This window comes from Erpetoichthys calabaricus, chromosome 6, assembly GCF_900747795.2.
Source record: "Erpetoichthys calabaricus chromosome 6, fErpCal1.3, whole genome shotgun sequence".
Classification (NCBI taxonomy): Eukaryota; Metazoa; Chordata; class Cladistia; order Polypteriformes; family Polypteridae; genus Erpetoichthys; species Erpetoichthys calabaricus.
Genome location: NC_041399.2, coordinates 130,713,149 through 130,785,237, shown reverse-complemented (window position 1 = coordinate 130,785,237; position 72,089 = coordinate 130,713,149).

Genomic DNA, 72,089 nt, shown 5'->3' with positions numbered 1-72,089 from the left:
GCCAGCCAACAAAGCAACTTTTTGAAGCAGCAAGGAAAGAAGAGTACCCTTTTCCCCAATGTAGAACCTTATTTCAAAAGTAGTAGTTAGGTAAAGGTTGTGACAATGCAAGTCAGCTTCACACTCCCACTCTTGTTTAGAAGCCTTTTGAACCTGACACCGTTGATGGACATGACCAGGAGAAGATAGCGAATGAGAACACTACACACATTGCAAGGAGGTGGTATATAAGTGAACAGGTGCTTTTATTAACAACCAAATCCAAAACAAACTGTTCAAAGTGCAGTGCTTAATCCATAATAAACCTTTTCTAAACAACTCAGTGCAGCACTTCCTTGCCAGTCAAGCCCCTTTTCTTCAGAAATTCTTTTACGTCATCCTTCTCCACCTCCGCTTTTACCTACCTCACTTTATCTTCCCCTGTACTTCCATTCCCATCACTGTTTTGCCCACATATTCATTGTCTCTCCTCATCACATATTCATTGCACTTCAACCTGCTTTCCTGTACTTTCATCAATATCTCTCCAACTTTTGCTATATCTCACATTGTCTCTGTCTCATTGTCTACATTTTCACTCTTCTATTGTTTTTAATAGTCTGCTATGTTCTTCACAGACTAAGGAGTAGTACACAGACCAAGCCTTCCATACGCCTTCTATTCCTGTTCAAGGCATTCTCACAACTCACAGAGATTTCTGTATTTTTAGCCTCTTTATTAAATATAAACCCTATTGTATCATGTGTTGAGATTAAATTACATTATACCCCAACAATACAAGTGTATTATATTTTGCAAAGTTCTTCAACTTATGACAATGCCTTAGCACAATTTAACCCCACTTAAAATGGGCATGTTGTACCACAAAAAGATAATATGGGTCTTGATCATGATGTACTTTTGTGTGATGTTTCTGCATCATTTGACATGTTTGACATTTATTTCTTTTTCTGTCTGTTACTTCTTCACTCTGCAAAATTTTAGAATGTATTTTCCACATATGCTTCTCCTAAATTATTGGACTATTTCCAAAAGCATTATTTTTCTGTCGGGATCCTTGATTGGCTAAATGATAACATTCTTCAGATAACACAATTGGAGCTAATTTAGTGTCATCTTGAGCACATTTACTCAACCCATGGCCTAAGGCAGCAAACACCTTTAAATCTTTAATATTTTTTTCTGTAATTTATCAAATGAATGTAGCTTTTAATTTATTTCAAGCACATGTAATAAAGTTAAAAAAACATCTTTCAGTGTGACCAGAAAAGAAGCAATCAACTGTTCAGACTAGATATGAGATACACATCCAGATTTTATTTAAATGTTTCCAAGGCTTCCAACACAACATATCCTTGAAGCAAATCCTAGACAGCATTTTCTGCATAAAGGAATTCAGGCTTTAATTGAATTGAATTTCACCTCTTCACTCCTTGCATTTTGACATTTAAACTTCTTAACAAAAAGTATTTGTATCTTACTGAAAATTAAAGATGAGCATTAGGTCTCCTGCTGTTTTCGCTACGCAGACTTGCTTTTTTGGCCTTTTTCTTTATAATGTAGCACATTTCAAATTGTGCTGTTTTTTAACCCTTTGAGAAATGTCTTAATGTTTGCTTTCTAATATGACAGACACAACTCTGTGAAGCACAGTTATAAGGCACCTTAACTTAAGATTCTTACCTTAACAGTCATCTATACTACGTTAATGAATACTGTGTGTTCAAGTATGTTTTTGTTAAATTGGTTGTTTTTAGGCTGTTGGGAAAATGCTTTTGTTGTATATTTACATAATTTTTTTTATTACTTATCATACAGTCTTACTGCTATATTCTGTTGTTTATTGATTTCTTTCAATTACATTTTTTTTGGGTATTAATGTTGTACAGGCACTATACAGAAACGTGTGTACTCTGATACATAAAGCATATTTCTTTTTTGAGCCCTAAGACGGTAGACTCTGTAAACATTTTTATTTTTCAATTTTTTTAATTTCTAAGTTTTAATCTAGTAATGAATAACTTGTTTTGATATATTTTTTCATTTTAATTATTGAAATCTGACTAATTTTTAATACAGTGTGAACACTAGTGGGCACTGCAGCTCCTCAAACCCAGAGCACAAGTGCAGTTCCACAGTCAAAGGATTCAATAAAAACGGTTTATTTAAATCCAGTATCTTATACAGATTTCAATTCCCTTCAACAGACTTTCGTTTACAATCTCTCCTCAAGGCAAGCTTTGTCTACCTTCCACCCGACTCTAGCTCACATGTATGAGGCCGGATGGCTCCTTTTATCTCAGGACCCAGGAGTGTAGTCATTTGACTACAGCCAGGCAACACTTCCATTTCAGGCGGAACCTCCTTTGAGGTGTGCAACTCTCTTATAACTCCCTCTTGTGGCACCCACACACCCCAACAGGGTTGTTCTTTGAGACAACATGTACCAAGATGACCTGCAAGTGTATGAATAGGAGCTCTGCCAGAGGGAGGCTGCCACCTAGCAAATTGAAGGAATAAACATCCTCCAGAGCCAGTCCTTCTCGGTCCTTCCATTTTATCCCATTCTGGGATGCCTGTACATTCACCTGGACCTTCCCGTCCAGGTAAGGAACCTTCCTTTTTCTTAGTTGTCATGGTCATTCATCCACCTGGGGCCTCCCGATTAAGTAAGGAACCTTCCCATCTCCTGTTCAGGATGCCTGTCCATCCCATATGGCACACAACAGAAGAGTACTAATATGTTTATTTTTGCATTGCATTTTCTTAATATGTTTAACCCAATTGTAGGAGGGTTGGGGGATCTAAGCCTGTCTGGCAGCTCTGAGCATTAGGCAGGAAGCAGTCCGTCACAGGGCACACACCTATGGCATAGCGATTCTGCGTCTCAAAAAGTGTGGCCGTTTTAACTAAATAAATAAAGAACATGCTCACGCTGGTGAGTGGGAGCAGGTGCGAGTGATCCACTGTGAAGATGCCCCGTCTCTGGGTTGGTGCGAGGTGGTAAGCCATCTGTGCGTTGCCTTGCTGGCATGTGCGGGCAGTCTGATTGCCTTGTCATCAGCCCTTGGTGGTAATCAGGCAATCGCACCTGTAACCACTCCCCCAGCCTATAAAGGGGAACGCAAAAGGAAACAAGAGGAAAAACGTAAAATAAAAAAAAAAAGGAGTGGAGGTTAAAGGACAGAGAGAGAAAGGCAGCAGCAGTGGTGGTAAGCCAGAGCTTAGGAGAGAAGGAGGCAGACGGGAATGGTGCCCCAGGACCATGGCCGGCACTCAGAAGGGAGAATGAGGATCACTCCTGCCTAACAGCCAGGAGCAGAAGTGACCGCTACTCTCAGGAGGATCCTCTCGCTGGGTGGAGCCTGTGACTGGCAACGGGGGGAGGATGGCGCGCTTTTGACAGATGGAGCCTGGCTTGTGTCTCCGAGAAAAGCACTTATCATCTCCTTCTAAGCCTTCCAAGATTTTTTTTTATAATAGAGAGATGTACAATCTGAAATGGAGAATAAAATAAAATAGAATATAACTTTACCCACTGCTCCTGTTGAAGTGAGCTCCCAGCAGCAAGAATCACAAAATGCTTATGACAAATTTGAAAAAAATAGATATTTGCACTGTATGAATTTTTGAGCACTGAGATTCTATTATATTTGAAGATATACATCATTACAAAAATGTGTGTTACAATACTTAATGTACTTAATGTAATGTCTTAGTATCTTCAATTATCTATACTAATTAATAAAAGACAAAGCCCTCACTGACTCACTGACTGACTGACTGACTCACTCATCACTAATTCTGCAACTTCCCGTGTAGGTGGAAGGCTGAAATTTGGCAGGCTGATTCCTTACAGCTTACTTACAAAAGTTAGGCAGGTTTCATTTCGAAATTCAACGCGTAATGGTCATAACTGGAACCTCTTTTTTCACAATATACTGTAATGGACGGCAGCTCGATGGCCGTGGGAGGAGGAGTTGAGTGTCACGTCATCACGCCTCCCACGTAATCACGTGCAAAGACTGCGAACGCAGTAGGGAGAAATGAAGGAGGAGCCGCAAACAGCGAAGAACAAAAAATTCATTAAACAATTGAGAAGGGAGCGAAACAATAAGAAGCAAGCGAGTGAAGCATACAAGCATCTTCATAAGGGAAACAAAGCACGGTGTAAAACGTAAGTTTAAATTAAGTTTATAGAAACGCTCCCACTGCGGATTGCAATAACATATTCGCGAGATAAAAGTTTAATGAGAAGACACGAGGTATAAACGAACCACACGCCGTAGCGCAACGTTAGGGGCTTCACCTCTGGCGCTGATGTTCGAGATTCGATTCCCGAGAGGGGATGCAATGAGTGTGTACGCATGAAGAGCACAGAATTAGGGCGAAGCACGTGACGCGTACTCTTTGCATAATTTGAAAGTAAACAATTTCAACCATTCTATGATCTGCTTCTCGCAACTGAAAGACGGCACATGGCGGATGTTAGCCGACTTGCTGACCGCAACGTTAGGGGCTCCAACTCTGGCGCTGACGATAGAGATTCGATTCCCGAGAGGGGATGCAGTGAGTGTGTACGCCTCATGAGCCCAGAATTAGGGAGAAACACGTGTCGCATACTCTTTGCATTATTTGAAAGTAAACTATTAAAACCATTCTATGATCTGCTTCTGGGAACAGAAAGAGGGCACGTGGCCGACGTAAGGCGACTTGCTGACAAACCACAAGCGTGACCTGGCAGGTAACCACCCATACAATCAGATTGTGATTCAGAAAACGAATGCCATGAATGTAATTACCACGATCTACATACTGTCAAATAAACGAAACACACGCCGTAGCGCGACAGCTGTGAAAAGGGAGGTTCACAAAAAAACAGATCCTTAACAAATTGTTATTGGTATATTTTCGATCCGTTTAAAAAGGTTTTCTTCTTAATAAAAAATTAAAAGCAGTACTTCGCCGCAACGAAGCGCGAGAATTTGGCTATATATATCTGCTTCTCGCAATTAAAAGAGGGCACGTAGCGGATGTTAGACAACTTGATGACCAAGCATAAGCGTTACCTGCCAGGTAACCACCCATACAATCAGATTGTTATTCAGACTAGGAATGCAATGAATGTAATTACCCCGATCTACATACAAGGCGAAAGTCTTGCAACATTCAAAGATGATGGTTTGGGATAAGTACACCATGGAACATAAAAGAGCTTATGAAGCCTTGAACCGAAAAAAGCAAGATCTCAGAGATCGTTAAAAAAAAAAAAAGTAGGTAATGTCGTTTTACTCGCTGTAGATTTTAGTCAAACATTACCAGTTATTCCACGAAGGAGACCAGCAAATGAACTCAACGCGTGTTTAAAATCCATGCTTCTCCCACGGTCGGTTATATGTCGCGTGTTCTCGGGTAGGTACACCAAAAAATGTATACATTTAAGCATGTAATGGGCAAACAAAAAATGAGGTATACCCGAAGGCACTGCAGTAGTACTCAATGTAACTTTACTTCTTAAATGTTAATGTTTTACTGTTTAATAATTTATACGCTTCTTATATGTTGTTCATATTCTTTTATCAAAATACCAGTGACAGCGCAATGCACGATAACATGGAGTGAATACACCATACGCATCCGCCCATGGCCGCCCTGGTGTGCGCAGATAGGAGTTGATTCTACAATAAAATAAAATAAAGATAAAAAGAGTAATACAATCATCACCCATAAAGCGGATAGCAGACGTGACGTACTATATGTGTACCAGACTTCAAGTCAATAGGTGAAACGGTTTGCGAGCTACAGGTGATTTAAAATCCTGGACAGACAAACGAATAGCCACGGTAGCAAATTATAGAAGAAGATTTTACTATTTAATAATTTATATTTATATGAAATGTGCTTCTTATATATTACTTCATATTCTCATATGATAATGATGTTAATGTTGTTTATATTGATTTCTATGTTATTGTAAGTGCATGTATGTGTGTATATGTATGTATGTATGTATATATATATATATATAGATATATATATAAAATATATGTGTATATGTATATATAATATATATATTATATATAAATATATATATACACACATATACAGATATATTATATATATTATATATATATATATATATACATATAATATATGTGTATATATATATATATATATATATATATATATATATATATATATAATATATGTGTATATGTGTATATATATATATATATATATACTAGCAAAATACCCGCGCTTCGCAGCGGAGAAGTAGTGTGTTAAAGAGGTTATGAAAAAGTAAAGGAAACATTTTAAAAATAACGTAACATGATTGTCAATGTAATTGTGTTGTCATTGTTATGAGTGTTACTGGCATATATATATACATATACACATATACACACACATATACACACATATACAGATATATTATATATACATATACACATATTTTTTATATATATATATATATATATATATATATATACATATATATATATATACACATACATACATACATATACACACATAGATGCACTTACAATAACATAGAAATCAATATAAACAACATGAACATCATTATCATATGAGAATATGAAGTAATATATAAGAAGCACATTTCATATAAATATAAATTATTAAACAGTAAAATCTTCTTCTATAATTTGCTACCGTGGCTTTTCGTTGGTCTGTCCAGGATTTTAAATCACCTGTAGCTTGCAAACCGTTTCACCTATTGACTTGAAATCTGGTACACATATAATACGTCACGTCTGCTATCCGCTTTATGGGTGATGATTGTATTACTGTTTTTATGTTTATTTTATTTTAGAATCAACTCCTCTATCTGCGCACACCAGGGCGGCCGTGGGCGGATGCGTATGGTGTATTCACTCCATGTTATCGTGCATTGCGCTGTCAGTGTTATTTTGATAAAAGAATTTGAACAATATATAAGAAGCGTATAAATTATTAAACAGTAAAACATTAACATTTAAGAAGTAAAGTTACATGAAGTACTACTGCAGTGCCTTCGGGTATACCTCATTTTTTGTTTGCCCATTACATGCTTAAATGTATAAATGTTTTGGTGCACCTACCCGAGAACACGCGACATATAACCGAGCGTGGGAGAAGCATGGATTTTAAACACGCGTTGAGTTCATCTGCTGGTCTCCCTCGTGGAATAACTGGTAATGTTTGACTAAAATCTACAGCGAGTAAAACGACATTACCTCCTATTTTTTTTTTTACGATCTCTGAGATCTTGCTTTTTTCGGTTCAAGGCTTCATAAGCTCTTTTATGTTGTATGGTGTACTTATCCCAAACCATCATCTTTGAATGTTGCAAGACTTTTGCCTTGTATGTAGATCGGGGTAATTACATTCATTGCATTCCTAGTCTGAATCACAATCTGATTGTATGGGTGGTTACCTGGCACTGTAGGGTTGCCACCCGTCCTTTAAAATACGGAATCGTGCCGGGTTTGAGAATGAAATTGCGCGTCCCGTTTTGAATCAATACTGGACGGGATTTATCCCGTATGTTTTGTATCATTTTTTTTTTAAAGCAGCGTCTCATGCAAATTATCCCACATGCATTTTATGAAGATGCCTCCTTTCCTACTTTGGATTGGGTAATACTTGATGTCATCGTTAGTTTGATTGGTGTTTTCAACTGTCCAGTGAGGAGGGCGTGTCTTTTAAGTACAGTCTGCAAAGTGTTGGCACTGAGATGTTGTGTCAGCGCCATAGTTGAAGCCCCTAACGTTGCAGTCAGCAAGTCGGCTAACATCCGCCATGTGCCGTCTTTCAGTTGCGAGAAGCAGATCATAGAATGGTTGAAACTGTTGCCCCTAACGTTGCGCCACGGCGTGTGGTTCGTTTATACCTCGTGTCTTGTCATTAAACTTTTATCTCGCGAATATGTTATTGCAATCCGCAGCGGGAGCGTTTCTATAAACTTAATTGAAAGTTACGTTTTACACCGTGCTTTGTTTCCCTTATGAACATGCTTGTATGCTTAACTCGCTCCGTTCTCAATTGTTTAATTAATTTTTTGCTCTTCGCTGTTTGCGGCTGTTCCTCCATTTCCCCCTACTTCGTTCTTTTATCTCGCGAATATGTTATTGCAATCTTTAACGGGAGCGTTTCAATAAACTGATTGAAAATAGTTTTGCATTTACCTTTTTAGTAAAAGGCGAGCTTTTAAGCCTGAGAAATCACCCCGTAAATGCACACGTTTAATTGGACATGTGTATGGTTACACAGTATTAAAAGACAGTGAACAACGTCAGTTACCTTTCTTCCCGCGTTTGATAAAAGGTGAGCTTTTAAGCCTGAGAAATCACCCCGTAAATGCACACGTTTAATTGCACATGTGTTAATATGTATGCTTACACAGTATTAAAAGACAGTCAAAAATTAACGTCATTTACCTTCGTTCCCGCGTGTGACTCGTGCTGTAAATGTCTTCCTTGTTTTTAGTTCACGTGATTACGTAGGAGGCGTGATGACGCGATACGTGACTCCGCCTCCTCCATTACAGTGTATGGACAAAAAATATGTTCCAGTTATGACCATTACGCTTTGAATTTCGAAATGAAACCTGCCTAACTTTTGTAAGTAAGCTGTAAGGAATGAGCCTGCCAAATTTCAGCCTTCCACCTACACGGGAAGTTGGAGAATTAGTGATGAGTCAGTCAGTCAGTCAGTGAGTGAGTCAGTCAGTGAGGGCTTTGCCTTTTATTATTATAGATATATATATAATATGTGTATATGTGTGTATATATATATATATATATATATATATATATATATATATATATATATATATATATATATATATATATATATATATATATATAATATATGTGTATATGTATATGTATTTATATATATGACAGCAACACTCATAACAATGACAACACAATTACATTGACAATCATGTTACGTTATTTTTAAAATGTTTCCTTTACTTTTTCATAACCTCTTTAACACACTACTTCTCCGCTGCGAAGCGCGGGTATTTTGCTATATAATATATGTGTATATGTATATATTATATATGTGTGTATGTATATATAATATATGTGTATATGTATATATAAATATAATATATGTGTATATGTATATATATATATATATATATATATATATAATATATATATAATATATCTGTATGTGTATATATATATATATATACACATATATTATATTATATATATATATATAATATATGTGTATATGTATGTATATATAATATATGTGTATATGTGTATATATATATATATATATATGACAGCAACACTCATAACAGTGACAACACAATTACATTGACAATCATGTTACGTTATTTTTAAAATGTTTCCTTTACTTTTTCATAACCTCTTTAACACACTACTTCTCCGCTGCGAAGCGCGGGTATTTTGCTAGTTAGTTATATATTTAAAATAATGATTTAATCATTCGGATAAATGTTCCAAAACAGATTTTATTTTAGCTAACAGAATGTTAAAATAAGTACTGTAGTTTAAAATGAGCAACTTTTTTTTTTAGCTAAATTGGGAAGCCATAAATTAGCTTATTATATTTTTAGCAAATTATAAACTTATGTGAGCACTTTAAGCTGCATTTTACAAATTTTGATAATATAAATGGAATAAAAAAACTAGAGATGGCAAACATGAGGACAGTTCTTAAATGAATATATGTCCATATTAAGATCTCTATGCACAAAAATGATAGTTTTTGAACATAAGAATTGCCATATCTGTAAGATTTTGAACAAGTGTTTCCTTGCCATCCAGCACTCTTTAGACAATCAATTCATCAGCCATGGCTTAGTCAGGCCATTGTGAAAACATCTGTGATCTTTGACAGAATGTTTTTGAAGTTGAGGTACATCTCAAGGGAAGATATGGTGTGAAAGATGTGAATCCACCACAATTAATCCTGCCACCTTACAAAGCTTTGCTGAATAGTGGGGAGATTGCTGCACCCAAAGGGCCGTTTATTCTCTTAAATAGGTTAGACAATTTGGACAGAGTTTCAAACAAACATGGCCTCCTGTAACTTTTCTGACTGTTAGCTCTTACAGACTGGATTTTTTGCTTGCATGTTCATAGTACAAAATTGATTCTTTATAAAGCTAGCAAGTATTGCCATCAGGGGAGCACTAAACTACTATTGCTTATACTGAGTTATACTAATATTTATTTGCTTGTGTTTTTATGTTGCTGTTATAGAAAAGGAAAATATATGCACTCTAGGTACTTCTTGGACATGATAGTAGACTAGACATTTTTCTTACTGAATAAATATTAGGTATGCAAAAACAAAAAATACACTAGTCATTATCACAAAATAATAGTAATTGTTATAGAATAATTAGGATATTATATTACCAGATAAACTATAACTTATAGTATATTAACATATCAATTGTGAGAATTTGGGTAAGATTACTGTTAGTGAAAGCATTCAAACAGTAGTTAACATATTCCATATAATTAAGTCAAAGTTAATAAAACTAAATTACCCATGAGAAGGAGAGAAAGGCTAACAGCCAGAGTAAAACTTTTGAGAATAGTATAGAGAGAAAGGACTCTTTCTCCCCAGTATAAGTGCTTATTCTAAAATATTATTGATAAGATCCTGCCAGGTTTTTAAAAAGTTTTGAACAGATCCTCTAATAGAGAATTTGATTTTTTCTCAATTCAAATAGTATATAACATCAGTTACCCACTAACTTAACAGAGGTGGGTTGGATTCTTCCAACTAAGCAAGATAAGTCTTTTTCAAGCCTTTACTCAACTATTTATGTTTTTTATATTTTAGCGTTTAATGTTCTTGACTTTTTGCCTGCCTTTTTGGATATTGCTTTTCTTTAATGTTTTGGAAATATTTGTCTGTGCTTTGCTTTACATTTTTTGGCTTTCATCTCTGTATGTTTTTTTGGTTAATCTTTGAATACTGATTGGGACAATAAAGTATAATATGTTTTACCTATTTATCATGGTAGCATTTCAATCCTGTGACTTGTGTTTTCATGCAGCAAGACAGGCTCTAAAGGGATGCATTGCATACACTTTCCGTTTTGCATACATGTCTGCCAGAGCTGTGCATTAGCCTTACAGGCTATAAATGTATACAGTGTTTTATTAATTGCACACATGGATACTTTTTTTGTAACTTTATAAAGCCATATCACTTGCAATTTAGAACAGGTAATCCACCTGAAACTAAACATGTTTGGATACAGTCAGTACTTGGGAGGCAATTTAGAAAGAGCTTGGTTTGCTGTTGGAAGAGGTGTTGTGAGGTCATCAGAGAGCACTTACCCTTGGTCTGTGTTTGGACACAAATGCCCCAGTGCAGTGATGGGGACACTGTGATGTCAAACCTGGCATTGTCCTTTGACTGAGATATAAAGCTGAGGTCCTGTGGTCATAAGAGATCCCTGGACATATTTTGAAAAGAGTAGGGTGTTTCCTGATATTCTGACTAATTGCACACCATGGCCTAGTGATGCTGGCCCCCTAAATTTCCCCTTTCCCTTATTGGCTTATTATCTCTCTCACCCCTTCACCACCTAGTTTCTAGTTTGTGGTGAGCATACTGGGACAAGAAAGTCTGCTATCACATCATAAAGGTGGATGCCACATGCTGGTGATGGTTGAAGAGGTTTCCCACTGTCTACATAAAGCACTTTGAGTAAGTTATAAAAACACCATATAAATGAAATTAAATAATTAATTTAAAAAATGAATACTCTGCATACATTATGTAAAAAGGAAGGTAATTAAAGAAGGATATTATACTTCACAAACTCCAAGGTCAACACAAGGGAGGAAAGCAATCAATGCAATGGATTTATACAATACGTGCAGCAGTAAAGACAAAAATAAAAATATTATATACCCACTTTGGACTTGCTAAATATGAGTAAATATGAAACTAACAGAGTACAATACATTGTACTCTTTTTACTTCACATGCATTTGCACCTTTTACTACTCCTTCCTCTAAGTCGCAGTTGGAAACATGTCAGTGACTCTAAGGATACAGAAATGCTAGACTAGGGCTTCCACTAATGGAACCCAATATTTTTCCACCTCTCAGCTATGAGCAAAGGACTGGCTCTCCAAACCAGCTTTGGAACATAATGACTATAATAATAATAATTAAAATACTGCCTCGTCCCCTACTGAGCTACAGTAATAGAATTATTTTCCTGCCAGGTTTCTCTGTCTTTTCTGTCTTGCTATTAACACCCATAGATATCCCTAAAATGTCAGTCAAGTAGTTATAACACATGCACTGTGTCTTATTATGTAAGCATGCAGTGACCCTACTAGAGAATAAGGAAGAGATAACGTACAAATTACAGAACATGTTAATTAGTCTTATTTATCAGCTTTTCTGCAATTAGCTGATGACAGGTAAGAGGTTTATCTTTCCCTTTAGATTTCAATTCAGCTAAATCATGAAAAAAGGTTTAAAACTATGTAACTGAAATCCATATCTCCTGGTAATTAATCAATTACTTATGGTGTCCTTTGAAAGTCAGTTAAGAACTCAATAAAGTTCATTTATAATTTTATTTAAGAATACTAGCCAATGTCATGATGAATGTACACATATTATGTTATGTTATGTTATGTTATGTTATGTTATGTTATGTTAGGTTATTACATCTTTAAAGAAGACTGGTGAATAATATTATGCACTATTAACAGAAAACTACTTACCAGTAATAATTAGATTCATTATAAAATAATTATAAGTGCATTTTGCTATATTTTTTCTAGTACAACTCACTTCTACTGGCCACTTGTAGAGAAAAAACACTGAAAGTAAGAGTATCTAAAATACGATTTCAGAGTAATAGTTGCAAAAAATGTTATCAAATACTGTATGCAGTGGCATTACCGTATGCTTAGCAGGTGCTAGAATGCTACAACACTATGGCAAACAGAAAAAAATATATAAGTCATTTAAAGAAAAATGATTTACTCAGTAAAATGTTGTTAAATGTCCTTTAAATCCTTTTTTCCATAATATGATACCGTAATAAATTTCATAATTTCCACAATGCCTAATACCAGTATTTATGTCAGACTTCTGATGACACATGTGTATTGTTAGATTACCATTGACTAAGGTTTCAATTCAATCTTCTACATTAAGAATTTTAGCTGGAAAATTACTGGGTTTTACTTTTTATTGGAAAGTGAAAGATATTATATTTTATGCACAGGACAAAGGTAATAGTAGCCAGTAAGACAGAGATCTTTCATTTTAGAGAAGAAAAAAGTATAAATATTAAATTTACATTTTTGCCAATTTTGGACATAAATGACATACAAAATCAGAACTTATATACCTTTCACACCATCCAGGTTCATATTCAGATTCAATGATATCTATGTTAAATATCCTCGGGCTTTGCTAAATTAATTCACTTAGTCATGCTGTACCATCCTTGATGCAGCTTTCTTTATACTATCCCCTCCCCAAAAAAGTTTACTGCTATATTCCAAGAATGTCTGTGTGTGTAAAAGAGATTTTATATTACAACTAAGTTGTACAACTTAGTTAAGACATTGTTGGCTTACCTGTATTATAGCCTAGTTAGTAAATGCTTTAAGTTTACACATTTTTGTCACATCTCTCGATAACACTAAGATAAAGGGCTGGGTCAAAAAAAGTGAATGACAGGAATGTTGATATATATAACATTCACTCACATTATAGTATTTTCATGTGCAGAAATAACCCTATGAAAACAACACATTTTTATGTAGTTGCTTGTAAATGCTACAATTTGTAGCAAGCCAAATGCAATAAGTAAATTCTTGTTTTTGGACATAGTAGGACATGCTGTATAATTATTCTTGAATGACTGTTTCTAATCAGTAGTACAATATTATTTTATAATAAAGCTCCACACACTTCATTTTGTAAAGTTTTGAAATCTTTCCAGACCTAAATAATAACACACAATCGTTTACCCTATAACAACACCCTTACAGGTGAATAGCAGCAATAGATACAACAATATGACCATAAAGTACAGTTCATCTGCTTTGTAGTAATTTTTAAAGTTTTGCCTTTTTCTGACAAATCAAAAATAACAAAAAAGAAAATCTCAGTCTAGTATGAAAATCAAAATTAGATTTATGTAAAGCACTATGTAACATTTGGAATAGCTACAGAAGAAGAAGAAGACTATCTAACTTTGTTATATTTTAAAATGTAAACAAAATCAATGTTGAACATTATATACAGTCATCAATTTGTACTCCATGTTTTCTATTACTAGTATTAAAGTAAATCTGAATTGATCCAAACAAATAACAGATGTACTGTATCTGCGTTAGTGATCATCTTGAATTATAAGGTACATGTAACAGAAATACTTTGTGTTAAAAAAAAATGTAGATAAGAAACATCACAATGTTAAGTTAATTTATACTGCTTATAAACATCAAAGGAAATCGGCAATAGAAACACCTTTCCCAAATCAACACATATCCTAGTTATAATAATTGCCATAAAATGTAAAAAGCAGATGATGTCATTTATGATAGATGTCAAAGTCTTTCAACATCCATCCATCCATTATCCAGCCTGCTATATCCTAACTACAGGGCCATGGGGGTCTACTGGTGCCAATCCCAGCCAACACAGGACACAAGGCAGGAAACAAACCCCGGCAGGGCGCCAGCCCACCACAGGACATACACACACACACACACACTAGGGACAATTTAGAATCACCAATACACCTAATCTGCATGTCTTTGGACTGGGGGAGGAAACCGGAGCACCTGGAGGAAACCCACGCAGATACGGGGAGAACATGCAAATTCCACGCAGGGAGGACCCAGGTCTCCTAACTGTGAGGCAGCAGCGCTACCCACTGCGCTACCGTGCCGCCCCTGTGTTTCAACATTTTTTTACAAATACATACACAAAAAGCACTACTTTTATCTTTAACATTCATACATCTTTATTATCAGAATAATTTATTTTCTGAGTAATTTGTTTTTAAGCTTTAACACAAAAAGTCAGGCAAGCAAAACTTCATTTAAACACCCGTCCCATGGTTAAATGGACTTCTTATTATGTTCTTTTAAGAATATACAGTATAAAGGTAAATTGTTAAAAAAACAAAGAACAAAAATATTTATAATAAATGAAATTTAAGAAATAACATCGAATGGAGGTTCAATGATTAGCTCTGCTGTCCTACAGCTGCAGGTACTTCTGCTACATTTACAGTCTGTGTAAAATTTTTGTTATTATTGCACAACTCATGAAAAAAATGTAAATAAATTAAATGTAGAAATATCGAGTGGTGCTAAAATTATTAGGCAAATACTTTTTAATTGAGCTCTAATAATTTTAAAATTTATTTTCAAATTGCTTTTTGAATTTATGATACAATGATGGACTATCTGCTGTATGCTTATACACAAATAATACCAAGTAATACCATGTCATTAATATGAGAAGCAGCACATGACCACCTGATGTGAAAATAAATCGACAACAGAGCAGCAATGAATCTAGTCTTAAGAAATGTATAAAAAATGATATCTTACTGTAGCTGAAAATGCAAAATCTTAAACAGGTAATAAAGAGTGGTAAAAATGAAATTGTGAAGTTGCTAGACAAGCACTTATGTCACTTACATAAATTAAGATTTTATCCTACACAGAATACACTTCTTTGGTTTTTATTTTTGTTTTTCTTTTATATCCATGGATATATCTAGTATGTCAGTGGGTACCATTCCTTGGTCAGCCTGTGCCAAAAATGCCTAGAAATTTAATCAAGAATTATATCCCACTGTAGCCTCCATGGTTGTGATAGATAGATAGATAGATAGATAGATAGATAGATAGATAGATAGATAGATAGATAGATAGATAGATAGATAGATAGATAGATAGATAGATAGATAGATAGATAGATAGATAGATAGATAGATAGATAGATAGATAGATAGATAGATTTTCTAACTCGCTTAGTGGACTGATCAGGGTCACAGGGGCTGGCTGGAGCCTATCCCAGCTAGCATAGGGCACAAGGCAGGAACAAACCCTGGACAGGGTGCCAGTCCATCACATGGCAGATGATAGATTAATAGATAGATCATTATTTGTCCCCAGGGGGAATTGAATATATGTGAAGATGGCAATTGGATGAAAAGACAGTCATAGGGACTAAGCAAGGTCTCCAGAATGGGCAGGAGCCTTATAAATTATTCCAGTGCTGAAAAAGAACATTGCTGGGCAAAGTGTATCCTGTTTGTGTGCGGAATGGCAGAGTTACCAGGAGGTTTTGCTCAAATTCTTTGTAATCAGAGAAGAACTTTATGGCAACCACCTGCACTCATTAATAATTCACTTTTTCCTTTAATTGTTACCTTTGACTTGAAACAGTTTTACTTTAATTACACCTCAACTCTGTGGTGAGGTAGGCCCTACTTTTGATAAAGGGGCACCAAGCTAGAATGCTGTATAACAGCCCCAAGTGTTCTTGCTTCCCTATGCCTTCATTTGCCCCTAAAGTCTTGCCGCTAGTTGCCGTGTTAATTCCCTTAAAGGTACCTTCTGGGACTCTTCCTAAACTTTAAACAGGCAACCTAGTAAACCACATCTAAAATGTTGTCCATGTGCTGTCCCTAAATTTTTAATTCCTTATATTTATTTATTGTGATTGATTTTTATGCATCTTCTTTGGAAACAGCAGTGCTGCTTTTTATAGCGTAATATAATAGAAAAGGGGACATTTATATTAACATAAATTTCACAGTGCATTATTTGTACTTCTTGTAAACTGCTTTCAGCAGCCTATATATACACATTAAAGTGCTTCCAGATGAGGATTATTATGAAAAGCACTTAAAATATTCTGCTACCTTATGACCATGTGAAGGATGAGTGAGTTCTGAAAATGGGTGGAAATTGGGAAGTGGAGTAAATCCTTTTAGGTTCTTGTGCTTTGGTCCCTTGGCACTCTAGTACTTTCTGTGCTCCTGGCAGATTTTGGCAGTGTGACTATTAAACATCATAATTAACTTCTTATTGAGAGTATAAGTGGCTTCCATAGTGATTAAATACTTTGGTCAAGCTATATTTCAATTTCGATTGGAGTTCTGAGAGATTTAAAATTAGTATTGAACAGGCCCTTTTATAAAAGCAACAACAACACAAAAGATTAAATAAAATATGATTGATTACAAAGGACAAAGTTAACCAACAATAGAACACATAACTCTAAGTACAGCATAATTAGTCCCAAAACTAAGTGCAACACTACAACTCAAATAACATCAGTGTTGACTAATAATTCATTGGGCCAAAACCACTAAAGATATCAGGGAGAGCAGAAAATTAGAAATTATGAGCAGTCCAAAGATAACTTGTAAAGACATGCGTCCTCAAGAGTCTGCTGAACATCAGTGGATTAGCAGCAGTTTGGATGGTCTTGGGAAATTCATTACACAGCTTGGAAATGGGGACGGAGAAGACAAAAGCAGCAACAAGTTACAAGAGTCTTGAAGGCACAGAAGAGATTGTTAAAGATTACTTTCTGAAGATTCAAAGTTGTTATGAAAAAAACAATTTCTTTACCTGTAAGAGAGATAAGAAGATGGGTGAAAGAAAGGAGCAGTACTTTTCATGAAGAGATGGCTATTTTTCTTTCACTAAACACTTTCAGTCTCACATTGTTCTCTGCAGGCTGAAAATAGAGTAGAGGTTAGCCACTGTTGGTTAGGAGAGGTACAAGCTGGGTGAGAAATATGTCTGTGAACATCTAATTATGAAGAAAGAGAAGAAAAGAAGAAATGCTCACTGCATAGCCAGAGAACTCAGCAAATAAATTTAATGAAAGAAGTGCAGAAAAGAGACACAAACAAGAACAGTAGGGCTAAAATAAAAAAAGACTGTGAAGAGGTACATCAATGGAAAGTGGGAAAGGATAAAAAGAAGAGTATAAAAGAAAATAAAACTGGTCTGAGATATGTAAAGGAAAGGTACTGTAGACCAATGTGAAAATGAGTGAGTAAATAGTAGAAGATAGACAGACAAAACGGGAGTAGAGAAGAGAAGGGGAACCAGGTAAACTAGGAGAGTCAATGTGGATACTTAAGTCCCATAGCAAGGTGACAGAATCAGAGAACTGAGGATAATGAGTGAAAGAAATATAGTTCTTGTAGGTTTCATGTAGGAGGTTGGCATGTGGCCTAAGAGGACAATAGGTCACAATGAGAAAAACGTTGTTAGTGTAGCTCTGGTAAAAATCAGGGCTATACTCACATCCAGCGGACTATGGAATGTGAGTGCACAACTGCAGTCAAATTAGATAAGGTAATTCAGGTTTCAGTTAGAGATAAAAAACATAGTCAATGGAAAGATGAGCCCTGTGATGAAAACCAATTTGTTAGAAGCAGAATGGCAGTTCCACAATGCACCAGAAATCAAATTCCTTGAAGGAAGTGGAAGAGAAATCAATAGCACTTTTCAATGGGGCTTTAAAGGCTTGTTGTAATGCATCTATTAGTCACTTAATAGTATAGAAGATCGAAAGCCTTTAGGTTTTTGTTACATTGCATTAAGCCAGTAATGAATGCATTATTATTGTCTCTTTTGTAAAGTGTTGTCATTAATGGTTTATAAGTTTTATTAAAATAAAACAAAGTGTTTATTAAGGTCTCCTACATAGCAGGAACTGAGTAACATATGCACCCAGATAACTACTACTCAAAAGTGTTACAGAGGAATTGAAAAGAAAAGCAGATATTGATGAATGAGAAGCAATGTCAGAAAAGGGGCTCATTTTGAGATACAAATGCCTGTGTTTTTTTTAATAAAGCCTAATAGAGAGTAGATGTCACAAACAAAATCAAAGAATTTTTGGCAAATACAATTTGTTTATAAAGTTTTTTTTTCTCATGCAAGACTGGAAAGATGAATAATGTGAAATGTGTGTTTCCTATGTGATATTGTTTATATATTGCAGAGTTTCAAACAACTGTCTCAATTAAAGATGATAGCTTCAAGGTTGTGTGTGTATCACCCAAACGTCCAGGACTGGCTAATATGTGTGTTTCACTGCTTAGGCATTCCAAACAAATGGGATAAGGGATCACTGTAATGCTTAGGTTACTGTTAAATTACAACACAGTTTGCATTTCCTATCCACTTAATTGTTCTAAAATAGCACCAAGTCTAGATTTGAAAGTCCCAAAAGTCCTACTCTACCACACTACTTGGTAGCTTATTCTATGTGGCTATAGTTCTCTATGTAAAAAAAAAAACTTTCTGATGTTTGTGTGAAATTTACCCTTAAAAAACTTCCAACTTTGTCACCATGTTCTTGATGAACTCATTTTAAAATAACAGTCTCAATCCACTGTACTTTTTCTCTTCCTAATTTTAAACATTTCAATCATGTCTCCTCTTAATCTTCTTTTGCTTAAACTGAAAGGTTTCATCTCTTTTAATCTTTCTTCATAATTCATCCCTTGGATCCCTGGAATCAGCCTATTCACTCTTCTCTGGACTTTTTCTAGCACTATTTCCTTTTTGTAACATGGAGATCAAACCTGCACACAATACTCCAGATGATCCCTCACCAGTGCGTTATAAAGCTTGAGCATAACCTGCTTGGATTTGTACTCTACACATCAAGCTAAATAACGTAACATTCTGTTAGTCTTCATAATGGCTTCTGAACACTGTCTGGCAGTAGTGTACTTTCGATTTTCAGACCTCCCATTGTGTATTCAAACATGTAATACTTTACATTCATTAAATATCATCTGCCACAAATCTGCCCAAGCCTGAATACTGTCCAAGTCCCTCTATAATGATTCAGCAGATTCCAGATTATCTGACACTCCACCTAACTTAGTATCATCTGAAAACTTAACCAGCTTGTTACTCATATTCCTATCTAAATCATTTATATATTTTAAAAATAGCAGTGGTGCTAGCACTGACCCCTGAGGGACATCACTCATAACATAAGCCAATTCTGATAGGGTTCCTCACACCATAACCCTCTGCCTCTTGTGTCTGAGTCAATTCTGTACCCATCAAACACCACACCCTGAACTCCCACTTTTTGATGCCCAACCTTTCATGTGGCACCTTATCAAATGCTTTCTAAATGACAAGATAAATAATATATGCTCAACTATGATCATAGCCTTTTGTTGCTCCCTCATAGAATTTCAGCACATTAGTAAAACAAGATCTCCTTCTTCTGAGCCCATGCTGACTGTTCAGTAAAACTCCTGTTATTGCCATGTGTTACTCAATCTTATCCTTAATAATTCTTTCCATTAATTTGTGATGTACATTAAGCTTACTGGCCTATAGTTGCTTGGAACTTCCTGGTCACCCTTCATTATAATGGGATAATATTTGCCATTTTCCAGTCCTTCGGAATCTCCCTAATACACAGTGACTTCGTAAAAATATGCTTCAAGGTTTTATATACAGTTAGGTCCATAAATATCTGGACAGAGACAACTTTTTTCTAATTTTGGTTCTGTACATTACCACAATGAATTTTAAATGAAACAACTCAGATGCAGTTGAAGTGCAGACTTTCAGCTTTAATTCAGTGGGGTGAACTAAAGCATTTTTTTAACACAATCCCTTCATTTCAGCTGCCCAAAAGTAATTGGACAATTGACTCAAAGGCTATTTCATGGGCAGGTGTGGGGAAGTCCGTCGTTATGTCATTATCAATTAAGCAGATAAAAGGCCTGGAGTTGATTTGAGGTGTGGTGCTTGCATGTGGAAGATTTTGCTCTGAACAGACAACATGCGGTCAAAGGAGTTCTCCATGCAGGTGAAAGAAGTCATCCTTAAGCTGCGAAAACAGAAAAAAACCCATCCGAGAAATTGCTACAATATTATGAGTGGCAAAATCTACAGTTTGGTACATCCTGAGAAAGAAAGCAAGCACTGGTGAACTCAGCAACGCAAAAAGACTTGGACATCCACGGAAGACAACAGTGGTGGATGATTGCAGAATCATTTCCATGGTGAAGAAGAGAAACCCCTTCACAACAGCCAACCAAGTGAACAACACTCTCCAGGGGGTAGGCGTATCGATATTCAAGTCTACCATAAAGAGAAGACTGCATGAAAGTAAATACAGAGGGTGCACTGCAAGGTGCAAGCCACTCATAAGCTTCAAGAATAGAAAGGTTAGATTGGACTTTGCTAAAGAACATCTAAAAAAGCCAGCACAGTTCTGGAAAAACATTCTTTGGACAGATGAAACCAAGATCAACCAGAATGATGGCAAGAAAAAAGTATGGAGAAGGCGTGGAACAGCTTATTATCCAAAGCATACCACATCATCTGTAAAACACGGTGGAAGCAGTGTGATGGCTTGGGCGTGCATGGCTGCCAGTGGCACTGGGACACTAGTGCTTATTGATGATGTGACACAGGACAGAAGCAGCCGAATGAATTCTGAGGTGTTCAGAGACATACTGTCTGCTCAAATCCAGCTAAATGCAGTCAAATTGATTGGGCGGCGTTTCATGATACAGATGGACAATGACCCAAAACATACAGCCAAAGCAACCCAGGAGTTTATTAGAGCAAAGAAGTGGAAAATTCTTGAATGGTCAAGTCAGTCACCTAATCTTAACCCAATTGAGCATGTATTTCATTTGTTGAAGACTAAACTTCGAACAGAAAGGCCCACAAACAAACAGCAACTGAAAGCCGCTGCAGTAAAGGCCTTGCAGAGCATTAAAAAGGAGGAAACCCAGCATCTGGTGATGTCCATGAGTTCAAGACTTCAGGTTGTCATTGCCAGCAAAGGGTTTTCAATCAAGTATTAGAAATGAACATTTTATTTCCAGTTATTTAATTTGTCCAATTACTTTTGAGCCCCTGAAAAGAAGGGATTGTGTTAAAAAAATGCTTTAGTTGCCTCCTATTTTTATGCAATCGTTTTGTTCACCCCACTGAATTAAAACTGAAAGTCTGCACTTCAACTGCATCTGAGTTGTTTAATTTATTCATTGTGGTAATGTACAGAACCAAAATTAGAAAAAAGTTGTCTCTGTCCAAATATTTATGGACCTAACTGTATGTATTCACTAACCTCCTTAAGATCCCGAAGGGTAAATATTATCTGGTCCTGGTGATTTGTTTGATTTCAACCTATTTAATCTACTGTAAGTAGTACTTTTCCCTCTACAATTTCCTAACCACTCTGTACCTCCTTAGTAGTTTCTTTTACCGCTGGGAGGTTATATCCACTTCCTCACATGTGAAAACCTGAGAAAAATGAAAGTGTAGAGCATCTGATTTAGATTTAGAAGATTTAGGAGCCATTTTTGTCATTACGCCATGTATAATGAAATTACAGAGCAGCTACTCCTTCAGATGCAAAAAAATTGTTAATACAGTAACTATAAAGTACTACTTATAAAACTGCTAAATGAAAAGAATATAAAAAATACTAATTAATATGTAATGATGTGGTATCACCAAACAACAAATACAGTATTACTGAACAAGTAGTATTGCACAATGAATTACCAATGATATGAATATTACACAAATAATACTAATAATATAACATATTACACATATAACAAACAGAGCAATATTGTACTAGACTATGATTATAAAGCAGGATTATTACATAATAAAGTAAAAGGGGAGCAGGGTAGGGGAGAGAGAGAAAAGATACCAACACAGAGACTGAGACACAGAAGAAATAAACTGTCCCTGAGTCTGTTCTTACTTGATTTGATTGACCTGTAGTGCCTACCAGAGGGAAACAGGTCAAACATATGAAAACAAGGATGTGAAGAGTCCTTCAAAATGTATTTTTCCCTGCCAAGGCAGCGAGAATTATGTAAGTCTTGTAGGGAGGGCAGAGAACAATCTTCTGAGCTGCATTGTTGACAGCTCCTTTCTGCTGCAGTGCAGCTTCTGTACCACGCTGCAATACATTATTTCAGCACACTGTCTTTGGAGGAGTGGTAAAAGTTCACCAGCAGCTTTTGATACAGATTATTCTTCCTAAGCAGTCTCAGGAAGTGAAGTCACTGCTTTGCCTTTTTAATGACCAATTTGGTATTTGCAATCCAAGACAGGTCAACAGAGATAAGAATTTGAAAGTTGGGACCCTCTCCACACAATTATTGTTAATGTAGAGGGGGGCAGGGTCTACGCTGTTTTTCCTGAAATCAAGGATGATTTCCTTTGTTTTCATGGTGTTCAGTGCCAGATTATCTGCTGAGCTCCAAGCTGACAATTTCAGGCTCTCCTTTCTGTAGGCAGACTCATTCCATTCTGAGAAGAGTTCAACCACTGTTGTGTCATCAGCAAATTTGATGATGATGTTATTAGGGTGGGCTGGACATGGGCATAGAGGGCAAACAGCCATGAACTTAGCATGCAGCTTGTGGAGAACCGGTGCTGATTGAGAGAAATGAGGAAAAGTGTCAGCCGAGTTTCACTGTCAGAGGGCAATTGATAAAAAAGCCCTTTAGCCAGGTGCAAAAACCTGGGGGCAAACCTAGGTTAGACAGTTTACTGACAAGGGTATCTAGAATAATAGTATTAAAAGCTGACCTATATTCAATAAAAAGCATCTTTACATAGCTTCCGTGGTGTTCCAAATGGCTCAGTGCAGTGTGGGGATCTATGACTATGGAATCTTCAGTAAACTGGTTTGCTATGCAAGTCAAAAGTGGGAGGGAGACAAGTTTTGATGTAGTGTGAAACCAACCTCTCAAAGCACTTCATGATGAGAGATGTAAGAGCTATTGGGTGATAGTCTTTGAAACTGTCAGTGGCTGATTTCTTGGGTACAGGAATGATGGTAGTTAGTCCTAGATAGAAGGATTTAGAAAGTGCTTCCTTCGGTAATATCACAAGACCAAACTGGCTTTATTAAAGGCAGACACTTAGCTTCCAATCTTCCACACCTGTTTAATGTGATATATTCACCCACATAGTCAAACACCGCGGAGATATTATTATCGTTGGATGCAGAAAAAGCATTTGATATGGTTGAATGGAATTACCTTTTCACCATATTGGAGAAATTTGAGTTTGGCCCGAACTTTTGTGCATGGATCAAACTGCTGTATACTAGTCCAGAAGCTTCAGTTTGTATTAACAACGTTAGTTTAGACTACTTTAAACTAGAATGTGGTACTAGACAAGGATATCCCTTGTCACCACTGCTGTTTGCAATTGCCATTGAGCCACTGGCAGCTCACTGTCGGAATGCATATGAGATAAGGGGATTATCAGAGAAGGACTTGAACAGATAATTTCTCTATGTGCAAATGATATGATACTGCATATATCTGATCCACAAAATACTGTGCCTGCAGTTCTAACAGCACTTACAGAATTTCAAAAGATTTCTGGTCTTAGAATTAATTTGAACAAAAGTGTGCTCTTTTCAGTGAATTCTCAAGCACACAATATTAAATTGGACACCTTCCCTTTTATCATCGCAGATGAGTTAAAATACCTAGGGGTAAACATCACAGATAAACATAAAGCTCTTTATCAACAAAATTTTGCTGTCTGCATGGAAAAAATTAAGCAAGACTTGCATAGATGGTCTCTCCTTCATCTCACTTTAGCTGGAAGAATTAACATTGTCAAGATTAATATCCTTCCTACACTTCTCTTTCTATTTTAAAACATTCCAATATACATCAATATATCATTTTTAAGAACTTAGATTTAACCATAATCTCATTTATTTGGAGTTCAAAACATCCACCTATCTAAAAGGCAACCCTACAAAGACCTAAAGAAGAAGGTGGCATGGCTTTACCTAACTTTCAATTTTATTACTGGGTGTCGAATTTACAAGCTGTAAAAACCTGGACATTGACACAAATAGATTAACATACACAGGCTTGTTCCACAATAGAAATAAAATCCTGCAGTACTTCTTTATATTCCTTGCTTTGTACCCCAATAAGAACAAGTCATTGCCAGTATACTAACAATCCAATTGTGCTTCACTCACTCAGAATCTGGAACCAATGTAGGAAGTATTTTAAGATAGAGAAGCTTTTATCTGTGGCACCTCTGCATGAGAACCACTTTTTTCCACCCTCTCAAACATACACAGTTTTTAATACCTGGAAAACATTCAGGATTAAATCACTTAGAGATCTGTACATAAACAAAGTCTTCGCATCCTACTAACAATTACACTCTAAATTTAACTTTCCAGCAACTCATTTCTTTCACTACCTTTAAATTAGAAACTTTGTTAAACAAAACCTACCCAATTCCCCTCACCTCCCACCTACCTCTGTTCCGGAAAAATATTGATCAGTCTTAAGGAATCAGACAGCTTTTCTGTAATATATAAAAAACATTTTAAAGTCCCTTCCTTTCAAAGATACCAGAGTACAGTGGGAAAAGAATCTCTTACTCAACATCTCGGAATAGGAGTTGAAGGTAGAAATGCACAGAATTCACTAAAGCTCTATATGCACAAAGCATACAATTCAACTTCTCATTTAAAATTGTTCAAAATGTTTCCAGGGCAAGATCCAACCTGCAAATGTTGCAATCAAGTTCCAGCCTCATTGGGCCATAACTTTTGGGTGTGCACCAAATTAACATCATTTTGAACAAAAATTTTTAAATGCCTTTCAGACAGCCTTGGAGCCACAATCCCTCCTAATCCTCTAACAGCTGTGTTTGGTGTACTTCCAGATGGGCTTAAAGTGGAGAAGGACAAGCAGACTGTAATTGCCTTTACTTCACTATTGGCACGTAGACTTATCTTGCTTAACTGGAAGAATGCTAACTCATCACTTTTAAGTCAGTGGATATTGATGTTATGTATTATCTAAAATTGGAAATAATCAAATTCTTACTTAGAGGATCTGTACAGAACCTTTTCAAAACTTGGCAGGATCTGATCAATAACATTTTAGAATAAGCATTTAAATTGAGGAAGTGGATAATCTCCCCTCTTTTTTATTCTATTTATTTTTACTCATTTATTTACTTACATATTTTTACTATTATTAAAGTTTTACTCTGCTGACCTAAATCTCTTTCTCATGGGTGGGGGGCGATTTGTTTCGAATTTAGTTTTGTTAAACTTGATTTGCATGTATGAAATTTTATCTGATTTTAATAAAATTAATAAAATATAAAAAAAGGAATGATGGTAGCTGACTTCAGCCATGGTGAAATGGAGGCTTGTCTCAGGTAAATGATTGAAGATGCTGGTTAAAACATTTCCTTGGGTTCACTGACTTGGTGCTTCTGTAAAGTAAGAGTCTGGGCGGTAGAGTCTACAGGGTGCTGAGAGAATGAAACTGGGTGGTGATGTACCGTCTCAAAATGTGCAAAGAAATTGTTAGCTCCGCCTGTAAATTACCCTTTTTAATATTACCAAAAAGATGTGCATTGAAATTATTGCCTACTTTGGGCAGTCTGTAACACATTCCTAAAATAAGACCTTTTCCCTAATGCTTTCCAAATGAAGCCACATGTCCTCACTAAGATGAGGCTCATCACCCAACTGAAAAAGACTTGTGTTTAAATTCTGTTTCCCATAAGCAACAACTTCACCTCCATTTCTGTTCTGTCTATCCTTCCTTAAAAATGTGTATCCCTTTATGTGATACTCATCCTCATCTTTGTTATTTAGCCAGATTCCCATTATTGCAATAATATCATAGTTATGCTCTGCTACATACAACTTCAACTCACTTGTTTTATTTTTGATACTTTTTGCATCAAGGCCAGCTATTTTTAATGTGTTACTCATTTTACTTTTGTATTTAAAGACTGGGTTAAAATTTCAATTGCTATTCATGTTTATTTTCACACTTTTGCTTGTTCCTTCACATACAATTTTAAATTTGGCCTGTCCTAAACTCCCTGTCCCTATACCCTAATTTAAACAATCCTCAAGTAACCTATTCATATGCCTCCCCAGCACATTGGTGCCCCTTCAGTTCAGATGTAACCTGTCTCAGCTGAACAGATCCAATCTGTTCCAAAATGAGTCCCAATGCTCCATATTCCTATACTCTTCTATCCTACACCAATATTTTAGCCCCCACGCAATAAGCCTTCTAATTTCTTTAGTCTTATCTGGACTGGCGCATGGCAGAATTCTGCAGAATTTCAGAGAAGACTACCTTGTCAGTCCTGCTCCTCAGCTTGACACTTAACTTAATTTGGATTGGAGAACTGACAGATTACCCTGATTTATGTCATTTGTTCCACCATGGACAATGACCACTGGGTCCACCCCCACTCTGGCTAAGAGCCTATCAACCATTCCAGGGGTCTCCCACCTTTGCACCCAGAATGCAATACACTGTGCAACACTCTCTGTCTCTGGAGCAAACCTGCGCTTCAATGCACATAATGATTAAGTACCCAACTATCACTACCTCACTTTTTCCTGGAAGTGGTTTTGAGAATGCTAGTTGGGGCTCCTTATGCCTGTCTACCACCTCATAATCTTCAGAGACACAGTCTAACTCTACAAGGACCTGAAAATGGTTTGACACTTCCAATTCAGGGTTGATGCCTCAAGAGAGTTTGCACCCTTCACCTTGTGCTTTGAGACTGTGACCCACCTATCTCTACCTTTTTTATTTGGAATCTCCTCCCACACCACTTTTTTGATCACACCACTATCTCTCTAAAGACTCCTGGGACAGGTCGGCCAATTCTTTACTACAACACAGGCCAGTCAACTCCCTCTCTAGTTCAGCTATCCTGAGTTCGAGGTGCTAGGTCTTACATTGCACTGGCCTCATTATTAAACTTTGAGTTAGGATAACTAAACCTGCCTTAACATTTTTATTATTTTATTAAAACTAAATGATTTATCTTAAGTGGTAAAACTTAAAAAAAAATTAAGCTAAATCAATTAAAGAACTTCTACAGTTATTTTACACATCTGGCTCTTAAAGCTAATATTTTCCTCCTTGACTGCCTGCTGTTTTTTTCTTACTATGAGGTTAGCTTTACTTTCCTCTGTCTTTTCTCATAACTTTATGCTCTTCATATTCCTTATGTAAAAGCTCTCCTCTCGCACTGTTTGTATAAAGCTAGTCACCTGCCTACGTACCTCTGAGCCCTTGTCTTTTCCACTTTGAAGTTATCCACTGCCCCATTTTTTCCACTAAGGAGTCATTGTTTCTGTTACTTACTATGACACTGGTTACTTACTTACAGAGATGTAGAGTGTCAGCTACTACTGCTTACTGCCCTACCTCACTGGTGCTAGTTTGAATACAAATGAAAAGTACAAGTAACAATTAACTTTTCAAACACTTCCCCCAAAACACTCACCTTCTTTTGCTTCTGTGCCAGTGAAAAAAAACCAAAAAACCCTCTAAAGAGAAAAAAAGATTTAAGAAGATTTTTGGGGCAAAATGTATTTTTAATTAACTCACACAACAGAATACAAAAACTCTCAGCTGCTTCTCCTTCATTTGGAAAGATGACGTCAGCATGCCAGTACGTCAATAGGAGCATGGAATCATCTTAGTGTCTTACCAAACCTGGATAAGTGTCAACACATAAATCTTTCAAAAAGTGGTTAATTTACATTCTTCAAACAAAAACATGTTTACTGGAAAGTAAAGTAAACAAAGTAAAATTATAAAAGAAACCTTCATTGTCCCTTTTTTCTTTGGGTTTGAGTATTATTTCTCAAGTATCACCACAGCATTTCTTTCCCCATTCCATCTTTTGTTTCTTCTTTCAGATAGCCTTTCACCCAGATCTCCTTCTGGCTCTAGATTTACTTTTAGATGGCATGAGGTGATTTTAAATTTCACCGAGTCATCACTTCAAGCACATTAATCATTGCTGGGATAAAGTACAACTACCTTTGACTACAGAGACACATGATGAAAGTTCCTTTTAGCTGTCTATGGTGACCATTTAGCCCAGAGCTTTTCATAGAGCTTAAAAAGACAGTACTTTGAGACAGTTCCCTGTCAAAGTGCTAGAAGGAAGTTAAAAGAGTCATACTCATCCTAGTCGTAGACTTGTATTACCTTTTATGCATGCACAGAAAAGTACCAGTGTCATACTTGTCCTGCTAAGTCTTGCCACCAAATGGACAATATTCTCCTAGCTTTCCTGTTCCTGACTATCAGACTGTAAGTTTCTTTCTTCTCAGGTAAAAGGTCAGGCACCAGAAATACCTGTCTTTTAGCATTCTGGAAGAAATTACCCATTTCCTCCCAGATGGCTGCTATTTCACTCTTACATTGGCAAAGGTAGGGTATATTCTTCTGGCACATACTAACAGCTGTATGGCACAGTTTTTCACACTGTCATGTAAATTACCTCTGTTTTTTGATGATGTGGCTTTTCTTGTCAGGGGTTAATTCCAGAAAACCGTTCACTGTCCTTTGCCACCTCTGTGAAGCTTTTCCCTAGCAAACCCGGCGAAGTACTGCTTTTAAATTTTTATTAAGAAGAAAACCTTTTTAAATTGAGTAAAAATCTACCAATAACAATTTGTTAAGGATCTGTTTTTTTGTGAAGCTGACTTCACACAGCCTCTCAGCTGTTTTATAAATGAACGTCATGGAAGGTCTTCCTTTTTCGTTGCTTTGCCAACGGAAGCAGCCTTTTTATTTAATCCTGTTTTTACGATTGTTCTGTTTGTATATCACGTTGTCAGTTCAGCACTCCGGTTGTAATATGACCAAGCTGTGCAAGCACACTCTTGAGAATGCAACGTATAGTTGTACAGGAGAAAAGCAATCTTGCCTCAAATCAATGGCAACCTTTTGTAGGTCTATGAACTTAATTTAAACTTTAGGTTTACACGGTGCTTTCTTTCCGAAGTACCTGCACTCATTAATATGTCTGTATGCGTCAGTCGATCAAATCCCCGCGGTTCACACCGGCGAAGTTCTGCTTTTAAATTTTTATTAAGAAGAAAAGAAAACCTTTTAAAATTGAGGGAAAATATACCAATAACAGTTTGTTAAGAATCTGTTTTTTTTGTGAAGCTGCCTTCACTCGAGTGATCACTTCGAGCTTTAAGCCTGAGAAATCACCCCGTAAATGCACACGTTTAATTGCACATCTGTTAATATGTATGCTTACAAAGTATTAAAAGACACTCAACAATTACACAGTATTAAAAGACACTCAACAATTAATGTCATTTACCTTCGTTCCCGCGTTTGACTCGTGCTGTAAATCTCTTCCTTGTTTTCACTTCACGTGATTACGTAGGAGGCGTAATACGTGATGACGCGATACGTGATTCCGCCTCCTCCATTAGAGTATATGGACAAAAAACTGGTTCCAGTTATGACCATTACGCGTAGAATTTCGAAATGAAACCTGCCTAACTTTTGTAAGTAAGCTGTAAGGAATGAGCCTGCCAAATTTCCGCCTTCTACCTACACGGGAAGTTGGAGAATTAGTGATGAGTGAGTCAGTCAGTCAGTCAGTCAGTGAGGGCTTTGCCTTTTATTAGTATAGATTAAAGTGATCTTTATAAAAAGTAAGAAAAAGTCACAGTATTTATTCTGCACTGTGCAGCTATCCTATGACTAAATATGAGATATGTGTGTGGAATGACTAACAGGAGCCCATAGCTGGTAATGTGGTCCAAGGTTCTTTTTTAATAAATTATGATGTGCTAGCTTTGTTCTGTGAGAGCTCACAAGCATTAATTAATTAGTAAAAAACATGCAACTTTATTTATGCTGTCAAATGTGTTTTTAAAACAGATGCAAGACTTGCATTAGGTTTGGGTTTTGCTTCTTCGTTTCAAATACTGACCATGTAGATTAAGAAATATGTAAATTAACATATTTCATATTTAAATTTTTATAAGTGCATCTGGTGTGCAGATTAAAATGTATAGATTTATTTCATTTCAACTGTGTAAATACAAGCAACACTGTGGGTGTTTGCCCTTAAGGAATGCATCATTCAATTGATTATACATTCAATATGAAGTGTAGTCTAAAAGCTGCTACAATGTATAAATTGAATATGCCGACAGCAAAACAAATGTAAATGGGAATGCTAATTATTTTCTGAACATAATGATCATCTTTGCTCACCACTATCATGCAATAAAAAATATTTTTCCATATATAATTTTGCATTATTACTTATCTTTTAAATAAAACCAGTCCCTATAGAAAATGTGCCAGATACAGAATGTTGTGGTATTAAAATCATTAAACTAAAATAAACACAAGAGTGGGGTAAATAAATGGAGTGAACACAATGTACCAAAACAACAAACAGAAAATAAACCCTGCTTCTTCGAGGGGGTTTGGTAAACAGACTTTGTCTAAGGAGTGGGGTAGCTTATCTACTTGCCCATTCATTAAGCCTGTGCCACAAGCTCTCTTCTTTCTTCAGTTTACTTTAAAATATGGCTTCTCTTTCTGTCTTTCACCAGCCATTTGAGCATTTGCCCTTAATCAAATCCTGATTTCTCTTTGCTATTTCTGTTCATGCCTGAGTCCCAATAGAAAAGGCCAAACATTCTTACTGCAACATATCTTCCATGTTTGTCATAATAGGGTATGTTGGTGCATATACTGCCAGTTGGGTGTTAGGAAATATTTTGCTGGTTTTTAATTTATCCCCTTCATTTATGTTATGTAAGCAATAAGGACAGATCTCCGGGATCATCTGAAAAGCAGGAAAGATGAGTTATGAGCTTTGTAAATTTGCTTTTCCAGTGTCCCTGTGAGCAGTCTACTAATTCTAGAAAATATTAGTACCTACAAAGCTATAACACACTGAAATCATGTATACATATATTTTATTAAAAACATACTGTACAGTAGACCAACTAGCAGATGCAGAGTAAATCTGTAGCCATTGTGCAGGCTTTGCATTGTTACTAGATTTTAATTTAGAAGATGACAATTTAGGACAGTACATAGCTGTAGAAAGAAGGACGTTCTGTCTGTATAAAATAGATGAGAGACCAAAATTATCCCTCATCCATTTTCCTCCTGTTTGATTCTTCAAATAAAGTATATCTGACAGACTACAAGTACAAAGAACATTTTTGACCTACAATAAAACATGAAGGCTGATGTTAATACCTGTCTGTGTGTACTGGGTTAAGATTTATTTAATTTAATTTACATGAACATAATACAAATTCAGCTAAATGAAAAGCTGCGGACTAAAAGTTAAAATATAATTTACTGCCTGGCAAATAAACTATAACAAAAGAATGAATACCAATTACTGCTTTTAAATATGAACAAGAAATCTTGTAGGTAGACTGACTAGATTCATTTCACAGATGATGGTTTTAAAAGCAAGAATTTAAAGAGTTAGAAATCAATTAACACCTATGTTATAATGTGGTGATGTAAGCTCAGTGACATGGTGATGTAGGATTAGCATTTGTTGTCTCACAGCTTCAAAGTTGTGTTTCATATCAGCCACTATAGGCATAAAGTTTGAACATGTTTGAATTGTGTCTGTGTACATTTTTTCGAAATACTTTGGATCTGTATTCAGTTCAAACCTGTATAATTTACACAAATAGGAATCTCTGAAACCAGCTCAGAGTGAGTGTGATCATCCCATATCCAGTGTTAGGTGTTGTGTCTGTGATACTGTCAGATGGGCTCCAATCCTATTACTTCAAAAATTAAATCAATCAGTCTCTGTAAATTCGTAACATAAAACATATTTCCCAGATATGAATATAACATGGTATTCATTTAACTGAATTTTAAACATTCATAATCATATTTATGTTGTGGTTGTAGGGTGTTTGTAGCAGAATAATGACAAGACAATACAAATTTCAAGATTTCAAGATTTTCATCTTACCAAATGTTGGTACAGTGGATTCGTAACGTATTCAGAGCCTTTCAGTTTCTTTGTCTGGGTTTCATGGTCATCCTTCCAACAGTTCTTCCCAACTATGCAGCATTCCATCAATCAGAGATGGAAGCCATTCTTTAGTAAAAGTCATATGACATGCCATCTGGAGTTTGCCAAATGGCATTTAAACTGCTCTAAGAGCACGAAAGAAAATATTCTCTGGTTTGATGAATAATTTAACTCTTTTGGCAGAACTTCAGGTGCTGTGTCTGGGAAAGGCCAGGCACTGCTCATCACCTGCCTAATACCATCCCTAAGGTGGAGCATTGTAGTGGCAGCAAAATGTTAGGAGTATTTCTTAGTGGTACGGACATGGGAACTTGGTCAGAATTGAGAGGGGGATAAATGCAGCCAAATATAGAGAGATCCTTGAAGAAAATCTGTATCAGACTGCATTCAACCTCAGACTGGAATGACGGTTCCCCTTTAAGCACAAGAATGACCTTAACCATTCAGCCAAGACAAAACTACAGTGACTGTCCTAGAGTAACCCAATCAAAGTGCTAGTAGACCCCTTTGCATCAAAAAATTATTTTATTTCAGGGAACATTTTTTGTCATTCATTTATAGCATAATTAACACCTGGATGCAAGGGCACTTAGACTGGATCTAAACATGTCCAGACATGAGCAGATTAATTGCCCTTGTGATGAACACATTTTTGGGGTAGTGTCTTGCAAAAAATACTTTCAGTTTTAAACAAAGTTTTAAATAAAGATGTTCTATTATAACGTGGCTGAAAAATTTTAAATGGAGCTATGTTTTTACTTCCATGTTTCAACAGTTATAAAATCTCAAAATTATGAATAAAAATTTGATGTTGAATGACTTAGGTAGTTACCTCTACCTTGCAAGGAGTTGCACTGTACCAAAATTAATTAAGGTGACAGCTCATATAACCCTGTTTCTTCCATAGCCTATGAATAATATACAATATATGAATTACTTTGAAACAGAGCAATGTGTTTAAATGCACATGTTCTTTGATTACTAATTCATATGTCTTGCAATATTGCCTGAACATAAATTTTAAATGCTTACCAAAGCAAATTGTTACTCTTGAACTGAATATTCTGTTCAAGATACTTCATATTTAATCAAGTACCACATGCTTTTCTAGTGGTAGCTACTAGTTTTAATTTGTTAAAATTAAACATCTCAATGCAAAGGAGAGGAAATTAATCAACTCTCAGCTTCTCCCTGGCTAGAGGCAGCTGGACACTTTCTTATAATACTGCTTGAGAGGCTGTGTCTGGTGAATGGATGGAGTCCAGAAGCCGGAGTTGCAGTTGGTAGTGTAGATCAGGTGTCTACTCAATATCCAGCATCCCTGGGGTAGCCTGTGTTGACTGGTACTCTAACAAAGGATAAATAGGTTCAATTTTTACGAAGAGTAGGTCGGATTCCTCTTAGCCATTCATAATATTATAGCATTTATATATTTCTAATAAAATTAGGTATTTATATACTTTAATTTTTGTTATTAGAAACATGTGCTATGTTTTGTTCCATAATATTTAAAAAAACCATTATACTTTCAGAGTATCTATATTTTTTATTGCAGCTAATAACTAGAGACACAAATTAGACCTTTCTTCATCCAATTACTTCACAGAAGAAAACTACCAAATTTACCAGCAGATATCTTTGCACAGCAATAATGGATGGAAAAAAGTTTAATAGAAAACTAGAATCTGATTTACTAGTCTACTGAACTATAATTGGAAAAAGGAAGGTGTGACTCATATGCACAGTGTTAGGAACTGTATGTTTTAAAATGGATCCAGTCATTCAAATTTAAATAAATTCACTGTAACTAAAAATGAAAAAATCAAAGTAATTATCTACTTGCAGCCTATCCATGCAAATTTTCAAATATTACAGAAAACAAGGCAGCAGCAACAGTGGTTTTAACATTTTTCTCAACCAAAGTTGATGAGTTTGTTTACTTTGAGATTTTATGGCCATTCGCAATAATGAGTTACTAGCACCAAACACCTCTATTACACTCTGCAACTAACAGCACTATAATTTAATGAACATCTGTGGACAGCCGGACCAAAATATCCTGTGAAATTCTTGATCTGATGAAATCCATTTTAAGGGTTTTAGGGAGCCAGAGCCTATCCAAAAATCACCAAGTGAAGAAAAGGGTCCCAGACCAATACAGGGTACATCCAGACAAACACGCTTGCTCCCAATGTGCTAGTTAGCCTAATGCACATGTGTTTGGGTTGCTAAATGAAAACAGTAGTACTCCATGAAAAAAACTATGCAGACATTGCAATAACATGCAAACTTCTCATAGATAGAATTAGTGTCTGGATTCAAGCGTAATTTTGTGGAATATTGATGCTGTATCTCTAACAAAGTCATAAGTATGTTATAGATCAATGTACATTTCTAATATCACTCTTTAAATAAAGATACTGTAAGTAACTGAAATACACACAATTACAACATCTAATGTTCAACTGTTCTGTAATTGTGTTCCTACAAAATAATGTATCAGGAAAATAAGATCATTTTCATTAAAACCATCAAGCCTTCTTTGGAATTGGAATTCAGATGGATAGCCATCTGAAAAGTTCTTAACTTTTGTTATATGGCAGAATTTTGTTCATGTTTCAAATATTAAGTATCACTGTATGTCGTAAAGGGAAACTAGATTTACACAAGTTTTTAGAAAGCAGATTTCTTCATGATCATCTTTTCAGATGGCTTTCAACACAAGGTGAGTTGCTCACTGCCATAGCCGAAAAACGACAAGTTGTGTTTGTGGTTTTGCAATTTGAGATGCTTTACATTGTAACAAGAAAGTTATATTGGCTTCAAGCTGCTACTTTGTCTGGGTGGGAGAGAGACAAGGTTTTTTACCAGTGACAATCCTAGTTAATTAATAGTAACTTATTTCAGAGTTGGAGCTGATTAATGAGATAAAATCAATGATGACTATCATCATTATTACTTTATATTTTAGAATGTGGAAATTTGTATACCCTTATACTGTATTATCTTCATAAGTTAAGTTTAAATTACATTGGAAGTAATTACTATTAGTTTGACTCTTTGTATTAATTGTTGTATGGCACTGTGTTTGATAGTTAATTATTATTTTATGATTTAAGAGTAAAGGTCAGTGCAATGCTATGTGATGGAAAACAGATTGTAACTATAAACAGAATGTTGAACTTCCCTGTGTGGAGAGCTGCAGCACGTGAGTGAGTGGTCTTCCAGAGAAGAAGTGAAATAAGCTGGGAGCGTACTATGCTAATTTGCATTTTTTTCCTTTCCTTTTTCTCTTTTTATATTTATATGTCTAAGTTTCTATTTTTCTTTTTGTTTTTGTTTTTATAATAAAAAATAAAACATTATCAACTTATGCTTTGTAATAAGGACAGGCATATTATATCACAGGTGGTGTCGGTTTGTTTTTTTTCCTGCTTTGTGTTCATCTGTAATTCTATGTGAACACTTACAGCATATGTAAGGGGGAATTTTAATGGATTTTTGTACACTTTATTTTATGTAGTTTAGTATAATTAACATTGTGACTCATTGTTCATTTGGGGATGTTGCTGTGTACAATAAAATACAAGGTATTTCATATAGCTTGGAACTGGTCTGACGTTAATTACATTAGAAATTCCAAACCCCAAAATATATTGAAGTGTGACAGTTAAATGACTACTACAGAATTCTATAAAATATCAGGAAATATTCATTATCTCAGACAGTAGTATACAGCAGTGCAATGCAAAGCTAATACAAATACTTAAAAGATATAACCTATTCATTTAATTTTTGTAATTGTCTCGTAAATGGTTTTCTCATAGTCCAAAGATATGCTAATATAGCAAGTGCAAAGTTATAAAAATGTCCTAATATTAACACCTTTTTCTACATGGTTTCCATTGAAAAGCATATCAAGCATACAAAAATACACATTTTACTTTTTATATGTTAGAATATTAATTCAGTTTCCCAAAGCATTACAATGTCCTGTGCTTTCCAATTATAAAACTCTCAGAACTAAAATAATTAATCTCAGACACACAATCAAAATAAACTCTGGCAATAGATTCTGCTATACTTTTATAGAAATTAAAAAGTTTGACTCAGATTCCACTTATTTTTGAAAATAAAGAGGTGCAGTCTATTTTAATAAGACTCCTTCCCAAATAAGTTTCATCTTCAAAGGAGTTTCGATTGGTGGTCTGGGAGTATTTAAGCCAGCTTGCCACAAGATTCAGAATCCAAGTAGTGCATGTTATGTGTTTTGCTGCAATCCCATCTAAAGATTAGTTTCCATCTGAACCTTGAGTTGCAGGTTCTCAGAAAACAATTTAGAAATATATTTTCTATATCTGACTGTTTATGTAATATTACTGTGGAGAAATTGCTTGGAAAATATAGTACTTAAATGTTTATTATGCATATATTTAATTATGTTTGTTGTGCATATATTTCCTCATTATACTGTTACCAGCTTTTTGGTATTTAAAACTTAGCTCTGGCCCTAGTAAGTACTTGGACATGAACAATCTCCATTATGTAAGCTACTTTTACCTTAAATTAACTGGTTATTTTATTTAAATCTTTTACATATATAAGTTGAAATGGGAGGTTAACATAATCTAAAAGTATAGTTGGTTGTCACATTGAGCAGAAGAATAAAAACTATAGACCTCCAATCCATAGTTCAGAAGTAAAGGTTATGTAACGATTACTGAAATTAAAACCATGGAGTCAGAAACATGCTAAGTTGAAAAAAATTACTAAATTATGCAATTCTGATATAGAGATTTTTTTCATCTTTGTTGGAAAGATTGTACTAAAGTTCCTAAACTCTTGTAAGATTTACTTAAGAAAAGGAAGAAGAAATGCTGTTTTCTGCTACTTTTTCTTCTAAGGTTTTTGTTTTCTGATGCTGTTTTTTTACAAAGTCTCTCTTTTTACCAAAAACCTGAATAAATGCTTAGTGCTTTCCATCTAATGACAGCCAATTTATCTTGTATCAATACTCAAAGGATAATACACAATCCCTATGATTAAGTCTTCAATCAAGAATGCCACCAGTATGAAAATATAAATGATGCAAAAGGAAATGAACCAAACAAAGGAGCAAAATAAAATGAAAAATGACAAGACAAAAAATGCAGACAATCAATGTCAGACACTTGAAATGCTGACACATAATCTCTTTTAGGTATTCACTCATCTATCTTGGTTTTTGCACCTCTCTTTATCTCTCTATTACCAATTCTCTAGCATGCTTTATTTTTGCCTGTTATGAGAGAAATGTGTTAGGTTTAGTTTGCAGTGAAAGGTGTGCACAGCAATCTTCACTGAGAAGTGCTGACATCAAATAAAAGCTAAACGATTAAAATTCTCATACATTTTTTATTCTCCATTTTTGAAACTCTGCTTATGTTAGGTCTGCTGTGCATGACTGATAAATGTTTATTTCTGTGCCATTTTTACATACTCAAGTTCTCAATAAACTTAAAATACTAGAGGGACAATAACATTTTAAGTAAAGACACAGAACCATATGAGAAGCAATATTGAACATACATTTTTATATCTATTTTATATTTTATAATTTTGTTACAACAGTTGTATTAAATGTTCATTCTGCGGAGCCATAGAGGCTGCATACTTTGACACATTGCCAGATGCCATTGAAATCCTGCTAAATTATGCTTTAATTTGGTTGTTTCTTCATTCTGTCTGTTTATTTAGAGTAAATCTGCAATGTGAAATTTGGCTAAGCTATTTTGAGCATTGTAGCATTAAGTTCAAAATAAACAAATTTAATAGATTTCTTTCAACTTTTCATGTGTTTTTTCCATCCATTTTTATTACAATGTATTTAAAACTGATCACTATATTCATATTCACCAAATGCTTTAGTCAAGCAAAAAAAATCTTTTAATTAAAGCAAAAGGAGGCTAAACAAATATGAGTGAGAAGAAGGGTGATTCTTCTTGACTGTTGTCAAGAAGAAGAAGACATACAAGAAATTTACATGTACAATGTACTACTGTTCTTTATCTTAGACAATTTTTTAAAATATTTGTATTCTAATAAATACTGTGCATTGTTCCACTTATCTTTCACACTTTGTTGTAAGTGAATTTCATTACATAGATACATTATTTTTTATTTCAGACAGTATTTGATTGTTTCCTTGACACTTTTCTGTGAACTGGGCTCATACAATTGTTGTTCAGTCTCAAAAATAAACACACAAATATGGTAAAATCATTTACAACAAATATCTGTATTACCCTCTTCCTGTCAATATATTTATAAGGTTTTATTTTATACTAGCCAACCCGCGGCATACCATATGGCGCCTAATCAGGCCACTTTTTTTAATGATTTTTAAGCACAGGGAAAAAAATTAACATTTGAAAAATCCGTAATTTAATAAACCACCAAGAAAAGTAACATTGTAACAATGCACGGTATGAACCAACATACAATTGTCCGTAACTGAAAACTGGAGGGCCGCCGTCGCGCCTTCTCCTCCCAGAGCAAGGGACGGGGGTGGATGGTGCTCGGGCGCGGAGGGCGGAATGGGAGGAGAGGGGAAGGACACCCATTCCGCCCCCTCCGTCATGCTAGTCTGCTGATTTCTCGTACAGTATGCACTGCCTGCTCATGTGCCCACCCACAACTCGTCACCTGAGTCGTTTTCGTCTTTGCACATTCCACATGCACCTGTGAGTCACGTAGACTTTTCATTGTTCTTTGCGGTTCTGGCTGTTTTTCTATATATAATCCACCAAGTCACCCGACCATGGTAGTAGCGGGGATTGGTGCGTGTACAAAGGGCAGGGATGCTAATCAGTGCGAGCGTACTGACCCCGCACCTACTGGGAATTCTTGTTCGTGGGGGAACAATTGCAAGCACCGGTTTCCAGCACGAATGGGGTTCAACGGCTTACCCACGCCTCTCTGCACCGGGTAGACACATGTTGATCCAATTCAGTGTAGCGCACGTGCAGTAAATGAAGATCTCATGGCAAGCCTGAAAGTATAAAATTGGAGCTAGTGTGACTCGCGTTCTTTTCGCGGTTTGCTTTTCCTCAACATGGGTCAATTGTATGTGCACAGCCTGATTCCCTGTAAGGGAATAGCAGTGGATAAACCATGGGGTCACAGTTCATATCTGAGAACAGAGATACGCTTGCAAGCATCTCCCCCTTGGATATATGCAAATGTCGCATTTGTGCAGGAGGTTCCCCGTCTTCACCTACAAAGATAGCAGCAACATCAGTTTGACAGGACGGGGCGTTATACCTTCTCATACCAGACTTGGAGTTTTCCATGAACACCATTCGTACAGCAGTAACAGGGATTAACCCGTGAGTGATAATGTCATGCATTTTGCTGTAAGACTTTGCGAAGGGATTAACCTGTCGTATCATGTTGTCTAGTTGAAGCAACAAAATGTCACTGCAAGCGCTATTACATTCCTTTTGCAAACGTTGAATGGTAAGCCTCAGCAGAATTGAAGATATATAGCTGACCGTATTGTGGTGACGTGTCTAGGATTGGTTATATAAAGGAGAGACCTGGTGATAATTTTGACCGTGGATTCTGAAAGCATACGGTCCTTGTCCAGATGGTTGAGCGATGTGTGCGCCCCATTGACGCGAAAGCTAAAGCAGAGTTGTATGATCACAGTAATTTCGGGACAGCGGGTTCTTGCCAGTCAAGAGGTCTTCTAAAAAAAGAGGGGGTTTGGATAGCAGTGGCAAAGACACCTTGCCGGCATGACAACACTTAGTGTAATGGCTGGATTTGTTGACCTCTGCTGGCCAATGAAGAGCATTGCAAGAAGCACATAGTGCGATAGGTAGGCCAATGTTATGTTCTTGGACGTGAATGGCGGTATCTTCTTGAAAAGCTGCAGAAAACTGAATGCGATGTTTGTGCATGAACGATTTAGTGCTGTGTTGACACTGAAGGGAATTGGAATGAGTTGTTTCGAAGCATTGCCGGCAATGTTCACATTGCATAATTCGTGCAGTGGAGTGTGTTTTTAAATGCATATTGAGATATCTCTGCTCTCGGAACGTTTTTGAACAAATCATGCATTGAAAGATCTGTTTGGAATGCGTTTGTTCAGTGGAGTGGGTGTTTAAATGTGCTTTGAGAGATTTCTGGCGCGTGAAGGTTTTGGAGCAGTGTTGACACTGAAAAGAATTCATCAGGGAATGTGTTTTGAGATGGTTAGTAAGGTATCTGCGTGCGTGAAAGTGTTTGTCTCAAAGTTTGCATACAAATGTTGAATGGATCTGCATATGGTTGTGGAGATCCATCTCACCTGTGAAGTCCTCGTTACAAAATTGAAGGTAATTGTAGGTGAGAGTGGAATGAGTTTGTAAGTGTTTCCTGAGAGCGCGAGTTGTTTTGAAGCATTGCTGGCAATGTTCACATTGCATCATTCGGTTAGTGTTGTGTTTTTTTAAATGTGCGTTCAGATATCTCTGCACTCAGAAGCTTTTGGAACAACAGGTGCATTGAAAGTCCTGTGTGGAATGTGTGTGTTCAGGGGAGTGTGTCTTTAAATGTTTTTAAGGAAGAGGAGAGTGGGCAGGTGACGTCACATTAGTGTGGCAAGCAAGTGGGTGTGCACCCTGTGTGCACATACTGACAGCGTCAAAAGATGTCACCAGAAGGTTATCACATGTGTATTTGAGAGGCATGAGAACCTCGTAATGCCCATGATCCAAAGGATCACTAAAGAGCCGGGATATGGAGAGACGTTGGGCCGGATTGTAAACTCGAGGAGAGGCATGAGGACGTTCTTGGAAGTAAATGCCGAAGTTATCCCAATGTTGTAAACAAAGTCAACAGCCATGTTGCAAAGTTTGAGAGCAACAGTTTCGTCAATGATATTTTTCCAGAAAAATCCGACTGATAGAAACAAACAGTTACCTGATGCAGGAATTTCTATAACATTGAAAGAAGTGTTGTTTCCATGAAATACATTTGAAGCGGTAGCCATGGAAGGCAAATGAACAGTCAACGTGGCTCACAGCTGGATTTGGACCGCAACACAGACCAAAGCGAGTGAGTATGTGTTTGATGAGCTGTTCGAGTTGGCGGGCAGTGCTCTGAGGTGCGTTCCCTATCACGTGGGAGGAGGGGTAGAGTTTCTGGGCGGGGCTTCGTTGATCCTTTCCCATGGTTTTCAATGGTGGACGCGGTCGGGTGTCGTAACTGAAAAGAATAATGAAAAGTCAACGTGGCTCAGAGGTGCATGTGGACTCCTAGCACAGACGAAAGCGACTTACAGGGTGGTCAGTGAGTTGTTGCGTCCAGGCACATGACCAGGCAGTGTGAATGCCTAGAGAGCGAGGGTGGACGTGGGCCGGGGAATAAGGAGTGTTGGTGGTCGGGGAAACGTTTTCCGTGTTCCTGCAGGACCATCTAAGAAGATGCATGTTTGTCACGGATGCGGTGGACGCGGGCCGGGGGAATAAGGAGTGTTGGTGGGCGGGGAAACGTTTTCCGTGTTCCTGCAGGACCATCTAAGAAGACACATGTTTGTCACGGATGAGAATTGCTGTATGTAGCGTGTAAAACAGTTTGCGATGATGTACGCGGTCGTGCGTCGTAACCGAAAAGTCAACGTGGCTCAGAGGTGCATGTGGACTGTAGCACAGATGAACATAAATGATGGCGTGTTTTCCGGGGCGTCGTGTCCGAGTTGGTGGGTGTGCCTCTGCGAGTTGTCATCGTATCCAATGGTCTTAGAGTTGGTGGGCGTGGCTGTCTTGCGTGCTTTCCATGGGTGTCTAATTGTTGGCGGCTTAGTGAATTTTATATATATATATATATATATAGATACCACCACCAAGCTGCTTTTCATAGAAAACATCTTTCTTTTTTATTTCGTTTTACATTACTAACCTATTAGCTGATGATGTGGTATAGTGTATTAAACTCATTTACATCAAAATGAATAAATATTGTGTGATCCATTTGCATAAAAAAGTTTACACTTTCTCACCTTTTATTACCATTTCTTCTTTGTAAACCTAACTAGTACAGGGAAACATTTGAGCAGCTTATACATATAAAGGAAAGTGGGCTGATGCTTTATGTTTGTGGTCATTTGGCCAGTCACATGGATCTTACCTATTTTGTTTTTCCTAAACAATTGAACATCTGCATTCCATTTCTGTAAAGAGGAAGGTGAAGTACACATCGAACAAAATTCCTATTATTCTTTATACTTAGTCAAGCATTTTGGGATTAAAAATGAAGAGATTGGTAAATGAATAGTTCAAGTACACAACACTTTGATTTACACACAAGCAGAGGGCAGCAATGTACCATTAACCCTTATGTATATAAAACAAAAAATTTGTATAAAAATTAGACAAAACACTCTTCCAAGGAAACAAGCTGATTTTTTCTATTAGTTTGGCTTTTATTCTAATTCACAAATCTGCTGTATTAGAACAGTAAATGAAGACTACAGCTACATCCACCCTACTATGTTTTCATTTAAAAATGGCATTTTTGAGCAAGAACGATCTCCATCCATTGAAACATCTCTTATATATATTTCTCTTCTGGTTCGGCCTGCTTCTACTTCAAAACCGGTCCCGCCCACACGCAGCCGACACTGCATTTCTCGATTCCTATTCGTCCTCTTCCAAACCCTTCCTCACGCTGCTTGTGGCCTCCCATACACCTTGCTATTTTCGTTATACTGCAATGGTTGTTTCCTAAGCCTTTGTTTTAAAATGAATGACACTATCTTCTCTGTGAACAGGTTTTTGTACAACGTAATCTCTGTTCTGGGATCCGAACTGCCTGTTCCTATCAGTGGGTTATTTCTTGAAACAAATAGTTGACGAAGGCAAAGCACTCTCACTACCGGTAAAGTAGCTTTACCACCTTTGCGGGAGCCACCTGTTTCTTTACAACAGCGTCTTACACAGCAAACATCAGAAGCTAAAAATTATTGTGAACACATTCGAGAATACAACTCTTCTCTATTGTTTGCTTCCATGGGTGCACAGATAACTAAACCTCCTGGCCACGGACCATACTGTTTTAAAATACACAGGCAAATTTATCACCAAATCTCTCCACTATATGCTAACACTTCTACCTCTCCAGGATATGAACAGTTGTATGTTTTTGACACAGCGCAAGCTACTGAAGTACGCTTACAAAATAAAGCAAACGCTGCATGCAGCGAAAATTTACTTCTCCAGCTAGATTCCATGCTCAGAACCATCAACCCCTTTGCTAAATCATACAAACACATGCAGGAAATCGCTCAGTCCAATCCAACAGCATCTGTACGAATGGTTTTCAAGGAAAACCCTAGGCAGGATTTACGACAATACAATGCCCAGACATGTCACACCGATTTTGCAGAGATTTTCGTCAGAGAAGATGGCGAACCGCCTGCCGAAAGGGACATTTGCATCTATCCCATAGGCAACTCCTGTAAACAGATTTCCACGCTCAATATGAATTGCGATCCTATGGTTTACCCACTTTTATTCCCTTACGGAGACATTGGCTGGCACAAAGATTTACAACATGTTCCCGATAAAAGAACTGCCAAGCAAAAAAGGCTTACTCAATGCCAATTTTACGTGTACAGATTAGCAATGAGAAATACAATTAGTATTTTGCACTCCAGCGGCAAACTATTCCAACAGTACGTCGTAGATGTGTATGTTAAAACAGAGGGCGTGCGTCTCAACTATGTCAGATTACATCAACAAAATCTGCGCGTGGAACAATACAAAGGACTATCAGACGCACTGCACGCAAACGCCGAAAATAACAACGTACGTGCAGGCAAAATGATCATATTACCGTCCACATGACCTGTAAATTATTTGCCTTTTGTGCAGCTTTCAAGTTGTACAAATGCATACAATAAGCAATATAACAAGCAACATAAACAGCAACTCTTCTATGACCACTATGTTGGAATATAGTTTTATTCCTTGAAAGTGACTAAGCAGGGAATGTCACATTGTAATGAACATGATCCAAACAAGAAAAGACCAAATAATAAGCGTATACCAATCAGAGTAAAATCAGAGTTTGCCTTTTTCTAAAAGTTTGCATTTTCGCCAATCCACATTATAATGCTGAGGCTGCGATTTCAGAAGTACAGTATACAGCTCTGAAGAACATTTTCGAAAGTCTCCATTTTCAGGGACTGAAAACTCCAGGATAGTGTGGACAAAGGGTGAAAACATACACTAATGTCTGTGTTTTTAAACAAAGATGTAGTAGTGTGAAGAAGGCATAAAAAGACAGGAGGTAAAGGATTATAGTACAGCATGTGAAGTTTTCTGCCCCATTTAAACACACTATCAGAACCTTTCTAGCAGTAGCCTGCTTGAACTTTACACCTTTTTTTAGAGAATTATGGCTTATTGCCATAATTCAAGACAGCACAATAAATGAAGTTATAAAACATTTTTTTTCAGTGTCTGTTCATATCTGCATTTATCCTCTTCATACAATAGGCCAGTACTCACTTTCTCTCTCTCTTTTCATAACACAGAATATTTTATTTTTTCTTCCATAGATTTGTTTCTAACATAAATTTATGTCAAATTAAAAACATGTTCCTGAGTTTTAAATCACCAGGGGCTCCATGTATAACATCGTTCGTAAAATTCACACTAAAACATAGCATACAGACAAAAACAGAAATGTGCGCATGCCCAAAAATATCCAGATGCACAAATTGCCAATTTCCACGTTCTTCCACTACATACATCCCAGTCAGCATGAAATGTAACGCACATGTACGCGCCTGCCGCCCCACCCTGTCTCCTCCCAGAAGTATGCCTCTTTGAATATGCAAATCAATGTAAATAGCCCTTAAGTTCAGCGTTCTGTGAAAAGACAATGGCAAAAGCATGGTGAAAAATAGAAGAATTTCAGCGAATATCAAGTGAAGGCAAGGAAAAATTTACTATTTGTTGGTTTAAGCAGTGGTATTAACAACAAAAGGAAGTTGACAGAGAGTTTTGGAGAAACTCGAAAGTTCAAGTTCAGCACCCAAAGTAAATAAGAAGTGGTCAGATATCAAAGTCACCATGAAAAGGCGAGTTGTAGCCCACCGTCTGATTGTCATATGGAAGCTTATTAGGGTACAGAGAATAGAAAAAATAGGGACACAGTGGAAAAAAAAGCTTGAAATGTAAACTTTAGTCTAGAAATTTCCACTTTAATTACGTTGTTTATTTTGTCATTAAAGTAGAACATAATAAACTTCATCTTAAAATCATTTAATTTACTAGTTACTCAAAACCCATCGTAATTAAAGCAGCACATTAAATGCTTTGTTTTGTATGTTTTTTCTTTGTGCTCTGTGTGTGAATCACTAAGTGCTTCTTAAATGGGCTTTCTCTTGCGCCAACAGGACACAGAATACATTACAGCTCTCTGAACAATTTAAATATTAAGATGTATACTTGATATCATTCTCATAATGAGATGCTTTTCACACATTGCTCTTATTGTTTTATGCACACAAAATGTAAAGACATGTTAAATTATGCAGATAAGTAAATTCAATCGTAAATCTGTACATTTATTACAATAAAACTTATTACAAGAAATTAAAAGTAACCTAATATAAAGTAAAGATGGGGATTTTATACAGGGAGATTCACTTGAAAGAGGTCCCGAATATTCTGTAATAACTCTCGCTAGGACGAAACAATCTGAACGAAACAACATGCAATGTGCTCCTCAGTATATGGAACTTCGAACAAGCCAGGGTGAACTTGTGTGCGACGTTTAACCTCCATTTGCAACTTCTGGGTGCATACTGCCCGTACCCCTTCACTCAGTCACTCAACTTCTCATCAGGATGGTGGTGTACAGTATTGAGCAGCACATCTTCATGGTGCGAACCTATTAGTTTACCAATTCGTTTAAGCGATGTCAGAATCAACAGGATGATCGTGAGTTAACGGAAGATTACTTCCAGTAAGATGGAGCAACGTGTCACACATTGGCAAGGAGCATGGCAGAAATTGAGTCCTTCTTTGGCAACAGGGTAATTTCAAAGGGGCTTTGGCCAACACAGTCTCCGGATCTGACACCAACAGACTTCTTCCTTTAGGGTATGCTCAAAGACTGCGGTGGGCTGGCGCCCTGCCCAGGGTTTGTTTCCTGCCTTGCGCCCTGTGTTGGCTGGGATTGGCTCCAGCAGACCCGTGACCCTGTAGTTTGGATATAGCGGGTTGGATAATGGATGGATGGATGGATGCTCAAAGAAAAAGTCTATCAGAATAATCCTCGCACTATGGAAGATTTGAAAGAAAACATCCAACATGAAATTGCTGCTAATCCCCCCTGAGACGCTTGCCGATACGTTCAGGAACATGGAGTGCCGCATCAAAATGTGTCTGGCAGAAAAACGGAAACCACTTCTAGCATTGCATGTTATGCAATCAATCACAGATATGTCAAGGTATATTGCATATTTTTTGGGTCAGATTGCTTCATCCTAACGGGAGTTACAACAGAATATTCAGGGCCTCTTGAGTGAATCTCCCTGTAGATAAAAGTTGAAGTTGGGAAAAGTGATGGATTCGGAAATTGTGCACATGAAGATTCAAACATGAAAGAGAAATCTTGAAAATATACAACATATATCTACAATGGAAATATACAATTTTATTCATACACAATATACATATCACAAAATGATACAAGAAAAATCTAGTAAAATAACAAAAATAACTGCTAAAACACTGCAAATTTTATATTCCAAACAAAACTGTAATTGAATTATAAGAATACAGGATACAGCATACAGTATTTGACTACTAATTCAACTTACATAGGAAACTTATAACACAAGTCCACATTTCACACAGAGTATTACTGGTAGGCCAGATGTTCAGTTTTGATCCCCAGAGCAAAACAATTTAGTGTGTGTGTGTGTGTGTGTGTGTTTAGAACTTTTAGCCTAATGAATAGACTTGCTACCATCAGCCATTCTTAAACATTACAACCACCATGACTCGACTCAAATATTCATTTATTTTTATTTTTATCGTACTTTGAGTTTCATTATACAATGTACACATAATAATAAACTTGTCTTGACTGGAAATATTTATTTAATATTTATTTGCAGTCTCCCAGATGATTGCCGAACCATATTAACTATAGATGTAAAATCTAAACTGTTTCACAAATTAATAAATAAATATAATTTGGAAGCACAAATTGTGCTACTGAGTCTCTAACAGTGTTAGTCACAACAGTGAGAAAGGCAAAGGACATGATGCTAAAAGCCTGGACAGGACACAATGCTAGTCCTGGTGAAAAGAAGCTAAATAGCTGTCCATAGAGGTTTGAAAAGTTTTCACTCTCTCTGACTTTGTGCAGTTATTGTGAGCCCTTGCTTGTGCAGCAGGCTTATAAACAAAAATAGGACACATCAGAGCTAAACAGAAAAGGAAATTAAAAAAAAATGCCATTTACTAAGGAAAGTATTACACAAAAGTGTAAATAGTAACTCAGTATCTCAACAAGCCATCAGTTTGTTGACATAGCAAAAGTTTTACTAGTATTCAAAAACTTATATCTAAAGAAACTCTCAATTTAGACCATGTGAGCAGTGATAAATGGAAAGATTTGTACAAAATGGAATCAGCAGGGAAACTCAGTGAAATGTGTGCTATTATCACATATATTTGCATTTCAACTTTCTTCTCTATGTGCAAAAAAATGGTAAAATTTATTCTGGTGGAGAGCTTGGAAAGAAGGGGACAGTTAAAGAGCACTTACCTGAAAACACTTTGGCGGTACTTGTCCACTGCTGAAATCCATTGGCCAGAATGCATGGCTACTAGCATATCTCCAGAAGGCTTGTATTGGCTTACAGATTTGGGAAAAGTGAATGACAATGCTGTTGTAAGGCAAATGAGAGCATGTGGAACAACATGGAAGGAGTCATGGACCATTGGGGTGGTAGCAGAAGTATTAAGAAATAGACAGCAGTATCAGGCATGGAATAACCCCTAGGGAGTAATATTAACTCCAAAAAACAAAAGCAAAGTCATTTTAGTACATGAAAGGGTGTTTCACTCATCACTAAATTTGACCACGTCACTGTAACATTACACCTCATCCATATTACCATTCCTACAGAGCCACTTGGCCATTCCCCATATTACATGTTCAAGACGGAACAATGTCAATTGCAAATATTTAATTGCAGTTGCCTAACCCAATTAAATGTTTATGTGGTTTGAGCCTATATACTGCTTTAAATTTTCATCTTAAATAAAAAGTTGAAAATCATGTACTATCAGGTTGTTGCCAGATAATGGATCACAAGGTGTCAGGACGACATTACCTATTTACATACTCCTCAATAATAAGATTCTTCTCTAAACATCTATCTTTAACTAAATGTATTATCCAGCTTTGCCTGGGACATTTCCTAAAACAATGTGAATTAGTTATAATGCTTAGAATTTTAGGCATAAATATAATTTTATGCTGTTGTACATCCTGTAAAAATGGTAGCTTCAGTCAGATTTGAATGTAATGATTTGAAATCTTGTACCTTTATCAAGCTTTGGAGGGTTTAGACCATAAGCAATTGGTTTCTTCCTTAAATTCCCACCAAATACCAGTGTCATATGCAACAGTGAAAAGACAACTCCGGGATGCTAGCCTTAAAGACAGAATTTCAAAGAAAAAGCCATTCTTGAAACTTTCAAATAAAAAGAAAAAATTAAATTGGTCAAAAGAACACCAATATTGGTTGTAAGGTGACTGAAAAGCATATTATGCTCAACATCACAGGGTCATCTTTTCTCTGTTGCAGATGACACTGGCTAGTTAGATCTGGCTTGCCTTCTTTCATGACAGTAATAGGCACCTTTGTATGAAATCTTCACTTTCTTGGTTCTCTGTCACATGGAATAACCTTCATTCTTTCTGAAAAAAATAGACTTACATTTTATTGAGAAAGCTGTTTCATTTTGGTTATTTCTGAACCCGGTGTGAAAGGGTGCTCCCGGACACAGACAGGCAGACACGTTTCAGTCCATCACCACACGTTTATTTACACAGTACTACTATATACAACAGTCTTAAGTGCACCACACAACAAACCCCCACCGACTCCCAAAGTCCAGGCTTCCAGCAGCCACTTTCTTCTCACAAACACTCAGGGCCTCTCCTTGCCGCCTCCTCTGACCTCGTCCATCTCCTCACCCGACTCCAGCCTTGATTATAGGGCGGCGGCTCGTTATATAGGCAGCTGATTGAGGGCCGCACCCGGCCACCTGCCACAGTACACCCCCACTAGCTGAGACCTCCTGGGACCAGCAAACCATTCCGGGAGGACGGGAACCCCTCGGCGGCAAGCCGACACACTGTAGCCTAGGGCCCAATCCTGTCAACAGAAAAGAAAAACAAGGGCGGAGGCGTTGCCCTGACGCAGCCCTCGGCTCGTCCTCAGCTGGGCCAACGCTCTCGGCCCCGATCGGCGCCCCGATGCTCCCTTTCTCGGCTTCCCAGCCCGAGCAGTCCGTGCTCCCCGCCACGGAATCACCAGGGGGATCACGCTCTGTTTCCACCTCTCCAGCTGCGGGATTCTCCTCTGCCTCCGCAGAGGACGGCCCTTTGAGGAACGCGCGCGCCCAGCAGCACGTCCTCCCCTGTCGGAGGAACTGGCCTCCCCAAGCCGCTTCCTCCTCCTATTTTGGGACACCACAGCGGTTCGGATCTGCCCATTGTAAGAGGGCAGACCCAGCCTCGCTGGCGTCCGGAGCTTAACGGGGTCGGTCTCCCTTACCTTCCCCGCTGTGCCTCTATCCAGGAGCTCCTGCAGTGCGTCGATCCTCCTGCCTCTGCGGCTCTCGCTCGCACGCCACTGCCATCCCTCCTGACACCTGCGTCTCCGCCCGGAGGGCACATCGCTCGGCCGGCAGCGATAGCATGCGCTGGATCTCATGCTGTAGCTCCTGCAGTATCGCTGCCAAAGAGGAAGAGACAGTCGGCGGTGTGCTTACCTTCCGGGCGGCGTCATTCGCAGACTGCTCTCCGTGGGCTCTTCCCTGCAGCCCACTCTGGTTTCTTCTCGGCACGAGATGGACATTCCCAGCTCCCGCCTCTGACCAATCGTTGGCGGGAGGACAGGACACGCTGCCCAATCCTGTGCCTGCTACGAGGAGGGACCTTCGGTCTGCGGCCTCCTCGCCCTCATTCCACACTCGAGGGCGAGGTTCTGGGCAGCTCCGCGGCTGCTGCGGCTGCAGCATCTCCTTCCTGGCAGCTCTCCTAGCTGCCGCCGCGCTCCCGAGCTGCCCCTGAAACACAAAAAAGTCCAACAGCGGACCTCCCGTGGTCCGCGACATTCCTGGTACATGCGGGGTTGGGTGCACGCCGCCCCTGCGGCACGTGGGTGAGTTTGCCTGCTGTGCCGGGCCTTTCACAAAACTTTCCAACAATACAGGTCCCCACCTCGACCCAGGTGGAGCATCCTGCTGACTACGCCACTGTGAAAGGGTGCTCCTGGACACAGACAGGCAGACACGTTGCAGTCCATCACAACACGTTTATTTACACAGTACTACTATATACAACAGTCTTAAGTGCACCACACAACAAACCCCCACCGACTCCCAAAGTCCAGGCTTCCAGCAGCCACTTTCTTCTCACAAACACTCAGGGCCTCTCCTTGCCGCCTCCTCTGACCTCTGACCTCGTCCATCTCCTCACCCGACTCCAGCCTTGATTGTAGGGCGGCGGCTCGTTATATAGGCAGCTGATTGAGGGCCGCACCCGGCCACCTGCCACACCAGAACTGAACTTTAGGAATGCCAGTACCTTGCAACCCATGTGAACAAGAATAATAGGTTTTGGCAGTGCTTATACAACTACAAAGGTCTCTCTAATAATAAATTAGCATTTACAGTGACTAATTAGGGTAGTCTAAGGGAGTGGACCATTAGAACAATGAAGGGATGGCTGCTGAAAATGTGACTTTGTTATAATATGTAAATAATAAATTAAAATTCATCAATTTCAAGCAGTGATAGTCATTAGCAACACTAGTAATGAATTGGCTATATTTTTAAATCAATTTAATGGGATCTTGATAAGAATTGGGTCAATTTCTATTAAAAATATGGAAAGTTCTGCGTGTATCCAAACTTTCAATTAGTTCTGTATATAGATATTGGCATCTGGCATTGGCTTACAATATTATATAATGTATTCTGCCATTAGCTATCTACAGTAGGAATCAATAATGCATTCAAGAATATAAAAAACACATCTGCATGAAATTAATAGTAAGATTCACAAATTGTGATTGTAAATTTCCCACAACACACTGTGTGCATAAATATGCATATTTTGATTAAATGAAGATAAAAAATAACAGCACTCATGGTTAATCTCTCTAACATCTCTCTTCCTCCTTTTAATCATGATTCTTCTATTTCCTGATTCTTATCTGTTTACCCAAATGTATACCATTAAGAAAGAAAGAAAGAAAGAAAGAAAGAAAGAAAGAAAGAAAGAAAGAAAGAAAGAAAGAAAGAAAGAAAGAAAGAAAGAAGTGTTTGTTTAGTGTAAATTTTAAACCAGTTTAAACACTTTTAATTTTTTTACAATATAATAACTGTCATCCTAAGATACTTGTGAACTACTTCATATACTCATACTACATAACACTGTATAGGAGAAGTCAGTAAAGAGTTATGAGAATGACCAGGAAAAAAGGCACAGTTGTAAAACAGAACAAGGTGTCAAAACTGGGCATCAAAAAAATCCATGATCAAACCCACTAATATTAAGCAAAAATCAGCAAACCCCCTTAATTCAAGCAAAAATTAAAACCAGTACTTGCAAAGTAAGTAGCATGTAATGGATAAAGAGGGACTGCATAAGGTGATTATTACATGGTCACATTGGTATAGTCACTGTTGTACAGTCCCAGTACATCATGGGATTCATTACTATGCTAACAGGTGAAATAAATGGTGTCAAAAACAATTTGAAAAAAAGTGATTTTTTGGGCTCAAACCCAAGACAAATATAAAAAAAATTTAAATCGCAAGAATTATATTAGTTGCTGCCAAAAAAGGCCAGGTTCTTTTATAGTTATCACCAGATTTTCAGCTGTTGCTTTTTCCTCACTCAGTTTACTTAAATAAATACAGAAAAACAAGTCTTTACACGATCTGGTGTATTAAATACATACCTCACATACTGTGTATCATGCTGCTAAGGAAAGTAGGTCCCAGCTCACCCAAAAGTCTTCTAACTTTAGACGTTTATTGTGATAGGAGGCCTGATCTTTGGATACTCCATACATGTACAAGATATTACCACTGTCATCATCACAGGTAAATAGACATTTATTCCCAGGCAAGCTGCCAACTCCTAGCTCCATCCAAGGTCATAATGTCACAGGTGTCTGGTCACACTTATAGGTAATCTAACTTAGACACCATTAAAATATCCGACTACGCCACCCAGTTTTATTAAGAGACTGGGAACTCCTGAAATTTACCAATAATAGCACACAGGTTTCTTTAAATTGGGCGGTGAGTAAACACACAATGAAATCTACAACAGTAATTTAGAAAAAAGCCAACAGTAAGTTCTATTGTACAAGACAATATAAGGTACATTAAAAAGATAAACGAACATAACAGAACCTAAACGTATCAGGAATTAATGTCCTTTTTTTTGAAAGGAAAATACACAGTCCACACTCTAAAAGTCCGTAAAAAACAAGAATTGTAGGATACAACCTTTAGTGGTGCAGAGTCCAGTTTGGGCACTGTGTTACCCCAACACTTAATTGTTCATGGATGCACTCTGTTACCCGGCAGAAGGCTGTGTCAAATTGTTGACTCCCTGTCAGAGTCTCTTTGTTGTTCCTTTTTCTTCCACTCTGGGCTCCTTGTGTGGCTGGGACCTAGGCACGCCTCATTCCTCATCTGTCAGCTTCGCTTGGTCCTCTCATGCGGCTTCCCTCTTTCGCTGGACCCACAACTGGCGTCTTCTTGTGGAGCTGTCTCTTCCTCCCTGGAAGTATATGTTGCCGTCCTTGTGCCTCACGTCGTGCCAGCCAGGTACCCTTGTCTGCCTGCGAGCCCCTGTGCCCTGTCCGAGTGTCTTGGCAGCATTTCCTGTGGACTCTCCCTCCTGCCTTCTGCTGGCCAGCAGTTTATATTTACTTCACCCCTCTGTTGTCAGTCCTGGACAAACAGTCTAATCAATGGCACCTCTAAATTGCCTGGGTTTAACAATTAATAAAAACATAAGTTAACAAAATGTATGGTTACCAAACATTAATAAGTTCAGATATGCTGATTAGAAACCAATATTTCCAAGCCAGGTAAATACAGACATTCTTCCAAGGCCAAACTTCAAAGCAATGATTCCCTTGCAGGACAGCAAATACCATTAATAAGTACAGATAGCCTTTTAACTTCTCACCCCCCAGTCCCAACAGTGGTGCCTAATGGAACCACCCAGTGCACAAAAAAAATGTAAAAGTGTCCCCCTCTGACATCAATACCATTTAGTATCCAAAGCACCAAACTACAAAACTCTAGTTTCAAAACAAATTTGGTATATAGGACCATTCCTTTTTAAGAAAGTCTGATTGACAGAATCCACTTATAGAGGCCTCATAGAGTCAAAGGTTTAAACAATCTAGATAGTTATTATTAAAACTCCACAGCATATTGAAAATACAGGTACGTTTATAAAATTATTATTACTACTTTATGTTAATTTCTTAGTCAAATGGAAAAAAAACTACTTATAATATTTATAGAAGAAACTGAAGTTTATACCAGCAACACAGAGTCCTGCTGGTAGGACACACTAACATGTAATAATCATGCACACAGGCACTCATGAAAAGGCTAATTGAGAGTAACTATTATCTTAAATATACAGCTTTGGGAATAAGTAGAAAAAAACAGTTCCTGGGGAAACACCTACAAGGACATGTGGAGAAGATGAAAATTATACAGTGACATTGACCAGGCCAGAATTTGGATCCAATCTTCTGGAGGAATGAAGGAGCAGTGATAACCATTTTGCCACCATGACACGCTTCCTACTTTTTAATTGTCTGTAAAATATTATAAACAACCATAAATAGCTCAAATAACTGCTTTATTTCAGATTTAACCATTTTACATGCATTTTTTAAAAATTTGTCTTAATCAAAGTAGTGCAAAGCGATCAATTCATAGAAATTCACTTAGTGAAACTGTAAAATTGGAAACAATTGTGAAGCAGAAAGCAACATCTAAATATGGATAAGAATTTGTAAAAACTGAGTTATTTAAAAAATAATTTCTCTTACATGGGCCTGTGATTATAATTATATCTAGGCCTTACCAGATAAAATTTCAAATGAAAGATTTTCTGTCAGTTTACTAAAGCTCATCATCTATTGAATTATAGTTTTCATTTTTTTGTGGCCTTTCCCCTGATGCTATCTGCCTTTATCATGTATAATAAGCATTTCCGTCAGCTGAGTTACTTTAGCTTCATCAGCAACTCCCAAGTGACATAGCTGACGAAAGTAATATACCCTATAATTTGCTCAGAAATCAATATGTACTATATTGCATTTTATTATAAGTAAGAAATTGCCATTTTTCATTATATAATCAGAATTGTAGTACTTCTTTTACTAAAATATAGTTCAGAGGTTAACTTAAGTATATATGTTGTTTTCTCAATGTAAAATTTTGAAATTATTAAAATAGTTTTGAAAATTGGGTAAATATTTTTTTTTCAAGTAAAGTTTGTCCTCTTAAGCAAGATATATCAGTAAGTAGATAATACAGTCTGATCTTTAAAACAAAATACTTTAATGACATGCTTACTGGCTCTCCAAGAAGGTATTCTTTTAGAGAATATTATTGTGTAATTCATATCTTAAGAATGTTAAATTATGTGCTACCTCAAACCCTCCCTTTGCTTTAAACATTAAAGAAATGTTTTTAAACAAAATTTAACTTTAATTACGGTAATTACTTAACAGTAGATGAATAAATATTAAAACACTTAAATCTGATGTTATTATATCTTGATATGTATCATTTTACATATTAATTCAACATATATTACAGATTTCCTCTGCCCAAGTTATTTAGCTTAATTTTTAAATTTCTTTCTCATCTTTATTTAACATTCAAAAATACTTCACACACCACACACATTCGATAGTTGTTGGTAACAATGGTAAATTCTTTTTTTTGATATTATTAACAAAACATTTAGTGTGCCATAATGTGTAGGATATTGGACCTTAAATTGCATGTTTGCTGGTTCAGATTCACATTCCCTACTTACAATGTGCTCTGAATAATTTAACTCGCCTGCCTACTATCAAGTTGTTATAAAAAAATATAAATTGTACATTTATTAACAATTAAATATTTAGGGAGGGTTCAGTAGTGCACTACTACAAAGAAAGCAAACAAGAAAAAAAAACTACTGGCTCTTTGGGGATTTCTGTAGAAGTCCTTAAACCTTTAGCTTATTTGTTGGGCCAGCCACTACACTACCTTCCAGTGTTACTGAACACTTAATTACTGAGGCACAAAATATGTGGGTCCAGGGGTAGGTATACATTTCTGAGACCCCTGAAACCCTCAATTTAGTTTATGCAATCCCAGGCATTTAACACATTAAATCCCCTAACCTCACCCCACCAACACACTTACTGCCCGGACCCCCACATTTCACACGTACTGGTGGTGTGTGCAATGGTGAAGTAAATCACTAAGTTCGTCTGCTTTACTCTTAAAATGAAGTGCTTCTGACATCCATGTTCATAATTAACTACAGCTATAGCACTGGTCTGTAGCAGGCAAAAAAATAATGTTTTCTTTAGCTTCAGCACAAAAACAAAGGCAAGAAAAATTCTCTGTTCATAAATTTTGCATTAAATACAAAACCTTCAGACAGAAGATCTCACAAATGATGAAATTTGAAACCAGAAGTTTTGCTGCTCTTGATGTGGGTATCAGTTTCAATACAATGAATGAGTTGGTGGCTTCTGCTATCACTTAAAGAACTGTTTTCATTTGTAACTTAAAGTGGCTCTTCTTCATGGTGCTGGTCTGAATTATGGCTTATGTTTGCTTATTATGTATCCATATATGATTCAATTAGCATATTTAAATTATTCGTATCCTAAGTAATATACACATAACTATTTGTATATTCAACAGTACTAGAGTAAGATTTATGAAGTTAGTCAACAATGGAGCATTAACAGAAGCCCCTTATTACAATGGAGTATTCTGCACAATATTCCTGTCTCACCCTCAATCTTATGTCCCTTTCTGTACCCTGCAGTCAATAAGGGTTTTCTCAGACATATTCTCCCTACTTTAGCTCCAGATGGGTGGATAGAATATGCCTTGAGTGGCCCCTGATGTCTGATATTCCAGTATCTCTGAAATAACTAGGTCCATCAGAAAGCTCGACAGATCTCTATCCCCTAAAAGCAGCAGCACAATTAATTTCCCTTTTTCTTGTATAGGCAGCCTAGTCCCAGGTTCTGTATTATAGAGACACTGTATTGCTACCTATCAGCTTGGATGTCTGGTCTTGCCAGCAATCTGTTCTCTCTCAATAAAATGTAATGTAGCCTTGAAACCTGTTGGTCTATCTGCTGGTAGCCTGCCCTTTAGCATCTTGAGGAATCATTACACATTTTCTTCTAGACCACAGCTCCCTTTCTTCATGTCCTATACTGGTTCCAAAGCCTACTGCCCTACTAGAGCACTTAATCCAGCCTTGGGCTCAACACTTGCTAGCAGCCCCTGAATTCTCATATCAACATATGCATAACCACTAATTTACCAAGTATAATACTGTCTCTTCTATGGATATCTTCTGCTGGAGTTTTCCTTACTTTGCGCTATTCTGGTTATGTTCTTACCCTTGACAACATTTAATGAGCCTGTAACACATTCAATGTACAGTGATTATATACAGTAATTGTAACATATCATGATTTTAGTTATCTATAGTAAATGTGTCATTCTGTACATGGAAGAATAATGATAAAAGTCATTAAAAATAAATTTGTACAATATTGGCATTCTTTTACAGTGAATAAAAACAGGGCACATCCTAAAATAGCAAAGTATGTATACTGTATTCCCTATGCTCACATACAGAAGTGGGTTGCTTTGCCTTTATTACCTACTTCCTGTACTCCTGCATATTGATTTTCAGCTCTGTTCCTGCTGGTAACATTGTTGCACACAGTAAATCTATGAACACATATCCCCTTATTGGTTCAATTACTCCTTCTCCATCCCCATTTCAGGATAAAAGCTGTCTGTCACCAACAAAATTTAGAAAAGTAACCCCTTGAGTACTTGTCTATGCTGCTTGTTTCTTGTAAATTGTGAGGCAATTAAGACCTCCGGCTGTTCAGAGCCCTATAAAGCTCTTCATGAACCCTCTCTTTTTCAATATTCAAAGTTTCTTTCCCCTTTGCAGGCTAATACATCTTTGCAAAATTATTCTCAAATTTATCATTCTTTTTCAGCCTTATTTGCACAATAATAATATCCATCCATCCATTATCCAACCCGCTACATCCTATCTACAGGGTCACGGGGGTCTGCTGGAGCCAATCCCAGCCAACACAGGGCGCAAGGCAGGAAACAAAGCCCGGGCAGAGCGCCAGCCCACAGCAGCAATAATAATATTCTGAATAAATTGTTTTCTAGCTTTTGTTGTCTATGTACAGTAAGTCTATGAATATAGCTTTGTTTGCAATTTGTGCATTCTTTCCATGTTTCCATTCAATATGTAATAATATTGCTGCAAATTTGAGTCATTTAGTCTCCTTCTAGACTCAGGTCTACATCTTCATGCTGACCAGTCCAGCTGCAAATCAAAGAAACAAATAACATATGGCTAAGAGAAAGTTTTTATTATTAAGTTATTGTTCAGTTTGTTACAGTAAAAAATAATAATGTATATCTTTACAATCACAAAACTGTGTAGATCATATAAAAATACTCATGTTTTAAAAAATCATTTGAAGATTTGACAGACATGTTCATAACAAGAAGGCAATATAAGAAAATAGTCCACCGTGGTTTTTACAATAAATGTTGTATGTTTAACACATATTGATGGATTTAAAATTAGATTTTTTTTCCTGTGATTGTGCTTTAAAAGAATATGTAAACCTTTGTTATACTCAAATACTTCCCTTGAATAGCTATCTGCCTGATACCATAATAATTGGTTTCAGTGTTGTTTTTTGCAAGTGAGTCATTAGCCTAAAATTTCCTTTAGTTATAATCACACTATGAAATTTAATTTTAGGTAAAATAAAAATGGCTGAAGTTAAATATATTTTTTGTAGACGAATAAAGCTCTCTAATGGTCACAGTTCAGTTAGCTTTAAATTCTGAATTTTCTTTATTATTATAATTTTATTTTACCTTTCTATAAAAAGATATTTTGACTTCCTTCTGTAAGACTGTGTGTAGTATTTTACATAGTTTCATTTATTTGATAGATGATTGAACTATACTTAATCTTTTAAAAGTAAAAAAAAACCCACCACATTCTGTTTTTCCCTAATGATCCTTACTTATGTTTCTTTTCTTGTATTTTTCTATTTCCTTATAAAGTGTTAAACCTTCAGCTCATGAGTTGGTCTTTCAACTTGTTAGTGTACATCTTGCTTCACACTTAACTTTTTAAATGTAATTTATTTTAATACATTTTCAATATAGGGGCGGCACGGTGGCGCAGTGGTAGTGCTGCTGCCTCACAGTAAGGAGACCTGGAGTTTGCATGTTCTTCCCGTGTCTGTGTGGGTTTCCTCCCACAGTCCAAAGACATGCAGGTAAAATGGATTGGCAATCCTAAATTGTCCCTGATGTGTGTGCCCTGCCTGGGATTTGTTCCTGCCTTGTGCCCTTTGCTGGCTGGAATTGGCTCCAACAGACCCCTGTGTTAGGATATAGGAGGTTGAACAAAGACTGACTGACATTTTCAATCTAAAATTTTTTTGGTTTGTTTTCCTGAAAATGATCATTTCTGTATTTATTTCTAATATAGGTAATAATCTTTTCATTGTTTTCCATATTTGCTGAGTATAATTATAGTCCCACAAGGACATTCCTACATTTTGAATATTGTCTGATTTCTTTTTACCAAAAACTTGTTTGTAATATATCATGTGCTGAATACAAGATCTATATGTCTGTTCATTTTTTATCCCTGCAACTATCTCCTATGTATTTGTAAACCCTTTTCATGACTTTTCTTTAATTCAAATTCCCTTTTTCGTTATTTTTTCCAGAGTTTATTCTAAGGTTAATTTCTACTTCAAGATCATATTTCTTTATGCATTCAATCATCTTTTTCACATTCTCAAGATTTCCAAACAGGTTTGCTTATTGTTCGTTGTACAAATAAGCATTTTATCTTGCCATTACTTAAATTTTAATTAACTAATACCATCCTAGTAGAATACTGCATATAGGAAGAGTAAGACGTACAGTAGGTATTATATTCAAAGTAGTTTCTAGGTAAGGCATGACAATCAAAACAAATCACAGCAAAATAAAATCAAAATTGCAGAACATAAAGCTTACCATGAATTGAATTCCCTACACTAATGCTAAACAAAGGAGGATGTGTTGCAACATCAGGAAGATCATATTCCTCTGCCTCCCTGGGAAGGCTTATGTCTGGGTTCTTGAAAGGAGGATCTGCCTGTTGGTTGTATGTAATAGGTATAAAAGAATGAATCTTTTCTTATTAATTTTAGTTGCATATTGCTTGTTTATGATATGACAAGGATCTCAGTTCACTAGATAGTACTATAACTTGAAGCTTGTATTACTTGGTTTTAATACCGTATTCCTCTATTCTGTATTGTTGTCTGCATATTGATCTGACAAAATTTTACACCGGATGCCCTTCCTGATGTTACCCTCCCCATTTATCTGGCCTTGGGACTGGCACAAAGAAACACACTAGTTTGTGCATCCCCTGTGGCTGGGTGGAAGAGAGGTGAAAAAGAGATTTTAGTCAGGGTGGAATGGGTGGAGAAGGGTGTCAGGAATAATTTGTGACAGACGGGTATCAACAAAAGTGAAAGGGAAGGTCTACGGTAGTGAGACCAGCTATGTTATATGGGTTGGAGACAGTGGAACTGACCAAAAACATGAGACAGAGCTGGAGGTGGCAGAGTTAAAGATGCTAAGATTTGCATTGGGCATTATGAGGATGGATAGGATTAAGAACAAGTAAATTAGAGGGTCAGCTCAAGTTGGACGGTTTGGAGACAAAGTCAGAGAGGCGAGATTGTGTTGGTTTGGACATGAGGAGAGATGCTAGATACAGTAATCCCTCGCTACTTCGCAGTTCACTTTTCGCGGATTCACAACTTCGCGGGTTTTTAAATACAAGTGATTGCCCGCCTATCGCGGAAGTTATGTTCCAGACCCATCAGCAACAGGAGAAAATCCGCGATATAGAAAGACCATATAAGTAAACATTTTTATAGTTTAAGCCTTAAAATACCCATCCCACATGCTTTAAACACATGTAAACTTATAAAACACACTTTGTTAACACATATGATATGTGGATGTCGGGCTAAGGATATGAGTAACATCTCACTATTATAAAACATTTTAACTTCACGCAAGACAAGACAGTGAGACAGGAAAACAGGTGATGTACACCTAAAAGCCTGATTGTACAGGCTTTTAAATTATTGACACGCAGAGCGACAAGCAGCACAAAGCCAGCACAAAGTCCACTTCTCCTTAGCGTTCATTCAGCTCCCCACCCCCTTGACAATGCGAAGTGGCAGGAGCGTACTGCGCTTCCGGGGAGGGGGGGTTTGAGCGAAGGTGCGTTCAGCTCACACACACACACACACACACACTCCTCCTTCCGAACGCGCAGAGCGACAAGCAGGCATTTTGGCAGAAGCAGCACAAAGTCCATTTCTGCTCGGCGTCAGTTCAGCTGCCCCCCTTCACAAAGCGAGTGCAGACACATTGACGTCTGATCGCTGCGTGCAGTGTGCAGTGTTGGTCTGAGGTGTTTAAGAATGTAGAAAGTGTTTAAGAGCATAGGAAGTGTTTATAAGAGCGTGGGAAAGGTTAACAAGAGAGTGAGAAAGGTTTATAAGAGTGTGGGAAGGGTTTATAAAGCCTTAAAATATGTATAAATAATAAAATAAATATAGGTCGCTACTTCGCGGATTTTCACCTATCGCGGGGGGCTCTGGAACGTAACCCCCGCGATAGGTGAGGGATTACTGTATACTGTAATGGGAAAATGATGCTTAGGATAGAGCTGCCAGGCAAGAGGAAAACAGGAAGGCCTAAGAAGAGGTTTATGGATATGGTGAGAGAGGACAAGCAGGTGATGGGTGTGACAGAGCAAGATGCAGAGGACAGGAAGATATGGAAAAAAGATGATCTGCTGTGGCAAGCCCTAATAATAGGAGCAGCTGAAAAAAGAAAAAGAAGAAGATTCCTCTATTCATACTGTACATTCTCTTATACACAAAATCATGTTAGTCAGCTTTGAGGATGTCCATAATTAATTTTATTCTGAACACATTACTTATTGATTTTATTTCTCTTTGTGCTAGAGGCAGGGCAGTAATTTAAAATTTTACTTTTAATTTTTTTTTTTTATTCATTAAGCATATGTAAACCTTTTTCAACTAACATAATATTCATAAAAACAACAAGTATCTCTTTTTGGAGCAGTGAAAATTAATTCAACTTCCCTCAGAAGAAAACCTAAAATTTTAGAATATTACAATAGCATTGGAGCATCTGGTTTCCTTGTAGAGCTCCTGCTGTTATTTTAATTTATCAGTAAGAATTTGATTAATATATCACCCAGGAGTGATTTCTGTGCTTTTTGCAGCTAAAATTGCATCTTACTGTCAGTGATGTCATAACAGATAAATTTATTTGGAAGATGATAGATGGATATAAGGATAGATGGAGAGAAGAATGAAGATATTACTGGGTTGCATTGGTTCTGTATGTAAGGATATGGAGACAGGACCACAAGCTGACATGTTTATTTCCTATAGTTTTACTCTTTAGCAATTCACTGTGCTGATATTCAGCTGATTTATTGTCAGATGTATTTATTTACTGAATATACTGTTTCATTAAAAATATATTAGACAAACTAAAATTAAGAATAGGAAATTTAGAGAAAAAATTTAAAAGACCTTCTCTGAAATTGGAGCAGGTTTTCTATACAGAAAAAGACAATTCCACTAGTACATGAACAGATTATGCAACATTTAAATAGTCATAATAAAGCAACATTCTTCCACTTTAATATTTGTATTGTTTGAACAAATTAGGTATTTGCAATGCTTGCAACCTAATTCATTTGAATGTGAAACTAGGTTTACTGCTTACACTGTTTGCTATGTATGCTTTTATTTCCCTTTGGACTAGCTATACTCTTGCAGTGTTTCAAATCTTTCTGTACCACATCTTTTAAATATTTGCTTAGTATTTAAAAGGATATTTAGAAAAGATGATTCAGAGAAATTGCAAACTGCTGCAGGTATGCTAAAGGAATATTCATTATAAATACATGAAAAGAGACAATGACTTACAGGAAGCAAACTCTGAAAATAATTTAGGGGTTTGTGTTGGCACATTTCCATGGTCTGAGCAATCTGCAGAAGTAATTAAAAAGGCAAATAAAATTTTAGGTCATATTGTAAAAATTGTTGAATAGATTTACATTATAATACACTGGTAAGACTGCATGTGAAATGCTTTGTTCTGGCATTTGTTCTGGTCACCATGATTCAAAAAGAACAGAGCAGCAGTTGAACCACAGGTTCAAATTTGTATTAATAACATTTAAAAAGTAAGAAGAACTCCATTCTGTTTATATTTCACTCACATTCTCACCAGCAAAAATCATAACTTGGGACAAATAACTGCTGTTCCTCATTAAAGTTGAAGAAGGAAGAAATTAATGTTTGCATCAGAATAACTGAGTCCCACACTGGCTCTATGGACTCACCTTTTGGAAATTAAGGTTTTTACAACTGGAATAGCCTGTTGTGCTATGAATTTCTGCTCATTAGTGCTGCTCATTATTTAGACAGATTGTAATATCAATAAAGGAATACAGATCAGAGAACTCACCATTTATTATTATTACTCACCATTTATTATTTACGTGTTGTTAGATTAGGACGGTATAAAAGCACATTGCCAGCAATACACAACTGTACAATACGTAATATCTTCTCCAGGTGTAATACATGTGTGCCCTATCTCCCTCCTATATAGATCACAATATAAAAAGAATTTCAATTCTCAATTTCAATGGGAGATGGAGATCATTTGGAAATTAGGAAATTGGAGAGGGCAGAGCAGCAGGCCTTCTTTAATAGACAGAAAAGGTTTGGACTTGTATCTGCTTTAACATTTGTGTTTTCTTGTTACTTAATATATTTTTGTTTGGTCATTTGAGTACATTGATGATTTCCTTTAATCAGGGATTAGTAAATAGTAAAAAATTTTGTTTCTTACTCTTTCATACCTATATTTTCAATTGAATTTCCAGGAATGTATCTCCATTTCTCTCAACAGACTGATTGATATTCTTTTAAACATTTTCTTAGTAGTACTAGGGTGTTGTACTGTGTTAGCCATTATGAATGTAGTGAAAAGTCAAGCAAAATGACACCTTTTATTGGCTAACTAAAAAGGTTACAATATGCAAGCTTTCGAGGCAAAACATTTTCTTCAAACACTATTCAAGGAAAAGTGGACAGAGAGTCATAAAATTAACACAAATTAGTTTTCATTTGATGGCTCATGAGACTTAAAACAGATTTTCACTTATTTTCATTTAAGAATAAACTTTGTCTTAGATGTTTCTCCTAAAATTCCTTAGGATAAATAGGTTAGACAAAAATGGAGATATGGGATACAACTTAGGTAAAAGGAGATAAAATTGAGAATTTGGTTGTAAAAGCATATTATATTTTGTGAGTTCTCTTTCTAATCTTGTTTTAATCACTTTTAAGTTTATAGTTTTTACTTATTGTTGGATTGATGCCTTTGCCCAGGTTGAAAACAAGTATACTGACTGAAGTGTATTAAATCCTAGTGTGCTACAGTATGAAAAATAAACTTGGGTCAGGACTAACAATAAGTATATTTCAAACGTGTTACATTGAACCAACTAATTTTATGCTAAATTTATATAAATTGTACATAATACTAACGTTAATTGTGTTAAACATTCCTGAATGTACTGAAGTGAGACTATTTTAAGTATACTTCAGTATTATTAAATAGTTTTGTATTATATATACTTTCAAAAAAGTCTATGAATGCTTACAATAGATTTAAAATGTACTTTTTATCTTTTACAAATTTTACATTTTATTTTAGTAATAAATGTATTTGAAATAGCTGACAAATATATGTTGAAATATTATTATTAGTGTTTGGTCATACTTTTAAGTTTATTTAAATTTGCAAAATAGTACACTAAAATGGAACTTTAATTGTACATTATCATAAAAGTAATATACTTACAATAAACTTAAGATATTTTTTCTTTTACATGGCCACTATAATTATATTTTAAGTGAATAATAAATGTCTTTGAGATAGTTAATAAACAATACATTTATAATGTAATTATTAATACTTTCTAAATAAACTTTGGTTGGTTGAAATATACATCAGTATATTTCCATAGAGAGAACACCATTATTTTTATCTTGAGAATGGCCTCATCAGTCACAAGCTACTTATCTGGCATTTGTGGTAGCACTAGTGGTTTTGGCTCTGAATGAGAAATTATCAAAATGTCAAGTTAGCAGTGGTTTTCTGATCTGGTCTTTGTTATGCAAGTATATAAATAAAATTTCTAAAATATTTTGTCACAGCACCTGAAAGTGTTATCCATAGGTGCTTGCATGTGTCAGTGTAGAATTACCTTTCAGGTGAACAACCATTTTTAGTGATGTAGTCCATCAAATGCAACTTAAACCTGAAAAACAAAATGTGCACTACTTTAATGAAATAGTGGGAGGGCAAATGTTTACTTCACACATTATCAGTCTACTGATGTGTAGTTTGTTGGAAAAAATATATGGCTGAGCAGTAGGCCCCACAGAACTCGCATACCTGCATAATCAGACCTGTCCGTTGTCACTGTAGATCTGGTAGGGTTCTGTAAAAAAAGAAAAAGCGTGATTTAAATATATTGATCTTACATCAGCACGCATATACCTTTTCTTTTGAATTAATAAACAATGTATACAGAGCATACACAATGTACTAAGCAAAGACAAAATACCTTCAGTATGAGGAGTGTCATGCCTAATGGATGGCCGAACGGAGTGATAAGCAAGGTTACATGCATACATCAGGGTATTTCCATAGTGATGAAACCATTATTTTATCTTTTCATGTTTGTCCTAAGAATATAGTTGCATCAATCACAATGGTAGCACTTTTTTATTTTATTGCACATGTTAACCATTTAGTACTTAATAGTTGCGGGGATGCTGGTAGATGTCATCTTCACTTGATCATGGTGCAGAATTATACTTCTAGTTTGGTCTAAAATAAGATTTTCTGGTTAGCACAAAACAATGTATCACAGATGACCAGTTGATATGAGCTTTGTGATATGTGTCCATGCTAGATCTGTTTTCTGACCGAAGCAAGTAGTTATGAGCCTTCTCATATGAATCTGAAAAACAACATCAAAAGGGCTTTTCTAATTGTGTGATGCTACCAAAATTGGTAAAAAATTGCACAAAGTTAAGTAGTACTCCCCCTGATTGTTGATATACAGATGTAAATTGTTGTCTCAGTTATGTAGATAATCAGACAATAATAACTGAAAAAGATACAATTAAGATGGCTTGTATTTTGGCACTGTGAATGAAGTTTAATTATTTCAGTGGCCACTTCCACCATTTGTTGACAAATGCTTTTGCCTCTGAGCCCTCTAAGCTGGTGCAGCCACTTGTGAATTTTCGGTTATGCACTCAAAAAAAATTCTTGCTGAATTTACTTAACTGAGTTTTGCCAACAATTTCCACACAACTGAGTTGTGTAAACTAAGAATAATATTTTGTAGTATTATCTCCTTAAACGACTTACACTCAGTCAACATAATGTGGTCAAGTTAGATGAAGTGTTTTTTTATGTTCAACAAATTAAATTAACTAACACAATCTCAATATTGTTTTACTTTGCAGGACCAATTAATGTTTAGTAGAATGAACTAAATTAATTAACATAAAAGTAATATCACAGCATTTTGTCTTTACTTAACTGTAGGTTGCAGTACTAATGGAACTATTTTGAATAGTCCCCACTAAGTGATCTGTTTCATATGGATTGCTTTTTATTTAGCTGGTTTAACAAAATATATGGGTGTCTATTTCCACACAATTCACCTACATAAAATACCGACAATTATGGTGCCTTTTAAACAGCATTTACTAAAACAGCTACAAAATACAAAGTTGAATTATATAAAGCAACAATATAAACATTAAATAAAAAAAATTATATAAAATGATATGTTGGTCTTTATAACACTGATAAAAGTCATGGAAAATAGGCTGAAATCACATGTACAGTGGTGGCAACAAAAAACAGCCTGTCCCTTTTCAAAAAAACAAAGTCCCTTAAATTTTTCCTTTAAACAGGATTAGTTAGGAAAAGAACAACAAAAAAACAGAAAAAAAAGCTGTCACTTCAAATAGTTTGTTTTTTAGTACTTGGGCATTGTTTGATAGTTTGGCTCCATCTAGTTCCATCACTATCTTTTGCAGAACCTCAAAGGTATATCTCAAATATTGTGGGTGGCTCAAATTCAGTGCATACATTGTGCCAAACAAAATAGCAAATGCATTTGCAATGTTGTGTAGGTTATGCATCACTTCAACACCTTCGGTAATTATTCCAACATCATCAAAGTCATCAGTGGGTTCTGCTCCTTCATGTATGATGACGAATATGCCTATGGATGTCTGGTTCATGGCTTCCTGGCTGTCTGCAATATCCTTGAAAAAAAATTCAAAAGAGACAAATCATTACCAATAACACATGGCAACAATATTTCCTTATGAAAACAGGTTCTTTCTCAGTGCTAGTTTCTGAGGCATTTTTAAAAATAAAATCTGGCCAAAAGTAAAAGTGAGTATATTGCTTTTCATGCTTTGGTAGTTAGGCTAGCATAGACTGGTGACTCACTACTGAAAGACTGACTTTAAAAACATACTTGGACAATTTTATTTAGATTTCAAATTAAGCGATACACTTCAAACCTGGTAAGAGCAGTGGCTTCATGTATAAACGGTGCATATGCCTGTTTCCATGCTTAAATCACAATGTATAAAAACTAAACTTGGCATAAAGCCACACACATTCTCACAGCAGCCTACCTCCCTTGAGTATGCAATTTTCTGCCCGTTTTTGCAAATTGGTGTACCCAGCATCAAAACAGTGCTGCTGATCCTGTGTAGTTTCTATTTCTGTTCTAGATTCACTTCCATGATGCAGGCTTTATCAAATACCCTGAAATTAATGATTATAAATTTAAGGCACCTGATTGTAATCAACCTGTAACAATATAATGATGCACGGAATGAGCAATTGTTACTCTCAGTGCAAAACTCAAAATATTTTAACCCATTGTATCTGAGTGTGGTATCATAGCTATACAGAAGTTGCTCGGAAGGCTCTACAGCAAGTTGTGTCAAGAACGCAGAGGATGATCAGGATACAGCTTCCAGCCCTGCAAGACATTTATAGCATATGCTGCCTCAGGAAAGCTACCAGTATCTGCATGGATTGTAGTCAGCCATGAACTTCTCCCATTCGGCAAATGCTTCAGAGCCTTTCCTGCATGGACCTCAAGGATCAGAAACAGTTTCATCCCAAGACCTCTAAACACACTCAATCAGTCCATCAAGTGCTAATCCCAGGGCAGACAAGCTAGACAAACAAGCTAGACAATCAAGCTCACACACCCAAATATCACAGGACCAAATTTGCATCCCAAATTCACCTAACTTCTATGTCTTTGAATTGTTGGAGTACCCAGAGTAAACCCACATAAACATGTGGGAAAATGTTTACAGATTTCTGGTCCATGGAATAAAAACTTTTTGGAAAACTGTGCTCCGTAAAGCATGCCTTTTACAATAAACATGTGTTTGCATACTTACAAGGTACTCTTTTATGATGTCTTCAGGATCCTCATTCAGGTAAACGATAAGTACTTTTAGTATGCAAGCTCTTCTCATTTGTTCCAATAGGCACTTCTGTAAGGAACTGGGAGTGGATAACTCTATGATTTTCTGCTTATGAGCATGTGTAAACTTCTGAGCTACGGAAACCCTTAATGGACAAAAACTAGCCATAATACTTGGCTTGTGCGATTTACTAAATGCAGTTTTGTAAATACATCAAAGGTGGTCAGTGTTTACAATAATATTTTTAGCCATGTTCATGTTACTAAAGTGCCTTATGTTTTTGCTTAAAACACAGCTCAGTTATTTAAATTTTGAGATATTAGTTTAGTAATTCAAAGAAATCACAAAGTTCATTTTTTTGAGTGTGCAGGCTTTTGTAGGTAATGTAGAGTCATTAATCATACCTTATAGTGCCAGGGTGTGCATGAGTATTGAAAGTATTCCCCATGTATTTATGGATTGATTGTTATTTGTACAAAGTAAATGATACTCTTACATGCTCCATCGATTATTCTTCATTTTTGCTCTTTTAAAAAATGTGCTGTTAACTTTTAGTGAGTAAGTCTTCTCAATGCACTCTAAACAGGAAGCACCACTTGCATTTTCAAACTTTTGTGCCAACAAGCAGAGCAGCCTGTAGCTGAATGAGACTTTTAATGACTCTAGCTTCTGAGATACATGGTTGGCTGCGAGCATAGAGGTATTTCTAGGCTGTGAAAACATCCGGGAATATCCCAGGATGTTTTTCTGAGTCTTCTGTTGTTGAGTGGTTTAAATCAGGTTTCTGGTCCAAATTGGATAGTGACAGGCACCAGTCAGGGTTGTCTACTGTCCATAAAAGACAGCAAAAAAACTCCACAAGTGTTTCACTAAGTAGAGTGAATGTAAAATTGCTCCTTTCAGAGAGTCAGTAAAACATTTTGCTTCTCAGTAAAATTCCACAGTTCTAGAAACATTGTCCCCAAAGAATTGATAAATGCACCCATAAGATCAAGGGAACTGAATGGTTTTAATATTGATTGATATCATGGGCACAGCCATCAGCAGTGTGTCTGTCTGCAGAGAGAGTGTTGACCTTGTCGAGAGGTTTACTTAACTCTTACTTATGGATTGGGAGAACATGGAGGGGTCATGAGGTCACTGGAAAGGGGTGTGTGGTGCTCCTGATATCTTTGCAAAAGATCAAAGATCCAAGTCTTTAGAGTCCTAGTGCTTCGTGTTTTGCTGTATGGCTGCGAGAAATGGATGCTATCCAGTGACCTGAGACAAAGACTGGACTCCTTCGGTACTGTGTCTCTTCAGAAAATCCTTGGGTATCACTGGTGTGACTTTGTGTGTCGAATGAGCGTTTGCTAATGGAGTCCAGATTGAGGCACATTACCTGCATTGTGAGGAAGCATCACTTATGACACAATGTGGCACGATTCATCAAAGGTGACCCGGCTCACAGGATCCTATTTGTTGAGGACCCAAACAGCTGGACCAAGCCAAGGAGACACCCACGTAACACCTGGCAGCAGCAGATAGATGGTCATTTCTGGGGGTGGGACTGGACCATGTGTCTGCCAGGGGGGTTTCCAAACAAGAAGTTTTTCATTGTGTGGTGGGTGCATCAACGTACTACCAGTGCATGCTCCCCAATCTGACCTGACTTGTCCTGTATTAAAATCCAATATTTTTAAATTGTAGTTAATCTTTGGTTTATCAGAAATGTTTGTTTTACTTAACATTTTCAGTGGCCCATTTTTGCTGGTAAGTTTGCTAAATTTAAGCCACTTACCTACTGTCAGAAAAATGTGTCTAGTTCACATCAAAACAAAACAAAATTATTAATTAACACACCCTATATTAGAATAAAAATGAAGAAACTAATTTATTAGAAGAAAATTTTATTAACTTTTTAAGTTTTCTTTAACACTTATTAATCTTTAAAACTACTGTCAAAATTGAAACTGGTGTAATTTAAAGTGTTTAAAATGTATTGTATACAAAATATACAACACACTTTAATTGTAAACTAGTATGCTTAAATACACAAAAGGAAATTAACATTTATAATATATTATTTTAAAGTATAGAAAGAATTCACCTGCCCTTCTCAATCACTGGGTCCTTTAATTCCACTTAACAATGAAATGTTCTTTTTGCAGAAATGATTTGTACATCAGTTGTTTATCCTTTTTCACAGAAGTTTATATACAGTGTGGCAAGCGGCTGGGGGTGGTACCCAGCTGGGACGCCCAGAAGGACTGGAGGAGGGCTTACGCCTCCTCCAGACCACGAGGGAATAACTGCCCTGGTGGTTTTGGGGACCATGGGAACAGAGCTTAGAAGCTCAACCCTATAAGGGCCAGTGGTCACCACCAGGGGGCGCACCGATGCCTATGGAGCCCTGGCCCTCAACACTTTCATCACACCCGGAAGTGCTTGGGGGAAGACCAGGGATACCCGGAGTGCTTCCGGGTGCGTAGCCGGTACTTCTGCCAAACCAGGAAGGGTCGGCGTAAGCTTATCGGGATGCACCTGGAGCACGTCTGGGTGAGCATAAAAGGGGCATAAAGACTCTGGAGGAGAAATCCATTGTGCAAGGACAACTGCAGCTATTATAGTAGGCAGAATGTGTTTTTATGCAGTTTTTGTCTTCAGTGGACCTGAAGCTTATTAAAGATTCTCTTTTTGGACAAGAAACAGATATAAATATGCTTTGGATGTCAGCATTGTCGCTGGTTTAATTTTATAATGGGCCTATATTTGAAAAGGGGGGAAAACAGATTTTTTTTCCCTTAGCTCTCACCCAATTAAAGGGACAA